At 41.4% G+C, this 72,089-nt stretch overlaps 2 protein-coding genes and 1 non-coding gene across 3 annotated transcripts; 1 reads left to right on the forward strand and 2 right to left on the reverse strand.

Moving 5' to 3' along the window:
• Nucleotides 1–1,465: 1,465 nt before the first annotated feature.
• On the reverse strand, nucleotides 1,466–4,367 carry LOC115371017 (osteocalcin 2a-like). The gene is made up of 3 exons (XM_030068132.1): nucleotides 4,322–4,367; nucleotides 2,716–3,015; nucleotides 1,466–1,509 (listed from the first exon to the last, which is right to left on the reverse strand). The coding sequence occupies exons 1-3, from the start codon at nucleotides 4,365–4,367 to the stop codon at nucleotides 1,466–1,468; spliced, it is 390 nt and encodes a 129-aa protein (XP_029923992.1).
• Nucleotides 4,368–14,986: 10,619 nt separating this feature from the next.
• tlcd3a (TLC domain containing 3A) lies at nucleotides 14,987–57,509 on the forward strand. The gene is made up of 5 exons (XM_030068027.1): nucleotides 14,987–15,322; nucleotides 29,017–29,103; nucleotides 39,669–39,888; nucleotides 47,842–47,937; nucleotides 50,499–57,509. Exons 1-5 carry the CDS (start codon nucleotides 15,201–15,203, stop codon nucleotides 50,805–50,807), a joined length of 834 nt encoding a protein of 277 aa, XP_029923887.1. The 5' UTR covers nucleotides 14,987–15,200; the 3' UTR covers nucleotides 50,808–57,509.
• trnav-uac (transfer RNA valine (anticodon UAC)) lies at nucleotides 47,408–47,480 on the reverse strand. The gene has a single exon. It is a non-coding gene; the product is annotated as a tRNA-Val (tRNA).
• Nucleotides 57,510–72,089: the final 14,580 nt, after the last annotated feature.

A 72,089-nucleotide genomic window follows, 5' to 3' on the forward strand; every position in this document is an offset into this window, starting at 1 on the left:
TCCAGTCATTTTTGGCCAATATCGGGGTTAACCTAGGACAAACTGCAAGAGAAGCAAACTCAACTGATTTTGTATATAGTAACCTTGAATTAAAAGGTTACTATATAACAGTGAATTAAAAGGTTACTTTATATATAGTAACCTTTTAATTCACTGTTTAAATATCTGTTCTGGCATTTATTCGAATTAGCGCATATCAAATCAGATAATGTGTGATATGCATGTGTAAACAGAATAATTCAAAGAACTTGTAATTGACTTTTTTTCTTGTCTTTGTGTGTGTAATCAACTTGTGAATTTTTATAGTGATATCTGAAAGCAAAATTTTGAACCCCTTTCCCCTGTGTGTTAAAAACAGTGTTTTTTGGTAATATGTGGTCATAAATAGGTGATTTTCAAAACTTTCCACCAATGGGATTCCTTGGGACTTTTTCCCCTCACTCAGGACAAACTGAGGATACAAAATCAGTTGAGTTTGCTTCTCTTGCAGTTTGTCCTAGGTTTTTTCATAAAATGACTGGACTATAAAGCCAAATGTTAAATGAGAACCCATGCAACACCACAAACTGCATTCCAGTCATAAAATACAGGAATCTCCTGTCCAAAGCTGCTGCTATTCAGAGCCTGCATCAGGTTGTGTGGTGACACACAGGTAATTAATAATCAGCTGACAGTTGGATTTATCACATATCACACCTTTGACTTCCATCTCTACTATTTTTGGTGTGGCTGGTGTGGCTACTACAGGTGTGTGTGTGTCAGGTGAGGGCTCTAAAGCAGAGGGAAGTCTTTTGAAGATTAGGATCTAAAACAGGTAAAACAAATGTGAGTTAAATGTTGGTATTTCTTACATGTTTTATAAAGGTAAAACAGCCTGGAGGTCAAACGGACCCCAAAGAAACATAAGAAGAAAGAAATGGTGCATAAAAAATGTGTCCAGGACTTTGAAAACACATCATCTGTCATATAAATTTCATGTTTTACACACTTTTCCCCATTCATGTCACTGAATTTAATGCATATACAGAATAAAGAATTCACATTTTTATTTGTGTTCTACTTCAAACAAAACAATACTTTGCATAGAGATCTTACTTAAAAAAAAAAAAAAAAAAAAAAAAGCTTATGAATATATTCCCAAATAAATCTAAAAGTGGAAATCTAAAGTGGAGTTTTTTTGAAAGACTGAAACCAATTTCCCATCACAACAACTATGGTGTCAATCATAGTGTCAATAATAATAATAATAATTATCATGATAATAATAATAATACATTTTATTTGTAATGCACTTTACATTTAAAACAAATCTCGAAGTGCTACAATTTAAAAGTGTCAAAGCATTAAATTCTCAGAGATGTATTGTAATGTCCCCCTTTTATAGCCATTCTCAGATTACAGGGTTGTTCAACGGTCTAGTTTCCAGCATTTAGCCACGACCATCCCTGTTTGGCAAACAGTGATCCTAAACCTTCCCGGTGAACTTCAGTGCAGCGAAGATCCCGCCACCTGAAACAGACACACGTTACGCTGCAGCTTAAAATTCCAGTAATATGCCTGTTAGCCCTTTTAGTTTTACACCAAATATCATCCACAAAACACAAGAATAATAAGCCACAGCAGTTCTTTAACACTCTGAAGGATATTTTTATGCCTGGTCCTTATTTGATGCCAAGTTTGTTTGGCGCTGCTGATACTGCATCTAATAAAACACCAAGTCTGTCACACATCGGCCTAATATTATATCACTTACATTTATTTCACTTGATACTGACAAAAACTATACTGATTTACATGCATCCTTTGTTGTATTTATATTAAATTGTTCTTTTCTTTTATAAATGAATGAAATAAAGAATAAATAAATAAATTATAGGAAAGTGTGAGTCCTACATAGATTAGATAGATAGATTCCTTTTATTGTCATTTCGACATTATATCAGAGATGCATTGTGAAACGAAAAAATGATGCATTGGTCACAGCAAAAGATGGATAAAACACCATAAAAAGTAAAGGAATTAAAAGAAGAACAAGGATAAAAGAATCAGAGAGAGGTATTATAAATATATAGATATATAAATATGCAATTCTTGAGTGCAATTTTACGAATTTACACAAGCCACAGTTTTCTGCCAACACTCTTCTCTGGCCTTATTTGTCTTCTTAGCTCTCTGTGATGACAGTTTGTTTCTCCTGAGTGAAGAAGGCAGCAGGCGATCCGTCCATTTTGTGCAGAAGAAGAGTCACATGACCAAACGGCCCTTTTAATGTGACCGTGCTCAGAGCTCAGAGAGAGTTGGGCTTCACAAAACCAGCTGAGGTCCCAGTTTTCTCCGACCGGGGCTTCAGGTTTTGTGGAGCCAGCTCACACAAACCCAGCCTGGCTCTGCTGAACTCGCCTCGTGGCACGGCCCTCTGGTCGCTGCAGCGTTACAACTTGAGCTCTGTTTTCTCTGTTTGCCTTTTGCCTTTGTGTGTTTGTGTTTGTGTGCCTGTGTACACAGCACTCGCAGGGCCTGTGAACGCCTGATATTTGCGTGACTGAACACGCTCGGGAACAGACGGGAACCAGGTGTGCCGAGGAGCCGCTTCATTGCTGTTGCCCTTCCCAATATTATATTGACATTGTTTTAAATAGATGAACAGATGCAGGAAGTTGAGGAAGAGGATATCAGGCATTATGTAACAGGTGTGTCTTCGTGTGTCGCACTCACCCACAGCAGCTGAACCGGCGATGCTGCCGATGGTGATGGCAGCTATCTCGCCGGGTGAAAGACCCTCTGAGGGCTCCTCCAGTGGCGGGCTGGAGCTGGGGGTCGAGGTGGCCGAGGTGGCTGAGGAGTCCGAGGAGTCCGAGGTGGCCGAGGAGTCCGAGGAGGCCTCTGTGCTGATGGGCGTGGCGCTGTCGGGGTCTGCAGTGGAGCCATCGGGCTGCGGAGGTGGAGGTTCGGAGGCGGCGGAAGCTCCTGGGGTTGATGCAGAAGTGTTTGCTGTTGCAGCTCTGATGAGGATTACTAGCAGTAAAAACAAAGAGGCAGCACAAGGTTGCAAGAGAATAAAGTTATAATATTTTTTAATAAAATCTCAAATATGATTTGAATTATTTATTTACAACATGTAACATACATAACAAAAACACACAAAACAACAAAAAAAAATGCAATATCACAATATAAATTAATGAAAAAAAATCATGAAGAGGAGCTTGTAATGCTAAAGAAATCACATTTTTGATTACATATTTAATCTTAAACCTTTTCCATACGACATAATTGCCTAAGCATCATAAAGTTATTCACTGCTATATGCTAACATGTCCAGTCAGCAGATACAGCGAAGCAGAAACAAAGAGTAGGTCATCATCATTAAACAAATCAATGGCTGACATAATCCTAAAGTAAACCCCACACATTTGCATTTTGCTTTTTATACTTGTATAAAATTATTTTGTCCTTACTCTTAAAGTGGTTTATATTTGCACTTTTTGTTTTATTCCAAATGTGGAATGTAGTTTAGATTTGATTTGCAAGTCCAGACTAAACTTTTTACAGATTCACCCCACAAACTCAAATGCATATAGTCTTCAATGCATTTTAAAACTACACTGTGCTTTTAATGTGTAGTTCCAGTCTTTTTTGAAAACCTTTTTTAAGTTACCAGGAAGTGCATTACATCTTGCTTCCAATAATATTTGAGCAGTTTTAAATTGTACTGAATCCGCGCAAGTCTCTAATTTATTCAACCTTTATTTACCTTAATCTCACAAAAACAAAACATTATTGACCTTCTCTTTGGTATTTATAATGTTCCACGGGAGTTTTGCTGGTGTTTACCCAAACCTCAACACAGTAACTCAGATTTGATTTATTGTAGGACAATAGAGCAGCATGAATTGTCTAGATATTACGGCAGGGTGTAAATTCACCTAGAAACAGCTGTCAAAATGGCTTAAAGCTGATATCAGCTGAATATTTAATATGTTTAAAGATTTCACAAAGGGATGCAGAAAGCAGTTATGGATTGCTATGGACGTCGTCTCAACTTTTATTTTGGTGCTATGTTGACACAGGTGGTTATTTTTAAGAATGTTAGCTGGGGGGAAGTCCACTTCAATGGCAAGAGGCTAACAGTTAGCATTTGGAGCATCCAGCCAGTATCCAGCACTCAGTAACAATGAGCGGAAGAGAGTTTCTAAAGAACAGCTGGGAGGGTGGGAGTGAAATATCACATTTTTCAGAACGGGTGAACTATCCCTTGGTGTTTCATAGCTTGTTTTTTGTTTGTTTTTTTTTCATATCTAACACTAAGATTCTTGCGTACCTGTGCCAAGCAGGCAAACTGTCAGCGTGGGAAGATTCACAGCCATCGTCTGAGCGCTGAGGGTTGATGCTGGAAACAAGGAAGAACAAGCTTTTGAGAGAAGTTTGTTCTAGGGAGAGACACACGGAGGAAAACATGAGCAGACCGGCATCAAAAATAAATAAATTAGTAATTTAAAACAAATTAAAAAAAATCTATTAGCCAACTTTTTTTCATGCCGAACAGTTTATAACCTTGTTAGACCTTACAACTGAAATTATAAGGAACAGATGGGTGACAAATTAAATGCATTTACTGCAAGTGTTACTTTAATTTTCACCCATCCATAGGCTGCATATCATAGGAAGTGACATTAAATTGATATAAGTTACATGGGAATGGTCTTTTAAGCATAGATAGATAGATAGATGCACAAATAAATACGTGATTATCATACATAAACATATAAGCATACAAGTTACCAACGTAAAAGCAACTTATTTCCCTTTTTGATCATTTTTATGTTAATTTTTGCCTTTATAGATCAAATTAAACTCATGTCACTTTACCTGAGAGCCGCCGGTGAGTCAGTGTCCACTTTCCCTGACACTTTACAATCAGGACAGGGATATTCCCAGATATCTGCTTTTATGGTGCACTTAATAACACCACCTCATCATATACACATCTTTAGCCCTCCCATTTGTGTGTGTGAGTGTGTGTGTGTGTGTGTGTGTGTGTGAGTGTGTGTGTGTGTGTGTGAGTGTGTGTGTGTGTGTGTGTGTGTGCACTGCACTACCTAGAGACGAGATGTGGCTGTAATAATGTACAAGCAGTGGGCGCATATTTGACACATTTGATTTAATTGCCAGTTCTACAGCTGATACTAGAAGATCAAATTGAAAAAAACAAACAAACAAAAAACAAACACACAACACTGCCCACGGATGTTTCCAGAGCGAGTACTGACTTTTTTTTTATATACAGTATATAAACTAGAAATGTGCTGCTGGTGAGTGACAGCTGGGTATGTAGGAGAACTTAAAACTACTTAAAAAAGATCTGAATAAAACCTATTGTTGAACAGGTTTGTCCTGATGGCGGTGCGATGGCGGAGGTCACGGCGTCAGGGTTCTTGTTCCAGGGAGCAGCCTGAGAAGCTGAGGCCCGAGCTGGGTGCCTTTGGTAAGAGGCTCCATCAGTTTTAAATAATGTATTTTTTAACAATGAATATCGATACAATAAAACAAATGGTCTCTCAGCCTTTGGCAAATGCTAAAAACAAACCTTTGGACCCTGCTGTATCGTGCATATTTTATGTTATGGAAAGACATCTTAACATATCTTCTCAAAATCTTTGTCAAAAGATATAATGAGAAATCCTTATTTGAAAGGAGTAAGTATCTGAACGGCCTCATCGAGCGTTGTTAGTGTAAATTGGGAATGATCGTCTTGCTCGACCTTCCGATAATTTTGATTCAGGCCCTGAATGGAAACCTTGTAACCTCGTTTCTATGATGTTTGACACTAATTCACGTATTGTATTCCCCTGTTGTGATTGTTCAGATGTCATTTATGATAACTGCAACATGACACAGTATGAATTATGAATGAGAGCGGTTTAGTTCCCTTACAAATGGACTAACCCAGTCACAAACACATGCCATGGCAAAACGGTAGCACCTCATGGTTCAGTGAATACCTGGTATGTGGCGGATTATTATGGAGTAAGAATGACTCATCTCTTACCATCTGTGGTTTTACCAGTGACTAACACAGACATGAACCTGGCAGTGCTGAATTAACAGGAGCACTGCACAATTAATAAAGTCAATACAGGTAATGTTCATATCAGAAACTACTTTTGTCACAGGCTATTTCCACACATGTGGCTGTTTTCCATATAATACACATGCTAAACTAATTTATTTTCTATACAACTGGACAATAGAATTAGCAGCACTCAATGAATGGATGAATGAATGAATGAGTGAGTGAATTGATGATGATGATGAATACTCGTTACCATGTTATTTTCCCACTATATTTTTACATGTTTTATATTCTAGTTTCTTCAAAATAGCCACCCTTTGCTCTGATTACTGCTTTGCACACTCTCGGCATTCTCTCGATGAGCTTCAAGAGGTAGTCACCTGACATGGTTTTCCAACAGTCTTGAAGGAGTTCCCAGAGGTGTTTAGCACTTGTTGGCCCCTTTGCCTTCACTCTGCGGTCCATCTCACCCCAAACCATCTGGATTGGGTTCAGGTCCGGTGACTGTGGAGGCCAGGTCATCTGCCGCAGCACTCCATCACTCTCCTTCTTGGTCAAATAGCCCTTACACAGCCTGGAGGTGTGTTTGGGTTCAATGTCCTGTTGAAAAATAAATGATGGTCCAACTAAACGCAAACCGGATGGGATGGCATGTCGCTGCAGGATGCTGTGGTAGCCATGCTGGTTCAGTGTGCCTTCAATTTTGAATAAATCCCCAACAGTGTCACCAGCAAAACACCCCCACACCATCACACCTCCTCCTCCATGCTTCACAGTGGGAACCAGGCATGTGAAATCCATCCGTTCACCTTTTCTGTGTCTCACAAAGACACGGCGGTTGGAACCAAAGATCTCAAATTTGGACTCATCAGACCAAAGCACAGATTTCCACTGGTCTAATGTCCATTCCTTGTGTTTCTTGGCCCAAACAAATCTCTTCTGCTTGTTGCCTCTCCTTAGCAGTGGTTTCCTAGCAGCTATTTGACCATGAAGGCCTGATTGGCGCAGTCTCCTCTTAACAGTTGTTCTAGAGATGGGTCTGCTGCTAGAACTCTGTGTGGCATTTATCTGCTCTCTGATCTGAGCTGCTGTTAACTTGCGATTTCTGAGGCTGGTGACTCGGATGAACTTGTCCTCAGAAGCAGAGGTGACTCTTGGTCTTCCTTTCCTGGGTCGGTCCTCATGTGTGCCAGTTTCGTTGTAGCGCTTGATGGTTTTTGCGACTCCACTTGGGGACACATTTAAAGTTTTTGCAATTTTCCGGACTGACTGACCTTCATTTCTTAAAGTAATGATGGCCACTCGTTTTTCTTTAGTTAGCTGATTGGTTCTTGCCATAATATGAATTTTAACAGTTGTCCAATAGGGCTGTCGGCTGTGTAGTAACCTGACTTCTGCACAACACAACTGATGGTCCCAACCCCATTGATAAAGCAAGAACTTCCACTAATTAACCCTGATAAGGCACACCTGTGAAGTGAAAACCATTTCAGGTGACTACCTCTTGAAGCTCATTGAGAGAATGCCAAGAGTGTGCAAAGCAGTAATCAGAGCAAAGGGTGGCTATTTTGAAGAAACTAGAATATAACAACAGTTATCAGGACCTTTTGAGCTTGGGATTGCGCTGCGGGATGCCAATTTCACCGGACTTTCGTCGCTGCCAGGACATTCCGGAGGACGCCGAGGCTGCAGGGCCGGCGCGTTGACACGGCTGAAAGGACAGCCCTTTGGGCCGCCGCCTCCCAGCATTTTCCAGCGCCAGGTCCATGGCGAATACGGGATGACGAACTGTGCTTGCACATCCAACAAGTGTTTCCGTGACTGTTGCATTTTTCTGATATCAGAGACATGGCTGCAGCCATCTATTACTGGACTTGGCTATTCAACTAGCAAGATGCACGATGCTTTCTATTCTCCCCTGCACCGAAAGGACTGAGCCCTAATTTCGTTGCATTATTATACGTATATGATTGTGCAATGACAATAAAAATCTATCTATCTATCTATCTATCTATCTATAAAACATGTTTTCAGTTATTTCACCTTTTTTTGTTAAGTACATAACTCTACATGTGTTCATTCATAGTTTTGATTCCTTCAGTTAGAATCTACAATGTAAATAGTCATGAAAATAAAGAAAACGCATTGAATGAGAAGGTGTGTCCAAACTTTTGGCCTGTACTGTATATATATATATATATATATATGTGTGTGTTTAAATATGTGTAACTAGTATTCATCACATATAAATCTAAATACATTATGGAGGATATTTATAAATATAAAATGACATATATCATGGGATATAAACACATATATTCATATGCAATATATTGCAATCTCTGAAATGCAATATATTGCAATCTCTGAAATGCACAATTATAATACATTGCACAATTAATGCACAATGTATTATTCCATATATTGAAATACATTACAATATATTGATGCAATATATAAATACATTGCATAATATATGTTTCACCAATATATTATTCCATGTATTGGTAAGGCATTTTCAAATATAAAATATATTTCAACATATTGTAATTCCATATATTAAATGTAATATATTCTAATATATTACCGTATATTTTATTTCATATATTGGTAAATATATTTTCTTTCCATAAGGGTGATGAAACTGTAAGAAAATGTATTTATGTTTTTAGAGCAGCTGAGCCTCCCTTTAATTACTCCCTTGCGCCCTTCCATGCCAGTAAACCACCGCTGCTGGCGCCCCTCTGGCCGCTAGCAGCGCCCCTCCAGCAGATGGTGCCTTTAGCATTTGCCTATACTGCCTATGCCACGGGCCAGCCCTGCACGTAACATGCCTAAAGTAAGTGAAATGAGCTATGAGACTGTAACCAGTTGTGGCATAGAAATGTATTGATTTTATTTTTTGAGTCGTAAGTTGGATTGAGGTCCCGTTGACCTGCATGGAGGTGGGCTGGAGTTCAGCTCTTTCTGCTAGACACCATGAGAAGAACCGTTCCTGCTGCCACCTCCGCACAATGCAGGATCCGCTGTCAGATGTAGTCCTGCAAACTTGACGGTGAGCGAACTCACTGCGTCATCGACGGCGTGGCAGCAGTTTGACAGCTCATACCAGTTTTTGGTCTTCTTGCTTTGAAAAGCCTTGGTTTTGTTCTCTGTCAGCCTCAGACCTGCAAACCGGACGGTGAGGTCTTCCACCGCGTCATCTCCATCACGGCATGACTTTGAGAGCACGTACCAGTGGGTGGTCCTCTTGGTGGGGTTCTCTGTCAGCGCCAGGCCCTCAAACCTGATCGTGAGGTCTTTGACCGAATCATCACCGCCACTGTTTGAGTTACTGGTGTTGGTTTTGTTCTCTGTCAGCTTCAGACCCGCAAACCGGACGGTGAGGTCTTCCGCCGAATCACCACAGCAGGGGTCAGGTTTCACCGTGTGGCTCCCCACCAGTTTGTCATCTGAGTTCAATTTGGTTCCTGCCATTGTGGCGAAACCTCATCTCTTCTTCGAAGCGGTGTCTTTCAGCAAGCTAAGAGAGATGAGTTTTTCCCCCTCTGATGCGTGCTGTGTATGACAGACCAGCTGTGACATCATAATGCTGTAGCTGCTCTTTGACTTGATTCCATTGATGTAGAATTTTGTGCAGGAAAGTTCTAGTGAAGGGATCAGAAAACTCTTTTTTTTTTTTTTTTTTTTTTTTTTGTAGATGTGAATGATCTAGATGTTGTTTGTGATGGAAGATGGTGATATTAGGCAACTAAATTCAATTTTCTTGGCGTGGTTACAAATCCAAATAAACTGAACATTGCTGGAAATTTTGCGCCCAGTGTATGTCATTTTGCCGTTTTTCAAACTAGTGGGGTAGGCAGACAGGAAGTGACACTGGAGGCCCATGTTCGGGCCCATCAGCCCTCAGTCTCGAGCGCTGAGCCTGTTTTCTGAAGAGTAATCACAACGTTGACTTGGGTTTTGAGGAGGATGCAGCTGACAGGGTAGTTGCAGTTTTACTTATTTACTTACTAGTTCATTGTGACAATAGTGGCATTTTAGTGAATAAGTGATTGGCCCATCATGTGGTTCACTACAAATAGAGATTCCTAAAAATGCATGTTAAGTCTGTAATAAAATTTACTTTACATGTTTCATTTAGTCTTTCAATGGCTCTCTAATGCTTTTTGTAAGCTGATTTTTCAGATAATTCCTGACGTTTCCCTGCCGTTAAAGAGATAGGATGCAGGAGTCAGTGTCACATGATGATCTAAGTGCTGTTTAGGGAAACACTGAATACATATATTTGTTTGGTGTGGCATTGTTCACATTGAATATTGACACAAAATGCTGCCTATTGGCAATAATATTCAGCAAGAATATTTGGAATCAAATGCAGAGATCGTTTTATAGCATTACGCTCCATTAACCGCCATATATTCCGCTCTGTTTAGCAAGTGATCAGCACTGCCTCTGCTGGCTAAAAGACAGTACTGCACTTATTTTTCTCACAGTGGTCAATGCCTGTGGTGCGACTTCCTCTAGATTTTGGTTTCAGGTGTGACAGACTGTTGGGATCTTGAATTCAATCCAGCCTGGTAAAACAGACTGGTTCATGATTTGTTTTTAAGGGTTAATAAATAATAAAAGTGTTAGATCAACTGGAGCTGTCAGAGGCTCATTCAGATTCTTTTCTGCTTGGAAACGAAGGCGAGTGCCAACATGGAAACCTGTTACTGTCAGGGCCACGAGGGAGCGGTCACAGGCACATATGGGCGCTCGGACCTCGGTGAATCTTGATGCCGCACACTCTTGAAAGGCTGCCATCGGATACAACCCTGTGAGACCAGGTCAATTGACTTTAAAGGGAACGTTTACTTGATAGCTGATAACAGTGTGTGATGGCCACGCATGGACGGCCACAGCGGCTGAGCAGGCACACCGTGAGTCTGCCAGCGGAAATGAACATGGCACCGAAAATTACTGGAAAAAGAAGTAGATTTCTATTGATCCCTAACGCGTTCGTTATTCATTCCGTGACTTCACTTTTGTACTTTTGCACTATTTATGTGTTCAGGCTTTTCAGCAACACCAAGTTTTTTTCTTTCTTTCCTTTCGTTTTATTGTTATTTACTGTCAGCTGTTGTTTTTTTTTTCCCACTGCAATTTCCCTTTCCTTGAAAATAAAATCCAAAAAACAAATAAAAGAATAAATAAATAGAATAAAAAAGGGTTGGCTTGTGCTTTAAGAGATTAAAAAAATATAGTAGATGATTATTACAGTTGTTGCGGTAAACTTACCCTCTGTTGAGGTCATGTGCTGTTATGCTTATGTTCTCAAACAGGACACATACAGAGACAGACACACAGAGAGATTTACATACAGTTATCTTTTTGCAAATAAAACTCAACATCCCATTAAATACATCCCTTAAAAAAAAAAAATCTGCCTCTGGTTTACTCGTGTAAAGACTGTACTTTAAAGGTTTCCATTAATGGTGGCACTCGGCAGTAATCCCACCATTCCCTGTTCAGCCAACAGATGGCTCAGTCATCCCTGATCCACTGAAAGATGCACATTGTAACTACTGATAAGACACTTTTTTCAGGGACATTCAATTCACGTATAAAAGTGGTTGCTTTAAACCTTTATTTCTGCAATATAAACCTAGATAGGCTCACAATAGATTCGCTTAAAGAAATTTATACAAGACAGAAATGATCTTGGGGCCTTTTATTGGCCTCTTCAGGGGCCAATAAAATGTGCAGGAATGCTCTGACATTCCTGCACATTTTACCCTCTGTCTCTGGAATCTTTATTTTCTCATATTCATACTAATCCCAGCTGCAAACTGGCGGCGGGACGCAATAAATTTAGCTTTGTCAGTGCGGTTCCTGATCAAAACTTATCAAGAAGGCCAAAAGATTGTCTGCTCAGAGGGCCTTGCAAATGATTTTGGAGGAGAGAGAAGCTTTTGACGATGAAGTAGTCAGAGAGTCTGACAGTGACTTTGAAGAAGAGGATGAGAGTGAGCATCAGCCAGTTCCAAAACCAGGATGAGCCCCAGGACCAGCTGGTCAACAGCCAGCCCCAGGACCAGGACCAGCCCATCATCAGCTAGCAAATGAAGAAAAAAATATTACATTTTATTTTATTATTACATTTTATTAAAAAAAAAAAAAAATACAAAAAACGAGGAACACTTTTATTCATAAATGTGATTTAACAAAGGTAAAGGGTAAATATTATATTGCTTGTAAGTGGGACGAAGTAAACATCTGTTGAGAATTTTAATATAAAACACGAGACCCTGGCTGAATAACAAACACTGGCTGATTAAGAAAAATATGACCACCCCACAAGGGTTAAGTACATTTTATTTTTTATTAGTCTTATAGGATTTGAAAAGGTTTTCCTCCCTCTTATATTCTTTGTATTGATCCACTTTAATTATTTTGTTACTTGTGTTTAATTTTAATTTTAATTTTAATTTTAATCTTCCTGCTTCCGATACAGCCAGTGACCGGGCCTGTTTTGAATGTGGTCATGCTGTTTGTGCTGTCTCATGTGCGCCGTGAAGGATTTGCAGCTGACAGACACGGTGACAGAGGAGCCCGGCTGTTTCTGCGCTTTGGCTTTTCTCTGGAAATCGTCTCATTATTTTGATTGCCAATTTAGCATTAATGAAGTCAGTTTTTCTGTCGAGTCTGAGGGGGAGTTGGCTCGGATCAGTGTCTCTCCTCTGACTCTACAAAAACCAATAATGGCATCCCTGCACATTTTACCCATAATATTCATACAGGCCTTGTTGTGCTGGGGTATTTTACAGCGTCCTCCCAAAACGTGACAGAAGACTGCTGTTTTTTTTTTTTTTTGTCGGGGTTGCAGGAAAGGGAAAACTTTGTCTTTTGGCACGGTCATAATCAGTGGCCGGTAAGCCGCCCCGCTGGCCTGCAAACTCCATCCGGCTTAGTTTGTGTCAGCACTGATCAGTCAGCCTCACAGCTAGCTTCTGTCTGCAGGCATGATGGGAAACCCGGCGCTTTCCACTGACTCGCGCCTTTCGTTCAGTCCAGTTCAGCTGTGAGCTGACTCCTGGTGCTGAGCTGCACAATGATAATAAACAATAAATAATAACTCCTTCACTTGTTTATGAGGTGATGAGAATGTAAACACCATCAGCATCCATGCACTCCCTGTAGACTGGTTCCTGTGCACCAAACCAGCACATTAGCATCCACTATACTGAGGGATAAGCTGCAGGCTAACACTTTAGCATCCACTATACTGAGGGATAGTAGCTCCAGGCTAACACAGTAGCATGTGCTATATTGAGCGTCCATGCCAACATTTTGCAACAGTGTAACAGCTTAGTGTATCAGTGTAACACAATAACAATATAATGTTAAATAACAATAGAACACTGAACCTTACATCTGACCACGTGTACCCAGAGTTCGGTTCTCCTCCAGGTTTTTCTCCCCGTTCAAAGTGTTTTTTTCTCGCCGCTGTCACCCTGCGCTGCCCTTGGTTTAGATTTTGGGTCATGGATTTGGTTGATATCTCTTGGGTTTCTGTAAAGCGCCTTGAGATAACCTTTGATGCCGTACGAATAAAACTGAATTGAAAAACTGAATTCATAAACAGGCAGTGCATCATTTGATAATGTGTTTGTGTTGCTGCAAACTGTGATGTGGTCAACAGAGCGACCGGCTAACAAACAGACTTCAATCTTCTCTGCAAAATCTCCCCAGATGTATTGAGATGAAACTGATCTGGTGTCAGCTGTGGCATCATGAGGCTGCTCACTGAGGATGACTTTATCCCGACCATGATGAAGGCCCACGATGCTGCTGCTGGCTTCACTTCACCTTTGCAGACATTTTGAATGGAATCCATCGTTTTGAAAAGCCGTTCAAGAAAAGCTGGTCGTCCTGCAGCCGCCCATCACCGGCAGCCTGTGCAGAGTCAAGCTGCTGCAGCAAGACCACAGCCAAGGCTATTGACCCTTCAAAATAAAGGCTTAGAAGATGCCTTATCGATGTTTATCTCTTCAACCCCAGGTATTTTAGAGGTTGACATATTTGAAATAATGTTCAACACAGATTATTTGATGTTTTGATTATTTGAGGCATTAGGTCTAATCGCGCTCCTTCTGAACTGTGACAAAGGCTTTTGATATGATTACATGTTAAATGAGGAGCTGCTTGGATATAATGTTTTGCCATATACAGTTATGGTCATTTGCTTTTCATATTTGTCATGTTTACAAATGAGTCATACAATTCTTTGTTCTTGAATTAATTTATTTTTTCTCTTAAACATTTGGGCTAACTTGTGGTTATTTTCTTTTAATTTATTTTTTCACCTACAGCACTGCATTTTTTTTAAATTTACAAATTTCCAATAATTTGCTTTGGAAATTTTACAGCAACTGTCTTGTAATATTATTCTTATTCTTATTCTTGGTGTTGTTTATATACAAATTTCTCTCGATTTTTGGGGGTCATTTTCTTGCTAATTTGTTTATTGCCTAATGCCTCATATTTTTGAACAAAATCAAGTGAATACACTCGAACCCTCACAAGCATTAAAATGAATAAATAAAAACACACATGCATAAATACATAAATACATAAAGATGCAGTAGGAATGAGGAGAGTGGGTTATCTATTTGACTTGCTCTCTGGTCTGGATGGAAGTTTAGGAGATTTTTATTTATTTATTTATTTATTTATTTAAAGAACAGTACTGAGGACAGTGCCCCACCGATGCGGTCATTTTTAAAATATATATATATATATATATATTTAGGTTTCATGTTATATTTTGAAAGTTTTGGCCGGAAGAGTTGTTTTTTCATGACGCTCGCCTGGGAACTATTTTTTTGTGTGAGTGTGTGAAGGTTAGTTCCGGAAGTGGTGCTGTGTTCCTGTCGCCGGCTTGACAGCGGCGGAGCAGCCGGGGCTCAGCGGTGCGCGGAGGGCCGGGTGGAGGTGGACTGTCACCGGCGACGCACGCTCTCAGCAGGCCGGCCGAACATGCCTGAGCGCCGCGTGTAGACGGCGCACGGAGCCGAGCGGAGCGGAGGGTTTCCCAGCGCACGGACCGCCAGCCAGAGCCGAGGAAGACACGGACGGCAGGATGTGGCAAGTTTTGGCTTGCGGCGCCGTACTTTTCCCCGGACTGTTCTTCGCCTTCAGGAGGATCCTGCCGGCCGTTTTCAAGCAGTGGAGCGATGCCGACGTGGTGCTGGTCAGCGAGAGGTAGGACCACAATATTCACATCACACACGGCACAACACCAGCCAGGGACTGATGTCACCCCACCGGCTCATACCTGCACGTCTCCATCATCATAACAACAATAATAATCATAATAACCATCACATTTTCATTATTGTATTTATTTCGAAAATGTAAAAGGAAGAGACCACAGAGAGAGAGAGAGAGAGAGAGAGAGAGAGAGAGAGAGAGAGAGAGAGAGAGATGAAATCGTTTCCACCAATGAACAGCTCAGTGCAAGAGGAATTATTAAAACACATCAAATAAATAAGTGCCAACTTACTGAATCCAAACCCTTCTCCATCAGTTAGTGACGGGTCATTATTCAGCTTCCTGGTACTTCTGTTGACTAGATTGTGCTGATTGCTGTGGTGATTTCTTACTGAAATGCAAACTGCTAATCCTATATTATAATTTACCAATATTACAGCAAAACCACACATCCCTGTAGAAATAGGCCTACTATCATGATATCACAGGATAATTTAGGAAAAAAGATACTATAAAGTACAGCAAAGTTATTATACACTCACAGCTGAGTAATGTTACAGTTATAGTGTTGTTACATTATTTAGCGTCATCAGAGATGATAGTGTGTGTTGTGTGTAAAGGCACAGGTGAAAATACAGATCAGTGAATGACATGAATAGAGTTTACACGCGTGCTACTTGCAGCGTGCACTGAGTGTATTATTTCTGCTGGATATCTGTCATGTTTAATGACAAAAAGTCTCGGTGGGATCAGAATCCACACACACACACACACACACACAGGGAGGGTGTTTTCATAATGTGGGGACTTGTGCAGAGCAGCCTGGGACTGGTACTGTGCTTTTTAGGAGCTGGTCAGATCAGTCAAAGCCTGCATCCACTGGGGGAGCCCAACCAGCCCAAACTGGAGCTTGTGACCACTTACTCTTCTGGATTAATAATTCATTTTTGGACAAGCAAGCACAATAACAACGACAAAAACAGGACACAGGCCTGCACGATACCACCAAGAACACTACCACCGTGGCATAACTGAGTGTGTGTTGTGTGTGTACCGGGCAGTGCGACATGCTCACATGTACAGGGCTCAGTTCAGTGCTCATTTGTACGCTGTCACTCTAGTTAATCCTCCTGTGAGCTCCGGTCAGGACTGACTGCTGAGTTAGCTATGCACTGGAAAGCACTGAACTCTCCTTCTGATCACTTGGCCTGAACCGCGCTCCTGCTAATTCACTAATGCTCATCTAATGGAAAATGTATTTCTCACGAACATCTACAGGGCCAGGCTATGCCTCAGGGTGTTTGCTGCCGTAATAAAAAAAAACAGCCTGCCACACAGATCCCATGCTGTTTGTTGCAGCTTTAACACTGCATCACATGATCAAGTGCTTTTGCTCGGAAAAAAAATACACGGTAATAATCCCGTCATTGCTACCATCAGTTATTGACATAACTTACTCGCTATCTGCCCGCTAAATGTCACATCTCCACAATGTGGAAAATTCTTATTTTGGGTCAGTCATGTGCGCTCAACTTGTATTTTCAACAGCACTTAAAGGCAGCATGAGATCAGGCTGTGGTTGCTGGCCATGACCCCTGACCCATTTACACCTGATGAAGGATTAAAGGGATAGTTTGCCCATTTTGAAAAATTATGATATTATTTCATCTCCCCCTCCTTGCTGTTCTGTAGGACAGTAGTGATGCTGTCTTCCTCTCAGTGTTACTAAGTGCTTGATAATGGCTGGATGCTACAAATGCTAACTGTTAGCCTCCTGTCATTGAGGTGGACTTCCCCCCAGCTAACACTCTTAGCTCTTGCTGTTGAATCATATTCATGATTCATGATAGGGCTAGGCAGTATGGAGAAAATACTTCAGTCCTGTAAGTATTAAAGTATCATGGGTACAGTTCTGCCTTTTCAGGTTCATTGTCTTAGCCGTGCTGTGAGGACTTCCAGCCCACTCTGTTTTTTGTTTTTTGCATGCGTTGCTTCATTTGTTGCTGATTCATGAACACGGTTTGAAATGAATACCTGCCTCGCACCAAATGTGGGTAAAATATAGGACCTTTTGTGGACAAATCGATCAGCCCACCGCTTTCTGAGATGATAACATTTGAATACAGCACTTTGGTTAGAGTGGGGTTTTCATTTTTTTCCTGTTCTCAGACATCGTTGAGGCACTTTGAATAGCCTTGTGTTTGAAAGGTGCTCTAAAAATAAGCTCGCCTCGCCTTGAACGTCACAGCGTAAGCCAGTGAGCAACTTATAAATTGACACTTCGTTCCTCATACTGTGCATGAACATGAAAACAGTCTGGGTGACATATTTCCGACGTGGCATCTGTTCCCGCGTAGGCAGTTAAGTTAATTTCGGAAGCCGCTTACTGTTGACTGAAATCACCAATAAGTAAACGTCTCATGCACAAGCTGATTCTGAGCAGCCGAGGATGAATTTGGCCGGTCCGTCTTCAGCCATCTGTCACGAAAAAGCGCCATACTGTGCTCGGCGAGCGACGTCCACATCGCCGACGTTTGTGCTGATGTTTGTCCTCCAAGAAGTGAATTCACCGAGTTGGAACGGAAAACACAAACGCAACAGTGTCTGAGCTCTAACACTGAACGTCCACTGTGAGCAGGGAGACGGCTGCCAAGACAAAAATCCAAGTAAATGCCAAGTCTTTCATATGATGGATGATGGATGCTTCATGACCCATCAACCGTTGGGATTATGGTTGACTGAGTGGAAAGAGATGATGATGAGTGGATGACCTCAACCCATCCACCCACATAATATATGTAAGGCGATATTCCTTTGAAAACACTACCGCCCTGGCCTATTTACAGCCAGTAGGCAAATTATTGAATGACCATCCCAGTGATTTTGAATGTTTGGGCCATTGACTACAACTTACCCACATTTCACATGGCAACAAACCATTTTTGCAAATGATGCAGGGTTATTAAAAAAAAAAAAAAAAATTCACAACATATAATCAAAATCCCATAATTTTCAAATAATCATTTTGGATTAAACACCCACCATGTAATGCTGTGTCTCTGCAGCTAACACCACTCAGAAACACAGGACTGATAATTGGCTGTGGAGAGCAAATGTTTCCCTGGGGAGGATTTTCCTGCAGAGTAGTTCATTTTCACATCGTAGTAGAATGAATGGAAAATAGCCGGATAAAAGGTAAAATAATAATAATAATAATAATAATAATAATATTGGAGTTCTAACACTAACACTGCTGGCTTCAGCTTTAGACCTACTACCAATTCTCATTTTTCCACAATCATTCATGCTTTCTCACTTTGGTAAAACGCTAGTATCACTCATCACCTCAGGTCGGGAGCCCATTCAGTGTAACGTGAGACTCCCGGCCCAGGTCAGCTGAAACCGCGCAAACGTTGTGTCAGAAGCGTTTTGTGCAGACTAGAAATTAAAATACAGGTGAACATTCAGTAAAATTCAACATTATGTTCACCCCATGTCTACATATCATCTCCACCCTGCGCTCTCAAAGTTTAAGACAGCGGGCCTCCCCTTAGAGAACTCCAACATACACACACACACACCCGAGACACACACATACACACACACGGACTGAATGGTGACATTCATATTCAAATACTCAGACAAGAAGCCAATTACATGTGGCACAACAGACCGCAAGACTGAATCCTTTCACAGTCATTTTATTTATTCCAAAGGTCACATCACACGTCAGCTAGTAATTGACAATTAAAGTCGGTTCAAATTCAGTTAACAGTAACATCAATATCAATTTTGATTTCAGTGAATGGTTTGTTTGTGGAAGCCTCAGCCCGGTGACATGTTGAATAAAAATGTAAAAAAGCTTTTAGGATCTTCACCAACGTCCCAGCCCACGCCCCGGACCCTGAGTCGATATTATTTCCCCCTCAGTGGGAGGCGTGAAAGCGTCCTCGTTGCTGCACACGCGTGTCGGATGCAGAGCAGCGCGGCCTGACAGGAACAAGCAAAGTTCATCCTCCACTTGAAGCCTCGAGCGGTACGTGTTCTTCCTCCGTGAGGCCTGGGAATTCGCTCTCCTCGGACAGCCGAAGGTCCCCCGATGGATACATGCATCGCTTTCTGCCGCGGCTCCCGGTCAGTTCACAGGTCAGCCAAAGCCGCCTCCTCACGAACCAGCAGTCCATCGCTCGGAGCCGGTTGGACCACGAGTGGAGTTCGAAACCACTCAGCGTTTACAGTCTCCTCTGGAAAATCATCCTATATTCCTGTTGTGGCGCTGTGTAATGTGACCTGATAAGACACCTCAGTGGCTTTGACATTAGCTTTGTGATTAGCTTTTAGGTTTTGCAGGTCTCAGGCTATCATTAGCCAGCAGCTCCTTGCAAGCGACACATTGTTGCCGTGGGTTATCTATAGATCTGACCCATGTCATCGTATTTCTGATGCCTTGGTTTGTTGCTGGCAGGGTTGGCCATTGCCCTGCACAATCCAGAGACCTCTCCATGTTGTAGCTGGCCGGCCAACTAGATGCAGCTGGCGTTTTTTCCATTTTCTTCTTACTCATTCAGGGGAGGCCCACCTTATTCTTGGAGAACTCCTGATCTACACCAATAATACCATAATGTTTTAGGTTGACAAAAAGGCACTCAGAAGGGCATATACTTTAGCCAATACTATGTCAAGATATGCCAGTTCCACATTTTGGATATTCACCAAAAACTTAATATGGTAGTATTTGCTGCATCATGCACATGGACCAAACTTATATATGCTAAGTTTGCTCCATTAAATCCTTCCCTGTTGCAAGAACAAGAGCTTCACCCGGAGTACTGCTCCAAAATAAATGAAGAAGACACAGAACGGAAAGTAACACGATTCTGAGTGGCGACACGAAGCTGAAAAAGTGTTTGAATGGATGCACCGCAACACAAGTTTCACTTTCAAAGCTCTCTCCAGTCGCTTGGCTTCTAAAACGGCAAACTGTTTTCTGCCATAGCGCCGCCACTGTATCACCACGTAGGCTGAATGTGGGACCAGAGCGCCACTGCAGGGTGACACCGCGACGGTGCTACGGCAGAAAATAGCATCGACCCTGTTGCACTCGGTTAAAAACACTTTTACAGCTTCGTGGTGCCACTCAGAATGCTGCTGTTTTCCAGTTTGTATCTGCTTCATTCATTGTGGAGCAGTGCACTCCCTGTGAAGCTCTCACTCTCGTGACGGGGAAGGAGTTAATGGACCACGCTCGGTGGATGCATTGCATTTGCATGGAGCAACAAATATTATGGGTAAGATATGGGTAAGAATCCAAACTATCTCTTTAAGAACTTCAAATATAAGTTTTTTTTTTGGGGTAAATATAACATTCTTCTAATGTTTGTTTGACTTATGATGATTTGGTGGTGGTCATCGTTACCCATCTTAATATTTCCACTACCCAGCACCTTAAATTGTTTGTTTATTTATTATTCACTACTCAGCACCTTACTTACTTGTTTAGTTTATCTTATTTTATTATCCATCACTCAGCACCTCAACTGTTATTTATTAGAAGTGGTGATTCCATGGGACCAAATCAAGTCGGACAGTCGCCAAATCCCATTACCGGGCGTCGGGTTCTGCCACTTGGTTTCTTGGTTCCATGGTGTCAAGCTTACCCTGTGCCATACCATCTATTATCTGTATTTTTCATTTTTCATATTTATTATTTTCATCAGTATATCCTACATTTCTTACATTTCAACACTTAAACATCTCATATTCTCAGGCCACTTTATTGTATATACTTAGCCCTTATTGTCTTTAGTGTATATATTTCGCATATTTATTCTGTATTGAATATACTTTTAATTTTAATTTTTAATTTTTAATTTTTTGTTTTTATTGATGATGCTGCTGTAACGTGTGAATTTCCCAGTCTGGGATCAATAAAGTATACCTATCTATCTATCTATCCTATCTATCTATTTACCACTACATCAGTTGTTACGGATGATGATGCAGTTTGTAGTTTAACTGCATTCACTTGAGTTTGAGAGAAAGAGAGAGGGAGAGAGAGAGAGAGAGAGAGAGAGAGCCTAGAATGTACTTCACCCTGTTCGCTTTTTGTCGGTGCTGTCACTTTTCCTTTTGCGCTGCTGCAGTGCCAGTGGACTGTGTGCAACTCTACATTACGTAGCCCATTAACTTAGAGGAGCAGAAAATACCCCCCACCCCCCCAAGAGTGTCAGGCTATGTGTGTGTGTGTGTGTGTGTGTGTGTGTCAGAACATGGTTGTAGAACTATAGAAAGACACAATCAGAAAGAAAGACGTCGTGATGAAAGACACGCCGAGGTTATTCACCAGTCGGACGCCGCGGGAGAGAAAAGACAACACTGCTGGACAAGGCAACAGGCCATTCTTCTCCTTCCCCTCCACTCACACCTCACCCCTTGAACCCTCAGCAGAGCGGGTGGGGTGGACACACAATGAATGGATTGTGCAAAGTCCGGGTCTTGTGACCGAGTATGCAACTATACAGCCCTAGGAGGCAGTGAGGCATGGGGGTGAAATGGGAGGAGGAGGGTAGAGTGGGATTGGTAGGCAAAGGAGAGAGAGCGAGTGAGAGAGAGAGAGAGAGAGAGAGGCCAGTTAGTCTTTTGCAGCTCAGGCCTGAGGTTTTGTTGCTGCAGGTCACGTGGCCTCCGTTGCCTTGCCGATGACGGTGTCATGGCTGCATTCCCGTGGAGATCGGTGCAGGGTGACAACAGGTTCAAGCAGGAAACCACACACACACACACACACACACACACACATGCACACACACAATTCTCCCTCTCTGTTTCTCAGTCTTCCTATTCGCCGTACAGTCTAATCCTTTTAAAAGGAAAAGACATGCTACAAGTACATCGAATGGCCTTGGCCTTTCAGAAGTGAATATCAGTTACTAAAATCTCCGAGGAGATGAATAAACGATTTGATTCCTGACACACTCTATTTTCGTGCCACGTAACCGGCCTCAGTTCAGACCTTCAAATCCCATGATTCAATTATCCCTTCTCTCTTTGGAGACGCGGGTTCAAGTGAGACGAAGTGAGACGACCTGATAGAGATAAAATGCCACATATTTATGCAATGCTGTTCTGGTGATAAAATAAAGAATTGTCCTGCTGCTAACGGTATTTTGTGCAGGTGTACTTTTGTTCTCTTTTAAATCCACATTAGCTTATTGAGCACGGTTGTGAGGTAACAGTGAATCACATTGGACGGGGGAATGGTTCAGAAAAAAAATTTTCTTAAAACAGAGGATGGAAGACAGAAATGCATGCAGCCTGATTTCATGAATGATGTGACTCATCATTTTGACGGCTGAATTAAAGCATAGAGAAAACTGGCAGAGACGGTTGGTCTTGAGTGTATTCTGTAATCTAACTAGCCTCAGATACTGTAGCTGCTAACATTTTTATGGCATTGTGGTTTTTAGGTTGTCCGTCCACACAAATTTCAGGAATGCTTTTGACGAGTTTCTTGAAATGTGGCCCAAATATCCGCTTGGAGTCAAGGATCAGCTGCTTAGATTTTGATGTTGGATTGGATTGGATTAGATATTGGATATCTGCACAAAATATCTCTGGAAGGCGACTTCAGTCCGTTCACACTGGCCTTGACAAACCCTTATCGGCTGTCGTAGTCTAAAGGTCCATACCAGTCATGTTCAGTCTTTGGCCCATTTACTACAATTTACCTGTTTTTACATTCAGAGGCACTAAGTCAGGGGTGTCCAACCATGAGCCACGGGGGCCAAGACCAAGACCTCCACCAGGTGCCTTCACTGATCAGTTCCTCCTTTCTGATACAAGGTGAGCTGGTCAGTGAAGTCACCTGGTGGAGGTGTTGGTTGGCATGAAAACCTGCAGCCTCTTGGCCTCCATGGCACATGATTGGACACCCCTGCACCACAGGCGGTTCTAGGGGGTGGCAGGGGGTGGCAACTGCCCCCCTAGAAAAATGCCTTGCCACCCTAGTTGCCACCCCAATTTCAGACTATTTATTTATTTATTTTTTAATTGTGGCTGTTCGGAAATTCGCTGTTACGAGACTCAAATGTCCGAGTGCAAGTAAATGCAGCAAAACACTCCCACTATTTAAGGGATTGATAAATAAATAAATAAATAAATATTTCTAATGCCACCTTTTGGTTTTCTATTCAATGCTTTACTCATGTACCACAATAATAGAATGTTTGTTTGAGTTAAAATATCCTCATTTGGGGGTTTTCCAAGCAAATACTGATACATGTGATCGTTTGGTATTAAATCAGCATATATATTTCTGCCACCCCTTAAAGTCTCCATGCCACCCTCTTGCCACCCCATGAATATTTGTCTAGATCCGCCCCTGCCCTGCACTAACATGATTTTTGTTTCTCCATGTTTTTTTTCTTTTTATCTTATCTTTTATCTTTTGTATCTTGATTTTATTTTGACTTTATTTTGAAATTATTCTGTTCTTAGTATATCTTATTTTAGCATATTATGCTAATTCTGTACTCTGTGAAGCACTTTGGTCAACCTTTTTTGTTTTTAAATGTGCTGTATAAATAAAGGTAGACTCGACTTGAAGCTTGACTAAAGATTTCACAAAAGAGAATCAAAATCCTTGATCTTGATTTTCAAATTTCAGTTTTGGTTTGAAACACCCACTTTATAATCTCTTCTGTGGCTCGTGTTTGTCGCCATTCATAAACCGCAGAACTGATAACTGGTTGTGTAAAGCTAAAGTTTCCCTGGGGACTCTTTTCAGGGTGGAGCGACCATTTCACTCCGCCCAATTTCAAGTCGTCAGGTCAAAGGTCAGGGTCAGAGGTCAAGGTCACTGTGGCGGTGGTGGTGTGCGGTCCAGGCTCAGCTGCAGGACAGAGTCAGGTGGGAGTGGCTCCGTGGAGGGTGAGCCTAATTGGCACAGGTGTGACCTGTCAGGTAATGATTAGCCCCAGGAGGACGGCGGCTCTCCTCACTGCTCGATGGTGTTTTTGAGTTCATGCCAGAGATGCAGAAGTGTACGCCCGCTGCAGAAACCGGGCATGTGAGCGGAGGAGAAAGTAAATTATGTATTAATGTTTGACGAGGATTTGTGTGGATAAATCAAAAGGACCATTCCAAGCAAAGCAGATGTGCTTGTGGCTGTGCAGAGCAGTCACCTCCCTCCCTTTGTTGTTCATGCGCTATCCCAGTAACACCTCGAGGGCATTTCTTCAAATTTGGCACAAACGTACACTCGGACTTAAGGATAGACTGATTACATTTTGATGGTCAGAGGTCAAATTTCAAGGTCACTGTGACCTCTCAAAACACATTTATTTTTGGCCGCAACTCAAGAATTCATATGCTTATTATGACAAAGTTTCACACAAACACAAAGGATAAAATAAAGAAGTCATGACATTTTATATCCAAAAAGTTAAAGGTCAACTTCACTGTGACAACATAATTGTCTGGAAAGGAAAAAAAAAAAAAAAAAAAAAAGACACTTTTCTGCATGTTATTCAACACCATAACTCAACATTTTCAGTTTCAGAGGAGGCCTCCTGTCCTTCTGGAGGTCCACCACAAGCTCGTGTGACGAAGTTCCCTGTCAGTCCTATGTAGTAGTTGTAGTAGTATTTTATTTCAGTCACACTATTCCATTTGCATAAACAATATACAGTATACATAGAAAATAATCTTTAAACAATATAAACCACATTATGAACAGACAACAATCACTGAAAAAGGTCTAGGCTGAAGCAAAAAGCTTATATATGCCTATCCTTTAATGTATCTGTTCAACTTCTACCCTCCAGAATTTACTAAGTAATAATAATAATAATGATTATACCAGTTCCAACAATAATCATCCTTCACTTTTATAACCCTCAAAAATAGAATTATTACACATTCTTATATTTTCATCGGCATCATTCCAGAGTTTTACCCCAACAGTAGAAATCCATCTCCTTTTAATCTCTTTTTTTTTTTTTTTTTATCTTTTTGTATAGTAAACCTAACAACACCTCTCAAATTATATTTACATTCCTTTATTGAAAAGAATTTTTGTATACTGTCTGGGAGCGACTTTGTTTTAGCTCTGAACATAATTTGCATTATTTTATAATCAACTAAATCCTTAAATTTCATCATGTGCGACTTAAAAAACAGCGGATTTGTGTGGTCGTAGTAACCAGCCTTATTTACGTGCTCTAAATGTTTCTCACTGGAAATTATTCACTGGAATCATACATCCCAATATAGTATGTAGTGCATAGTACAGTAATAACTTCCGTTTTGCCAAAAAATACACTTGATACCTTTTCCTAAATTCCTACAAAGTCTTCAGCGCAAACATGATGAGTCTGGACAGACATGGATGTGAAGGGCAACGTGCCAGGTTCATACAACCGTCACGCTCTCGCAGTTTCAGAGCTCCTGCAAAAAGACAGCTCAAAAGATGTGTGTCACCACTGCAGAGTCCGAGATATAAAATGAACGGAGGTGGACGGCCGCCCTGCTGATCAATTTCCATTCATTCGAGAGCGATAAAACGACGGTGATAAAACATAACTCAGCCGAGGAAAATGTTTTATTGTAGCGACTGTGATGATTTCCTGCCGTGAGTGTGTTAATCCCGCTCTTGAAACGGTGTTTTTATCGCAGAGTTTTTAACGCTGGAGTCTACTGCACTTCCGCATCGAATGACATCAGTTAGCCAAACATGGCGGCGAGCCGAATCAGGCAAACAGTCTGTTGTAGAGATCAAAACCCCAACATTTGCATCTCCCACATCCCTCTCGGGCCTTTAGATTGAACCAGTCGAGCAGGTTAATGATCCAGTAGATTTAAATCTGCAGAAAAGCAATGTTCTCAACCGCAGAATATTTACTGAATTCATTAGGTTTCCTTTACTTTTAATCTAATGTAAAGGCAGCGATGCATAAAAGGGGTGACTGACCGTTGTGGTTGCAGTGAGTGAAGGGGAATGAGTGACATGTTTTCTGATTTCAAAGCTGCTTACTGACAGCGTTGCCAAGTTGGATCCTAGCCAGCGAGGGAGAGAGCTCGCCCGGCCAAAAACAGCTCATTCATGGTTTGAACAAGATGGGAGATATAATCCAAGCCTCTGGTTAAAATGGGTGACCGTGCATTTTTGAAGCATGTAGGCTGGGTTAAGACGGGCGACCCAGGGTTTTTTGGCCTGAGTGTTTCAGCTCAGGTCGTGGAGAACCCTCAAACCCTGCAAAATCTGACGCTGATAATACGGCGTGGGCCACATAAGCTGTTGACTTTGTTGTCGACATACTCTTGAGGCTAGGCTCGTGAATAAGCTATGTATGCTATGTAGTGTCTTATGCCACCTCATATAGTGACGCTTCAAATAGAGATCTACCAGGTTCTCCTGTGTCACAGGTCTGTTTATAGCCGAGCGACGGCGAGGCCAGGCACGGCTAATCCCAGGATCCTGCACTGCACGTCTGTAGGCCTGTGATCACTCCTCTGAAGGAGTTCTCCTACCACTGAGCAGGAGGCGCTGCTGACTCTGATGAACTCAATTCATCTGCTTTTCAATACATACAGTCAAAGGAGGGATATTCCAATTTATTTATTTACTTTATTGTCAACAGAGTACAATAATAACGTTAAGAGTACAACAATTAACATTAGTTAATGAACTAATAAACATTAAGTAACAGTTAACTAACTGTTAACTAATGGTAATGTTTACTAATCCTGTTCATGCTAAGGTATTAATTTATATGTTATTTAAGGGTTATTGTAGATATTATTAACATTAGTAAATGCCATAATAATCATTAACTAACAGTTAATTAAACATCATGGCATTAACTAACGTTAACTAACGTTAATTGTTGTACTCTTATTGTAAAGTGTTACCACTTTATTTCATTCATTGAAAAACAAAAACAAAACAAAACAAACAAAAAAAAAAACAATACACTATAAACACAACATTTCCAAATCTTGAGTGAAAGGGAGCAGAAACAAGAATAATCTTATTTAATCTGCCCCTTTATCCAAAAAAAAAAAAAACAATTTGCAAAGCACTTAAATTAAAACAATAAAATAAACAAAATTAAAATATAATAGTATTCCAATTGAATTTATACCATTCAAACATTAACAAAAAAAAAAAAAAAAAAATTATATATATATATATATATATATATATATGTATATATATATATATATATATATATAGGCTACTATACCTTTCATGACAACGATTATGACAATCAAACATAACTAACATATTTCATTATATTTCCTTAACATACTGGCTTTAATTGTTCTTTTAAATGTAGTTTGAACTTGGATTCTTTGGTTTCTTTGCTCAGATCGTTCCATAAACTGATTCCTTTCACAGAAATGCAGCGTTCCATCAGTTTAGTTCTGAATCTTTTTTTTTTTTTTTTTTTTTTAAAGATCTCTGTTCTCAATTCCTTGCCTGGTGGGGCAAGAGACAGAAAAATTTCCTTTAAGCAGCTCTTGGTGGGGGTGGGGCGCCAAAAGCGATGTCTAAAGCGCCCCCTATTTGCCACATTTTCACATTTGAAACCTGAGAGTCCGTCTGGCTCATCACCAAAATCACCGAACTGACAGCCCGAGAAGAGAAACTTTCACCAGAAATGTCATACTTTTACATTTTTATGATCCAAAGCTGTGTGCATTTCTTTCTAATGCATACAGAGGAAATCGTCATTACCCCTATACACAAGATGAATGATGAGGGTCCCCACCAGGATTTCCACCTGTGCGTACAATACTTGTTATTTAATCTGCTTTTTAATAAATACAATAATGATCCCTTACATTTGGTTAAAAGTTACCTTCAAAACATATTAAAAAGCATTAAAGTTAACTCTGATACCTGTAGATACCAGTAAAATTCAAAATTACTACTGAAGGTCTATCTCTCTCACTCTCTCTCCCTCACACACACACACACACACTAACAACCCATAGATTAGACAAATTAGTGTGCTGACATATGGAACAGCGACGGTTGTTTTACTCGTCCTTTTTTACAGCCGTGAAGCATCAGGCTGCGTGACCAATTTCAACCCCCGCTCTCACAGTTTTTAGTGTTTTTTTTTTTTCTTCCTTTTTTTGTAAAGTCATCCAAAAAATGCAACACACATCCTGAATTTTTTTCACCTTCGATCACAGCGAACACAGTCGCAATAGGATAAAAAAAAAAAAAAAAAAAAAAAAAAAAAAAAAAACAAGGGAAGTGCTCAGTGAATGAAGTGAGGGAGCGGCCTAGTGACCCAGAAGTATGCAAATACAGAGAGAGAGAGAGAGAGAGCAGTGTGGTCGAGTGAGCTAGGCAGCGAATGAAGTGAGGGAGCACAGAGGACAAGCAACAGTGGTAGAGCGAGCTAGACAGTGACTGGAGAGAGAGAGAGAGAGAGAGAGAGAGAGCAGCACAAACAGACATTTTGCAAAGGTTTTGAATCACCGCAGTTCTTCACAAGCAATGTAGTAGTAGGGCTGCAGAGACACACACACACACACTCACACACACACTCACACACACACACACACACACAGAATGGAAGCCATAATCTCATGCCTGGCAGAGATAATTCAGTACTAACAACTGTAGAAAAATGTATTTACTCTCTGTGTCTGTGTGTTTGTCTCCCTCCCAGGCTGGTGTCCTCCATCCACGCCATCATGGCCACCGCGGCAGGAGTCGTCGTCGTGTCCTCGTGCCGGGGAAACGTCATTAACGACAGGTGAGGCTGCCGCTCTTACGTCATTAACCCCCCTCGTGAGCTATGGAGGACTAAAAGGGACAGAATGAAATAAATAAATACATCTTTAAATAAATACTTAAAAGTGTCATTAATTAATTAAAATGGGAATTAAATAAATAAATGTGTCATTAAATAAATAAATATGTCATTAAATAAATAAATGTGTCATTAAATAAATAAATGTGTCATTAAATAAATAAATATGTCATTAAATAAATAAATATGTCATTAAATAAATAAATGTGTCATTAAATAAATAAATGTGTCATTAAATGTGTCATTAATTCATTAAAATACCAGTTCATTTAATGTAAAAACATATATATAATTATTTCATTATTTATTTAATTATTTCATGGACCGGTGTTGCAGTGCTTCATGAATTAATTTTATCTGTCAAACTCACCCATCAAAGTTAGTGGGCGGGACTAACGTGAATCTAGCCCAATCGATTGCTTAGGTCTGAAGCCTGGAAGTCTGCCGGAGCCGGAGGAGTTTTGCTGAGAGCCTCTCCAGTTAAAGTTACTGCTTCTCTGAGTAGTTCTGGGCAACTTCTCGACATTTTGTGGCTGCACCTATCTAGCACGCATCGCGCACCGCAGTAACATTTGCTCCTGCAAATCCCCCATTTGCTTGAACCGAGTAAAGGTTGCGCCACCAAGTGTGTCAGAATATCAAATCAAATCAAATCAAATCAAGCTTTATTGTCATTAAGCTACACATACAGCAGTAGTGCACACAAAATGAGATAGAGTTTTTCACTTAGGATCCCCGACTGATGGTAAAGTCAGCAGTTTAAAAGTCTAACAGCTTTCTGGAGGAAGCTGTTGCTCATTCTAGCGGTTTTGCTTTTCACCGTTTGCCTGATGGAAGCAGTTCAAAGTATTTGTGGAGCGGGTGAGAGGGGTCTCTGACAATGTTCAGTGCTCTACTCCTGCAGGGATGGGATGTTTCCATGGAGCCATGTCTCCGCAAAAGCAAGCACACAGCAGTCTCTCTCTCCTGCGGGTGTCTTAGCAAGCGTAGCTCGTCCAGCTTGTTGTCGAGGGAGTGAACATTAGAGAGCAAGAGCCACGGTCCTGCTGGTCTGGAGGGGTTAGCCTATAGCCTTTAGCCTGTAGCCTGTAGCCTTTAGCCGTTAGCCTGTAGCCTAGCGTGGATCCCGGCTCTCTTCTCCCTCATTTGTTTACGTTTGCACCGCTTGCGCTCCCTCCTCTCCCTGGTGACAGCCGGTGTAGACGCAGGTAAAATCCCGTGCTGGCGTAGTGTGTCCACATCAAAGCAGAGTGCCTCAGTTCTTGCAGCATGCTTTACCTGATGTTTAGTAAAGTCTCTCGGCTGTAGGTTATGCAACCTGAGCGTCTGGGTTAAGCAAAACAGTTAAAAACTTTCACTCTAGAATATGTTTACTTGCTCTGCATCAATCGATTATCTGAAGTCGATCTGTCTTGGCTTGCTGTGCCGGGTAACCAATCAGGTGTTAGGATCCGCCCACTGACTTTGATGGGTGAGTTTGACAGATAAAATTAATTCATGAAGCACTGCAACACCGGTCCATGAAATAATTAAATAAATAATGAAATAATTATATATATGTTTTTACATTAAATGAACTGGTATTTTAATGAATTAATGACACATTTAATGACACATTTATTTATTTAATGACACATTTATTTATTTAATGACATATTTATTTATTTAATGACACATTTATTTATTTAATTCCCATTTTAATTAATTAATGACACTTTTAAGTATTTATTTAAAGATGTATTTATTTATTTCATTCTGTCCCTTTTAGTCCTCCATAGTGAGCCGGCAGGTGCCCTTCCTGTCGCTCGGGAGCGGGAATATACGGGAATTAATGGGACTAAACCTGGAAACGTGGAGTAAATTGTACAAACTTTGTCATAAGCAAACACAAATATAAACATTTTGTTTTGTCATAAGCAGACATGAGTGCAAAATAATAACATTTCTGACTTTGATTTATTTTTGAGTAGAACTTTAATCAGTTTTTTAATTGAGCAACAAAAATATGAATGTTGAATAAAATATGAATAAAATAAACATATTCCCAATATCCACCGCCCAAAAAAAAAAAAAAAAGCCCCATTCAAAATTATTTATATGATATAAATGTGTGAGCTAAATAAAATGAAAACTCACTGCAGTAAGTAGAAGTGTAAGTAACTGAATTTTCATTAAATCTGGTTGTTTTAACCAAGATTATGCGAACCTGCAATTTAGCAAATTTCCAGTTTAGTCCCGTTCATTTCCATTAATTCCTACATAGTCCCGTAATTCCCATGGAAAGTTTCCAACTTTGAAAATTCTGCAGCCCCTTGTCCCGATCATGCCTTAACGTTATGTCCTGTCTTATTCCTGCTGAGGTGGCGCTGCATGTGCACACAGACTTTGTGCCTTTTTTTTTTTTTTTTTTTTTTTTTGAGTGCGCAAGACATGAATCGTCCCCTCGTCTTAGTTCATTCATACCTTCATTTTTTCTTTCTGTTGACAGTTAATAGGTAATTAATGCATGCACACAGTTTCAGCAGAGGAATAATTTACCCCATCTTCAACGCCTCAATGATATTAATACAACCGCTACTAGTACTACTAATGATAATGATGGTACTAAGCACCTTTCATGCATACATAGTGTTTTACAGCAAAGGAAGTAATGAAGCCACGTCATGAGATGCTGGTTATGTGTAATCATTTTGCCCCTGGTAGAGACAGCATGCGGGCTTACCAGGCTTAACTAAAGGTTAAGGTTAGCTCATCCTATAAGCTGTTATGCCATCACCACCGTTCAGGCCTCTGCACAACAACAAGCGCCGAGGCCTCGCTGAAACGGCCACATCTGATCTTGACTCTCGACTCAGATCGGATCTACAGACGTCCTGGACGCTCAAAACACTTTTCAAACTGTACTTAACATCACACTGCAGTGACGTCACAGTCGAGGTTCCAGAAATTAAAATTTAATTAAATTAATTAAATTAAGAGACGGGCGTAACTGCAGTGCAAAACGCTGCATGCATCAGTCTCCTCCCCATTTTGCCTCTGCGTTTATAATACCTGTCATCATTTACCCTACATGCCGTTACCACAGCAATGCAGATTGCTTAACAGCGCCTGCACACACACACACACACACACACACACACACACACACACCCCTGACCTTATCACTTGCAAATAACAGTATGGAGAGTCAGTCCTATAGGCTGGATTTGAGAAACAGATCTGATTTGCCTGCAGCCAAACTTACATTCACAGCAGGAAATAGAGCAGGCATGGGATCTGCAGCAAACGGCGCCTGGCTAAAACTGCTCATCTGACTTATGAGGAAGACTTGAACTTACATCCTTGGCCTGGCAAAACTAGCCTTCGCTTTACCAAAGTGATGTGGAGGGCTCGCTCATATCGTATATTGCAGGTTTGTGCTGCAGTAGCATGTGAGGCTTATTGAAATTTCTTGGCTGGCCTGGCTTATACTAGCTGCTAGGGACAAGTGTACTCTGTGACCACCGGAATGAAGATTACCTCCAATCACTTGAAAATGTGATTGATTTTCAAATAAAATGGGATATTAACTGTATAGAAAAAAAAGATTCTGCCCTGCTGTGTTTTATGGAAAAGGGCACAGCCTTCCCCGAGGCAGGGAAAAAGAAACACACGGTCCTCTTCTTCTTCTTCTTTGAACCACGACCCTGTCTGGACTGTCTCGTATTCTGTTATTTCCTCATGTTTTCATGTATGTGAACAGCAAAGAGTGCAGAAAAGTCCATTATGATAAGATGAACCTGACAGGATGACACAGCACCAGTACAATAAACAGCATATTGTTGAGTCCTTGGGATTTTGTTTGCATCCCTGGTTATTTGTAATGGGACGATGTTCTTCAACACACAAAATCAAATTGTTTTTTTTATAACAATTAGAAATTGATTAAAAATTCAATGATGCGAAGCCACCAGGGCCACATTAGGGTTTTATAATATCAGCAAAATTTATATACCTCTCTAATCCTTTCCCAATCCAGGCAGTCGTATTTTCCTACCTGTTATCCAGCCACTGGTTTCCATTCATTCCACTAAAATATGAAAATGAACTTAATACTTTCTTCACACAAGTATTCCACATTAGTTTTCCCTAAAACCAGCAGCACTGTTGTGTTTTGATGACTTCAGATTGGACGGATTGAGACGGTCTCTCCACTGGTTTATGACGGCTCTGTTAGCTGCAGAAGCAGAACAGTACGACGTGCACGGTTCAACAAGCCAGTCACATTTGAAAATGGAGGGATTTAGATTAGGCTATATGTTGTGAAATCTTTAGCACACCCACATGATTTACAAAACGGTGTGTTGCAATGCAAAATGTGGGTCAGTTGTGGTAAATGGGATGGTCTTATGACGCAAAATTGAACTTTGGTGGAGTGCTGGGTTGTGTTTTTGTTAGCTGGACGAGATTTGAGTAGATTTGGACAAGATTTGGTAGAGAAGTGTCCTCATTCGTTGGTCTATGCTGATTAAAAAAAAGTCTCATTATGTAATTACAGTTATTTTGGTAAGTACTCTCAAGTTCTTTATGTGTAAGTTTCCTGTAGAGACTACCTGCCGGCTCTTCTTACCAATTCAAATTGTGAATTAAAAAGAAAAAGAGCCACTTAATTTCTTGAAAAAATGGGTACCAGGAATTGTTGCTTTTTCATTATTGCCATAATCAGCTTGGTTCACATTCGTTTATGTGGAAAAACTGTTGTTTCGGGAGCTGGTTTTCTATGGCAAGATAGAAATCCAGTATTATGGATTAGCAGGGGAGTGCAGAGCAGCTAATGAGGAGATTTCACCACCATGTGGACTCACATCACATCCAGGGATCTACACAACCCAACACTCTACCAAAGTTGGGTTTTTCCTTATTACATCCCCACCCTTTGCATATCCTTTTGCATGCTTTGCAAGATCATTGGTTTCTACGCAGGGCAGCCATTTGTGGACTAGTTACTTAGTATTTCCATGTCACACCTGTTCCCGCCCACGTCCCTCCCCTGAAGGACGGTCCACCCATCTGTCCACCAGCTCCGGCTTTAGCTCACCAGCTGCTTACATCCGAGCCCTGCCCCCCACACCGGCCACCTGTGAGCAAGTTAGCCTCTTAGCATTAGCATAGCATCAGCATGCAATTCGGTGCGAGTGTGACGCTAAGCTAATGCTACCGTATTAATCCCAGTAAGCCAATGGCCAAACGCGGGCAAGCCCAGTTTCTGCCTGGCTTGTTGCCGGTCGTCGTCAGGCTGCTAATCTCCGGCAGCCCACCGCTCCACCCCCGGGGCTTAATACCCCCACAGCGCTGCTCAGTTCTGCTCTCCTTTGACCTGCATCGGGCCAGGAGCTTATGACACACATGCCTGGGAGTCAAACACATGAATGTTAATACTCCCTCCACAATCCGTCACTTTATTTAGCACTCATAGCCACAGCTTAGCCGATTTTTGCAACGTTTTTCTGTGTAGAAACAGGAAAACACAGAGTTCCCGGTGCTGGATCCTCTGCTGGGCAAAACATGGCACTGCATCGTGGTCAGGTTCAGGCTCTCGCACATTTCGCTCCCGTGCTGCTGTAAGAATCCTCCAGTCACATCAAGGCATCGAAATCCTTTTCTTGCCCTTTAAAAGAGTACAGCAAGCCAAACTGTCGGATCGGTCAGCTGACGTAGATACCAAAATCACCCACGGTTCTCCAGTCAGCAGAACTGGCACCCCATGCTAAAACTGTAGCATCGTGATATTAGATTCAGAGCATACACGATGTTGAGTCATAACAGGCTGCCGGCGTGGTCCAAAATAAGACCACTGGCCAAAGACTGTGCAAGCGAGCTCGTGCATCTGTTTGTTTGTCTCCTCAAAAAAAAAAAACGTTATTCAGTGATTTTCCCATCTGTACTAATCCCGTTGAGTGTTATTTTCCAAGCCGCCAGCACAACAACAATATACTGTACCAGAGGTGACTGGCTCTCATTTTGCCCCGGTGTGCCTCGTTGCTTTAATCTCCATCTACTGACCTTAAGAGCTGAAGAACCCCAGAGAGAGGTCAGAGGTCAGCGGTTCAGCTCTGCCCTGCAGCTTTTCTCCATTCTGTCCACATAATTAACCGTCACTGTAGTTGACACTCATTAGAGAGCTGCAGCAGTCCAAACTCTTTATAATACTTACGAAAGCCAGCTTTTGCTTTAAGAGGGGCGGTAAGGCAGTTATTTCACTTGTAATCTCATTACCTAGTGATTAACGTCAGCATTGGCTAAAGAGCAAATTAGCCTCTTGTCATCGTAATGATTTTGATCAACAAGGTTGTTTGATCATCAAATGGTTAAGTGGAATTGTGCAGGTGCTCATTTTTGGTATTTCATTTCATTTCAGAATAGGTTATATTTTGCATGAATTACCACAGAGCTTTCCCACTGTGAGTGAACAAGAAGCCAAGCAGGGAGTTAAAACAGTTCTTGCTTGTTGACCACCTTCACCTATACTGTTCCCATTCTAGTAGTAAGAAGTAATCTTTTTTTGCCCAACGTAGATAGTAGATAGGGTAATTGTAACGGATCAAACTTCTGTAGTGCAATTCTAAGTAGCCAAAGATGCTTTAAACAAAAAAAGTAAAAAGGGGAAGATTTATAAAGGATCAACAAACAGGTGAGGAACATGAGGCCGATGAGAAGAATCTCTGATTTATCGCAGTTTAGCTCTATAGAGTTCTTTTGCATCTAGGATCCTGAACAGAAGAGGACATTTGATCACATTGCACCTGTCCTGGCTCACCTCCAGTCACTGGCTTTCCAAATGCAGGCGTGCTACTGCTTACCAAGGCCAGTTGCATCTCCGTTGTCACCGGTGACAGCGGAAAGCCACCAGGTGCGAATGGACCAGCGAATACCAATGAGCCAGACAGGGCTTTCCGAGGTCTGAGGCGGAGGTACAGGGTCGTAGACGGGGCTTACCTGGCTTTGGGTGAGGAGGCGCTGCAGCTGATCAGTACAGATGTCATCGCAGCAGCTCGCTTTTGTAGCAGAAGTATAACGGAGAAAAGAAAAATGGAGAGCAAGCGGCAGTCCTGGTCAAACGAGGACATTATGGCTCTGCTCACTATCTGGGCAGAGGACAATGTCCAACGTCAAATCGACGATGTTTGCCAAAATGAGGATGTTATGTGATACATAGTGAGAGAGCTGGCAGCGGTGGGGATCCAAAGGGACAGGTCAGTGGAAAACTGAGAAAACTGAGATCTCAGTACAAGGCAGTTAAAGAATACAACACACAAAGTGGCGTCCAAAGGGGAAAAAATCCTGTTGTACGTAGTTCTGCAGGAGATAGTTGGTGCCGGGTCTGCAGACTTTAACCACTCACTTCACTTCCTACTTCCCTCTTGCGTGCATGGACGGGACGAGGCTTTCGGGGCGACAGTGGAAACACAAATGGTTTTTGTTCCTGTGGTTGGAGGCTGACAGTCTGGCTCGCAGCGGTACGTCATCAAGACACAACAGTGCTGCTTCTTTTAGAAAAACTAATGTGGAGGACTTCATTACGGTGATGGAACAGACGTGTGAAGAAAGTCTGAAGTCTCTGAAAGTTCATTTTCATATTGAAGTGGAATGAATGGAAACCAATAATCTGTACCTCCTGTCTTGTCAGTGTTTTCTGTGTGTGTTAACCCAGATGCCTCTGTTTGTGTGAGGGGCTGGTGTCTGGTGCATTTTGCTGTGTGGATGTGTCTCCCCTCTCTTAGGTTGGTGGCCTGCCATCCCGGTCCAGCTCCCTCTGCACCGCCGTGCACCTTCCCCAGCCATTAACTATTAATCTGACTCTCTTAGCTTTAGTCTTTTCTCGGTCGCCTCTCTAATCTTTTTCCTTTTCCCTCCCCTGTGTCTTGCATGCATCTTGTTTGAGTGGGTTTGTCTTCTCCCTCTGGTCTCACTGACAAACTAAATTTATTTGACGGTACATTTTGAAACCTTTGCAATGTATAATTGGCTAATTTGAATTGAATAATGCAGGTTTGCCTACCTGCTCAGCACCAACTGGTAAGAGTGGAAATCACTGGGTAACTGGTGATGCAATATTTTATGCAAGATAAGATACGGTAATCAGCTATGATGCATCACAATATCTGTAACTGAATAAAAAAATAAGCGGGAGTCAGTCGTGTTTTTCGGAGATTTAATCTGCACAGCAACTTGAACATGACAGAACGGTTCCAGTTCAAATCCCTAAAGGCAGGGAACAGATACACCGCGTAGGAACTCAGATGTGCATCTGTCCAAATTTAGTTGAAAAATCAAATATCCATATTTGGCACAAGTGGATCGATAACATCTCACAAGCAATATATATAATCACGATATATTGCACCAAGATTTATTGTTCCAGCCCTACCCTCACTTTGTAGTTCTCAGGATTTCTTCCCTTTTTCCCTTTTTATCTGTGGGGGGTTTTGGAAGTTTTTTTCAGTATTTATGTTGTTGTAGACCTGTGGGCCGGTAAAGCCCTTTGAGACTCTCAGCCGGGAGTTGGGGCTCTTGAACTTAAGGGTGAAGAACTGGAGATGGTGTTCATGGGTTTCAGGAGTTTATTGATGGTGGAGAGTAGAGTTTTGGGATGGCTGCCACTAAACTGGATAATGGAGGAGGAGTATTAGAGCCCCACCAATACTGGACTTTTGAGGCCAATGGCGGCACCGATATAAGGTGGTAAAAAATTCCAACAAAGATATAAAATAGCCAATATATATTCAAACACACATATTTTTTGCAAAGACACTCTCAGAAAATAAAGCCCATAATTGTATTTTTAGGGGCACCAAGGCTTGTCACTGGGGCCATACCTTCCCAGGTTCAGCTTCTATACCCTTACCAGTGGGTATTTATTTTTCCCTTTGTGGTTTATCCCTTAGAGAGAGCAGTTTTCTTCTTATAACTTGAGTATTAATTGGAGTATTAACTGGAGAGTTGTATTGCGTATTTTTGATATTCACAAATCTCTCATATTTCATTTCTAATGGTAAACGGACTGAATTTCTTTACATGCACTTTATTTGGCACAATCTAATCTAGTCTAATCCAGCTGTTGTGCCATAAAGTTTCCTCTCCTGCTGCCTATAATGCTCAGCTTGTCTTGTTGTCACGGTAACAGAGGTGTTCATTCACTTCTGTGTTTGGCATTGAGCTCATAGTTAGTGCTGCTGTTGGACTGGACTGCACTTTACTGACAGCTGTTTCCACTATTCTGTCCCCCCTCATGAATATAAATAGGGCGGACAAAAAATTAGAAACACCTCTCCATATAACATAGTTCAGACCTCTGCAAACTACAACCTCAGTAATAAACATAGAATAAAATTTACACATTCTCCACAATGTCAAGTTCAAGTTCAATATACTTTATTAGTCCCTTAAGGGGCAATTTAAAGTTACATCATGACAGATATAAAACATAAACGTGCAGGGTAAGACAAGATATAAGAGACATAAGATTTAAAGACATAAAAGTGCAAAGACAGAAGTGCAAGTGTGAGATTTAAAAATTGTCAATTTTTGTACTGATAAACTGACCATTTCTAACACTGTGGTTGTTCACCAGTCTGATAGCTTCTGGGATGAAACCAAACCTCCTTCTGTTGGTTACAGGGAGTATAAAACGCATTTCTGATGGCATCAGATTAAACTGATCGTGTAAAACATGTGAAGGATCATTTATGATCTTCTATGCCTTCTTGAGAATTTGCTTAGAATTAAACTGTGCTAGGGATCATTGTGTTTTACCAATGTTCTTCCTTTACTTTCAGTAAAGGAAGAATAAAAGGTTGTCAGTATTTTCTGATCTACCCCAAAGAAATTTAGCTTACGAAGACAGCACAGACACTGCTGGCCCTTTTTTACAATGACATCTGTATTGTCACTATATCTCAATCTGTCATCAAACTGAACACAAACTGAACATTATAAAGTTTGTTAAAAGGTAGAATTTATAGCAGAGCTGCTGAGCTGAACTGCATCAGACTGGACAGGTGGAGCTGTGAAAGTGACACTGAGTGCATATATATGTACATATTTTTACAGATGTAAAATATAAATAAAATACAAACATAAATACAATATATTATATGAAGTGCGTTATTGGGTTAGGGTTAGGGTTAGGGTTAGAGCCCTAAGGGGAGAAAATCATTTAAGATATGCTCAAAGTAAAATTTTGCAAATCGGTATGTAAAGAGATATGTAAAAGTTAAGAAAATTCAACCTCTGTCACCAGCGTCAGTCTGGAAGGCAGAGGGGGAAGAGCTTGCCATCGTTCTGCAATTCAAAACAATAAGCATCCGGTTTGCTTTGTCTTCCGACATTTCTTCAAACGAAGCCGGTGCTTGTGCATGTTCCTGGCTGAGCTGAACGGTCTGGCCTCCGTGGCTCGCCTTAACCGGAGCAAATAAACTGAGAAACGATGTAAAACATTGAGCCATGTATCTTCTCTTCTCTGTTTTCAGGCACTGGCTGGCTACCTACTTTGTCATCTGGTACGGCGTGCCCTACATGACATACGACATTTACGCCATGTACCTCAGCCACTTCTACCGCTTCCGAGTCAAAGGGCACGAGGAGTACAAGCAGCACTCCCTGAAGACCGTGAACTCCTTCGTCCGCAGGGAGTTCCTGCTGGTGCTGCATCACATCGCCCTGCTCACCATCCTGCTTCCCGTCACGCTGGTGAGAGCCCCATGGATTGATGGATAGATAACGGAGAGAGAGAGGGGGGATCAGGTGATGAGGAATGTGAGGTAGAGATCAGGGACGGACCAATCTGCCGTCCCAGACGATTACCAGGGCCGATATTCAGAACCTCTCAATAATCTGGATTGTAATTTCGATGTGCGTGACGGCCGATGAAAACCACTCAGAGTCCGCCTCTCCGTCTGAAAGACGGGGGAGCAAAAGGGAGTGGGCGGGGCTACAGTTCCCATAATACGGCGTTACCTTTGCTTGCTTGCTGTAAGGACACAAGGGCTAAAGTTTTCCTTTCAATTTTACTCGAACTGTGATGCTCAGTGTCAGTCCAGCATTGCATCTGATGTTTAAATACATCATTTTAATAATTCTAAATATAGTTTTCTTACATTTCTTCTCCAAATTGTTTTTTTTTTTTTTTTTTTTGTTACTAATATAATAATGTTAATTAAGCATTTTTTATTGCAAAGCAAGGTGTGTGTTGGTGTTTCTGAGACTGGCAATTTTGACACTGCAGCTTTCAGATTTACTACAAATGAATATCGGCCCTAAATATCGGTACTGCGTCGACCCTGAAAATCAGAATCAGGATCAGATTCAGAAATACTTTATTGATCCCTGAGGGGATATTGGGCAAAAAAAAAAAAGATCAATATCGGTCCTTAGTTGAGACACAGAATACTTCAAATCATGTTGTCACTAGTTCAGACCCGTACCAATAAAAACCTAAAATTGCATGAGATGATGGAAGGAACCAGTGTGACTGGAGGCTGACTGATCTGGGTGTTAAAGGAGAACATGTGAGCCAATATTTTACGACTGGGGCTGCTGAAAGTTGTTCATCTCCAATTTTAAATATCCTTCAATTTCTGGCATTTCTAAATTTAAAAGAAAAAAAAAAAATAGAATTCCTCAGTGTTACCACCGTAATTTTACTCTTGTCACCATCATGTGACACTAAAACCCACTGAAAGCCATTCTAATGAAAATCTTTTTTGCGGGTTATTGGCCCCTCGAGGGTTAGAGCTGCACGTTTTACAGGCTGTTGAGTGAAATCCTCCCACACCGCACTGGAATTATTTATCCGCTTCAGCATCCGCCAGTATTAAGAATTAAAATGTATTGACTCGCTGTGGTCAGGAAGGAACCTCCATCCTATCAGAGGCATAGGCAGGGCCCCGCCGTCCACACAGGCAAAATAAACAGTTAATAAAGACCGAGATACACAGCTGATTGTGTTTAATTTGTCTACCATTTTGAGTGATAAGTACAGAATACTTAATGAGTAAAAATGCAGGCTACAATAAACATTATGTTAACCAGCATGCTAATATAATTTTTTCTTGAAGTGTCAGGCAGGAAGATTTCAAAGGTAAACGTGAGGTGGAGGAGGTAGAAACAGGCTCACCTGACTGTGAAAATCAGGGATCGACAGGAAGAACACTGAAAACAGCCTGTGTAGTGTTTTTAATGAAACTACAGTATCGGCAGCCCACAGTAATATCGGTCTAGCATAGAGTATGATATCCTTTGGTTCATAAAGTGAACCACTTTACTGATTTATTGATTGGTTCCTGAACGGGAAATGTTAGAGTACAGCTGAATCAATTCACAGGAATAAACCATACACAGGCATCTGAGGAGTAAATTGTATACACAGAATGACCAGAAACCAAGCCCAGAGAGCCAGTGAGCAATTTATCACTCACATCTATTATGAAAATGTCATCCCTCTGATTCATTTCCTTGAGAAATTAATCGCAAATTACCCTGCATTGTTTTCTGTTTCTGTGTCCGTGAATTGGAAGCATCAGTGTGGGAGAGCTGCAGTGCGAGCGGATAGGAAGGGAGAATGCTTTGCAGGGCTGCTTTCTGGTGAGATACAGGTGGAAGTGGAAGGTCAAGAGGCAAAATACCTGCGTCTGCAAGCCAGGCGCAGAGCTGAACCTGCTGCAGAGCAACAAGACGAGGAAAAGAGTGAAACGAATGAGTATAAATCTGACTCGGGAAGGAAGTGCGAGCGAGAGCGCGCACAATAAAAGAATAAAAGTGGTCTGTTTGCAAGTGGTTGTGGCTATTGTTCAACTTGAAAGTGTGCAATAACATGAGCGATCCATGGAATGCAGGTTTTTCCACCCTTGGATACTCGTAGATTGTTAAATATCACCAATTTGTGATATTAAATGTATTCCAGAAGGTATTTTTTTAATTAAATGCTTTATTTTACTGTCCAGCATTTCACAGAATCCCTGTGTTGCCTTTGCTGTAGTGTATGGCTGCATCATCATACTCTGGTCTATTGATCAGCTGTCGGTGGAGAAATTGGCATCTGTGCCTCTTCTGCAAGGAATTTCTCCATGTGTAATTGTTGAATTTCAGAGCAGCTCTTGTTTAAATGGCAGCTCTAGAAAGCAGCTGAAGGTCTTTTCATTATCAGGAGCTGACCCTGAAAGTGACTGTTGTTTTAGACAGCTTAACATATTCCTGCACGTAAAGTAAAAAAAAAAAAAAAAAAAATGCAGTTAAATACACCACCAGAAAGCAAAATGAATCCAGGAATGCAAATTGGCAATAGCTGTTTTTCAACATTGCTGTCACAGAGCGGATCTTTCCTTTAAGTGGTCTTCCCAAAAATGAATATTTGATGCCTTCTCATTGAATAAAATCACTCCAAAAAGACTTTCAGTCACTAACTTGGGCTATAATGCTGATGTGTTTGCACCTCTGTTTATGTCCTGTATATCAATGTTGGGCTGGTGGGCCGCGGGCCACATCCAGCCCACTGAATATTAATGAATTCAGAGGTGAAAACATTTTTTGTGGTATTTAGAACCTCAAGCTTTTTTTCCCTCTTATATTGAAGCAACACCAAAAAATCACTGGGATGGAAATCAGTTTATTAGGAATGAGCTAACAACCCCAAATATGTGTTTTTTCAACCTGCTGGTGATAAGGCCAGACAAAAAAAATTTCTGTCCCATTTAACCCCCGAGTCAGGTTATTTTATTGGCCTCTGTGTAAAAATAAAATAAAAAAATAAAATAAAGGCACTATGCGACCGAGTGGGACCTTGTTGGCATTGGTCAAAAGTTAAGCAGGGCTTTTATTTTGATGTATGCTGCACTCGCCTTATTTGTGATGTTCTCACATAACTTCGGAAAATAACTTCATGGAATCACGCACCACCGACAGCACCGGCTGGAAAGAATGGACTTCCGCACGGTGTGTGTGTATGTGTGTGTGATTTGTCCTCGCAAACCACCAGCGAAAATAATCCGACTACAAGAGAAAACCTTTGCAGGTGTAGTGAAAGAGGTGAAACAGGGCCATTGTAGATTTGCAAGCTCCACCGCAGAGCTTGGCTCTATGGCGGTGGGCGTGATGGGTGTATTCGACTTCAGGTACCTAGCGTTGTGATGCGAGCCAGACTCACCTCCCCCTGCTAGTAATAACGCTGCTCCGTCCATTAAAAAGGTGGTAACTTATGCAAATATTGAATTCATTATATTTAAAAAGCAACCCATGCATCGCTTCCGAAAAAAAAAGAATAAAATAAAATAAAATCCCTACCTACCCATCCTTCCCATGAATAAATAAAATAAAAATAAATCCCCCCTAACCCATCCTTAAATTGCTAAATAAAATAAAAAAATAAGAGCTGGACGAGTTCCTGTCGTCCTGTCGATACTGATATGATATGTGATGTGACTGTGGGTTCTTGGGGAAAGTTTAAGCATTGCATCAGTTAAAACTGAGCATTCTTGAAAAATCAGCATACTACCATGTGGACGTAAAAAATGCAGTTATTTATCAAAATATTTTATTGATCAGAGCAGACCAGTCGCTGTCTGAGGCTAACCCTAAACCTAAATTTGATATCGTCCATAACACTGCCTTTTAAGATATTAATGTCTCACATGTTCATATCTAGATAACAACAATATATCGCTCGGACCTCTCTCTGCATGGAAGCGTCAAAACCAGTTAAAATTGGTTAATATTCTGCATTCTGTAATTACATTCCATAATCCCAGATTAGAAGCATCACCCCTCAGTGAGCTGGCTCGTTGGTGGAGGTCTGCACTCTGCTGAGAGCATTTTAAATATCTAGTTATTATTACGGAGTCTGTTCACACTGATGTAGGCTCATAAAAACAGCATCACGTTTGTAAGTCAGTGAAAATATTAAACAATAATAGGCAAATTCGGCCTAAATGAATTGAGATGTCGTTAATTGAAAGTGTGGCCCCTGCACCGTGTGTTTGCTGAGTGCCGCTGTAGATCATAAACGTCGGCGTGTGTTCCCACCTGTTGTCCGCCCAGCCGTGCGCTCGCAAGGGAGCATGCAGCCTTTTCATAGCGTGACCCTGATCAGCAGGCCAGGTGCACTGGAAACCCGGCCCTTTGTTTGTCGCAGCAGTCAATGGCGATATGAGGTCGCCTTACCCTGCATTATTCAGCTCCAGCTGCTTTCATCCTCCTCTCCTAAACTTCTCTCCACCCCTCCATCGCTTCCTCCTCTCATTCCCTCGCTCATCAGCTTTATGTCACTCAGGCTTGCCGAGGAAACACATGATCCTGTATAGTAATACAGTGAAGTCTAACCCTATCTGACCCGTATCTGGCCAGCTGATCAGCGCTGTCACATATATCTGATTTGCTCGCTAATGCCGCTACTGGAAGCTAGTGTTAGTGGCAGCTAGTAGTCCATGTTAACATAAAGGGATAGTTCACCCATTGTGAAAAAATATGGTATGATTTCACCTCCCCCTCTAGCTGTTGTGTAGGACAGTGGTGGTGCTGATCTTCCTCTCACTGTTACTGAGCGCTGGATACTGACTGGATGCTCCAAATGCTAACTGTTAGCCTGCTGCCATTAAGATGAACTTCCCCCCAGCTAACATTCTTAAAAATACCCGCTTTAATTCTCTCAAAGACACTTTAGCACCGCTGTACAAGCATAGGTATCTAAAAGTAAAATGCACATATGATTACCGACTGCACATGAATGCTCAAATTGCTGTTTATAGCTATATTTTTCTGGTTAAAAACATCCAGAAGCATCCGGCAACTTTTGCACTTCCTGTATTACTCCACCCCAGAGGAGCAGTAGCCACCACAGAGACGGAAATAAATTGCTTGACTTTGCTGTCGTTTATTTTCTTCATTGAGGTGTAGCTTCTTTTTTCCTCTTCTGCCCTCTATCACCTGTTTCATGAGCCTTTCAGGCCCCTGCCAGGCACCGTAGGACCTGAGGGCCGGACCAGAGAGCTTAGACCGCACCAGAAAATAGTTCTGTTGTTGATTTAAAATATTTAAAGTATATTTATTTATTCATTTTCTTTTTTATGGTTGACTTATTTTAATGTAATTTTGGGCTGTGAAAATTCTGCTACACACCATTTTTTAATACAAATTTTTTGGGGTAATTTTGTGGTAATTTAATGGTTATTTTCTTGTAACTCAAATTTAAATATATAATTACAACAATTGTAAATTGTTTTCTTGTACTTTTTAAGGATTTTGTCACTAATTTTCTGGTATTATTTTACTTTACTTTTTTCTAACTTTTTTTACTACTTTTTTCCTGGTCATTATCTAGTATTTCTCTTGTTGCTAATTTTTGTTGTTTTGTTGTTTTTTCTTCTTCATACTTATACTCAACTTTTTTTCCCATATTTTTGAAACAAAATCAAGTGAATTTGCTCCGGTTTAGAAGGGGTAAAAGACACAGGTGGTCAAGAGTTTGGCGACACAACCTCAAAGCTGCGGCAGCGTACGCGAGGCCTCATTTATGTATTGGAGAGATCCCTCACCTTCATACCAGGTCGTGATGAGTCGTGGGCAACATGTGGAGTAACACACACAGGGCAGGGCAGCTGGGGGCGGGATGAGGTAAACAGGCAGTTAGTTAGGCGTGGTGTAAAGTTCCCCTCTGTGGTCTCAGTCATTCTTCCGTGGGCAGATGGCAGGGCCTTGTCTGGAGCCGGTCATGGTTTATTCATCATCAGCACACAACAAAGCGGCTTGCCAGACACTGCTTGTCTTTTGTCTGGAGTACTCTTTATCCATCTAGACTGACTCATCTCATCTAGGATGGCCTCTTTCAGCGCACAGCATTGTGCCACTGGTCAATATTTGAAGGGCTTGTTCATTACTTAGATGCAGGACATGGCTGCCACCCTTCCCTCCCTTTGTGCCGCCTCGCTCGGTGTTGTACCGCTGTAAGCCACTTGACTCCATTGTTGTGTCACTGTATGAAAACAGAGGGACGATGTCGCCTGTAGCCACAGCCATTAATCAGCTGGATGATGGGCCACCCATATGCAATTGTCATATATGGACATATATGGCAATATATCAAGAGTGATTTGCCATATATGATACATATAAACCTAGGCCTACATCTTCATATATCCACAGGATGTATGTATGTGACAGTAATGTATCACCGTATGACACATATGAAATACCCTGAGTAAAATAAATATATGTACATGTATGAAAAATATCCATAAGAAGATTTGTTACATGGTGTTGTATGTTGCAGGCGTATATATTAACAACATATTATTTTATATATGCTTTTATAAGTTTTATAACATATATGAAATACCCATTGTAGAATTTATATATGCATATATAGCAAAAATACTTCTCTGCTGAATTCTTATATGGTACTATATGTTGACAGCATATATGTTAACAACATATTTTTAATTTATATACACATATATAAGTTTACAATATATATGAATGACCCATAGTAAAACATTAATATGTACATTTATTAAAAATATCTAAATAATGAATTGTTATATGGCATTATATGTTGACACAATTGTTCCAATTTATTACAGGTTTCATATATAGTTTGTGCATATATGAAGGGGAATTCCATACATGCATATACTACATATATCCATACATATATTATATTTCTATATGGACGCTATTTGCCTTTTACCCTGCAGCTTCAGGGATCCACTCTGTAAAATCTGCACTGAAACCTGGCTCAGGAAACTTTTACTGTCCTATGGTAAAAATAATAATAATGATAATAATAACACATTTATTATTTATATAGCACCTTTCAAACAGAGGATGTAGCTCAAAGTGTTTTACAATAGGATGAAAAAAAGAGTATTAACAGGCAGGCAACAAGTGCAAATACTGCATGATAAAACCAAGCAATCAACTGAAAAACAGCAGCTCTTATCGCCTTGGGCAGGGAGTCCCCATTTGGAGTTTAAAAAAAAAGGCTTCGCCGACGATTCTCTTATTTATGTGACAGTTTGCATCTAAAAAAAATCAGCAGCAGAGGATCTCAGAGGCCATGAAGGATTGTAAAAAGACAAAGAATGAGTAATGTAGGCCGATCCAACCCACTGAGAGCCTGTAAACAAGTAAAAGAATTTTAAAATCAGTCGTAAAAGACACAGCTAATATAAGATAAGATATGCCTTTATTTATCCCACAAAGGGGAAATTCACAAAACACCTGGTTCCACTGGGGCTTGAACCCAGGACCTTCTGCGTGTAAAGCAGACATGATAACCACTACACTATGGAACCTGCTGAAGGAAAAAAAAACAGAGAGCCAATGCACATTAGGTAAACCTGCAGTGATGTGATGTGGTAATGTAAATAGTGTTTCCAAAATATTTCCACCCCAACCCTAATAAAACAGTCCAGGAATACTTGTACTTTTTGGCATTTTTTTTTTAATCGTCTTTCAGGGTAGGTCTTTACACAAAATATTGGCTCCTCAGCAGATTCAGTTGTGTCTAAAATCTTTTGAAGCCTCTCTTTAAATGTGCGTCTCGTTTCAGAACTGCTGATGTTTGTTTTTTTCTCCCTTGAATGTCAGCTGTACTTTTTCCATGCTCATGTTTGTTTGCTCACTCTGCATGTGTCCTCTCCATTTGTGTTTCAGTTTTTCAGAAAGGACCAGGGGGATTTCTTCATCGGCTGCTTGTTTCTGACAGAGCTCAGCACGCCTTTTGTCTCCTTAGGGAAAATACTTATTCAGGTGAGAGAACACACAGACGCGTGAGTGCACCTGTACAAAAAGGCATCAAAATACCTCATACCACTGTAAGAAATGCGTTCACTTAATTATCATTCACTGCCAGAGAGAAAATGTGCATGAACCATAAAATCCTGCTTATTACTGCTGCCAAATTAAGTGAAAAGTTATTAAAGCAATGAAACAGGAAGCCAAAACCCCTTAACACTTTGAAACCTGAACAAGTTCCACAAAGTCACCCCCAAAACCTGAAAAAATACAAGAAAAATACAATCATGTTACCATAAAATGCTGCAAAATGACTGAAACATGTTTTTAGAAATTACCAGAAAATTAAGGAAAAAATTACAAGAAGATAAACACAAATGTACAGAATATTATAAAAATTAAATTAGAAAAAAAAAAAAAAATTACAAAATTTACTGGAAAATTAGCAAACAAAAATGTAATTGTAAGAAAACTATATTCTTTACAATCTATTAACTGTTAACCAATTTAATATTTAGAATTATCATGAAATTGTCCCAAAAATGTTTTGAATTGTTAAAATGTGGCAAAAACATAAAAATAAATAAATAAATAACTTGAAATTGCAACCTGAATTTTTTATCTTTGCTTCCTTACAAGTACAAGTTAAAGATTTTCACGAAGTTAAGTAAGAGGATTTTAACAGGAACAAAATGCAAATTTGTATTCTAACCCGGTGAAACAGTCATTTTCCTGCTCACGGTGGCTGTAAACAGCTTCTGGTGCTCTTTAAGTCAAACAGCCCCTAACACAGCTGTCAGGACGGTGTACCCTGCTTTAATCACAGCCTCCAAAGTGCCGGCGTTTTCCACTGCTTTTCCTAAAACAAACCGCGGAGCACTTCCTTGATTCTAATTGGCTAAACAAATCCATTCATCCAAAAGGAGTTTAAACTCAGCTGGACTCTTTGTCCTTCAAATGGAATGGAAATCTGACAGAAGGGGATGCATCATCATAGATTTCCAGAACGTTTTCCTGAGCAAAAAAAAAACCTTATCTTGGTTGGTTATATTTTTAAGATTCAAAAAAATAATTCCTTTTACTATTCCTGCTCAGATGGTATGCACTGCTTTTTAGTGTCTCCCTTTTCGTTTGGGATGCAGGTTCTCTCTGTGGCATCAATAATTAAGATACAAGACTGAAAGAGACATCAGCAGAATGTGGTTTAGGAGCGATGGCCCTGTTGCCTCTGACATTTCTGAACTCCCCCACTGCAGTTAATTCCTTCATGACCTCCACCGATAGGCGCCACACACTGCGCCTTCAGAAACTCTGACGTGCTGCATAGATAGAAGCAGCATGCCTTTATTAATGTTAAAATCTAAGTGCAGGGAAAACCAGACTGAATGTCCACCAGAGACGCTGGGCTGCGTGCTGGCCTCTGTGGCTCTTTGCTGACATCTGGTTTTAGCTCAGGAAAAAAGAGCAAAGCCAAGCTCTTGTGCTTCCCCCCCCTGTCTTCAGTCACACTGCCATCCTTTGGACCAGATCAGCACTAACACGCTCCAGCACTGTGGCGTGGATGAGAAATACCTGCTGGACGTTTTACTGCCCTGAACAGCAGTATTGATCAGGAGTGACTGCTTGCTGTGTCGCCCAGATGCTTGAGCACTTTTTCACATCAAGGCTTGCAAAAAAAAAAAAAATGAAAAAAAAAAACCACCCCATTGTGGTAACATATATTGGCAGAAAGGACCATCCCAGTGATTTTAGATGTCCAATATCTACAAAAAGTGTATACTTAATGTTTCTGCTAATCTTTCCCCAAAGCCATTAGTCGTATTGTAGAACTCCGATATCGTTTTTCCTACATTTTTTCCAGCCACCAGTTTCCTTTCAGTCCACATTAGTCGTCCACATTAGTTTTCCTATAAAAGCAGCAGCATAGTTTTGTTCTGATCACTTGAAATTCAGTGGAGCCAATTTTCAAGAGATTTTGATCAGTTCTGTGGCTTATGGCAACAATAAGGCAGGAGTTTCAAGCAAAAATTCAATTTTGAAAATCAACAGATTTTGATCATATGAAATCTGTAGTTCCCATCGTTTGATCTGCAAAATGTTTTTTTTTTTTTCAGTGTAAACCCAGAACCTTAACCTTAACAGTGAGTGTATTTTGCCCAGAACTCTGGTGGGTTTCATAATAGCATAGCAGGGGTCCAGCAATAATATCAACTAGGCCACATACAACAGAATGTCAATAGACACGTCACCATGTTAAAATATAATTTGTATTATTGATATTCTACTGAACTCTGATATTTAACTCCTAATAATTCACTTGAACATCTGTTGGAGACTGTCCAAAGACAGTTTGACTGCTGCCTTTTTATTTTACCCACAATGCTTATTAGTGGAACAAAAAATGTTCTTAAATTTTGGTGAGATTTATCTTTAAAAGGTCTTTAAAAGCATTAAATGTGACCCTCTGATGCCTGTAGACACCCTGGTAAAGTGTGTTTTTAAAATGTCCCTATGTGTCTCTGTCCTCCTGTCCTCCCTCCACCCGTCCCTGTGTTTCTGCCCTGCTCCTCCACCAGCTCAGCCTCCAGGACTCGTGGCTGCACAAGGTCAACGGCGGCATGGTGCTGCTCACCTTTTTCATGTGCCGCATCGCCCTCTTCCCCTACATGTACTGGGTGTACGGTCGCCACTACGGCATCCCGCTGTACAGCGTGCCCTTCCACCTGCCGCTGTCCGCCAACCTGGGCAACTCCTGCATCCTGGCCCCACAGGTCTACTGGTTCGTCCTGCTTTGCCGCAAGGGCTACCGCCTCTATCAGCGCAGCCGATGCAGGAGCGACACGTCTCCCACTTCTGCCGTCACAGACAATGCCAAGGCCGAGTGATTTCCAGTCAGTGGATTACTGGCTTAGTCACACTCTTGGCTGCTAATGCTACTACTTCTGCAGAGGCACTACTTTTACTTACCATGTTCCCAACCCTGTATCGCGACTGTTACTGTTGTTATTACTGTAGTACACCAGGACTGCCTGCTTCTGTCCCACAGCTCCTCAGCATTTACAGCGCATTATCATTTCCCTTTGCTGCAAATCTGCTGCCCTAATAGACCCTCTATATCCAATCCAGTGCTAGTGATGTTGGGGTTTTTTTGGATTTAGTGGATCTGAACTGGGTCTTGTTGGACACTGAATCCATCCACCGCACTGACCAGGAGTCACCGTCGCTCCGCTGAGAATAAAACATGGAGTTAAAAATTCAAGCAACTGAAGAGGAGCTCCCATGGAGGAGCGGTTCACTCCCTCCTCCTCCTACCCTGTGTTTACAGCCTCCGCCGGTTTGGAAGATTCAGAAAAAAAAAAAAAAAATGTGAAAGAGTGGCTGTTTTTATTTGCAGGTTTTTTATTTATTTTTCTTTTTGTGCTTTAGTTTTACAAGTGTGAAGTGTGGAATAGATCTGTTTTGAAGTGATGCACCCCCTATCCATTCGCTTATCGTGGAGACAAGCAGGGGTGAGCAAAGTTAGTGGGCGGGATGCAAAAATCCGGAGTGGCTAGAGGTGGCAGTATTAGTACTGAGAGGGGTGTTAGGCAATTAAAAAGCATCAGCACTGCATGACACCTCATTTTAGAGCTAAAAAACAATATTTTTGCACCAGTTAGATACATATAATGCAGTTAATGTGATAGACTGTGACTGTCCATCCCTGTTCACTTTTTTTGTAGTTTCCTGTATGCCGTGTCACCATGGCATCAGTTTGCAAATGTGCAGCTGCAATCCCAGGCCGAGTTTTTAATGTTCCTGCCACATTGTCTCCCAGTCGCCACTTACAATAAAAGTCCCACTGCTCAGCACTGATGAGAGATCACAAAAGGGAGTTGATCTCTTTCACCAAGTGCTGCATTCATGTTCCATGGGAAAACTGCTAGACCTAAGTTCTACTTTTTGGGACGCAGGGTTTAACAGTTCTGGCATCACCAACAAGCAAATACCTGTAGTCGAGTGAAGGAGGTGATGCATTCATTTCAAATAAATACAGCGAAATGAAGGTTTTCATCACATAAGTTACAACTCTTTAAAATAAGAGTTACTCGCTGGATTTTTGGCTTGTGATCGACATTGTTCGCTGCAAAACATCAACTCTGATGCTACGTGAGAGAATAGTCGAGTCAGGAACAGCCAAAGTCAACGGAAAGCTTCAATTATTCAAGTTGTTCCCACAGTTATTCCCATTAGACTTGAATGCAGCATGAGGCTGGAACACAGGCTCCTTTACTGTAGGCCAGAGAGGAGGAAAAAACAAGAGGTGTCACTCTGACTCTTATTTCCAGACATGATAAAGTGAATAACAATGCCGAGTGGAGAGAAACATCAAAGAGCAGAATCTAAAAAAACATGTTAACATGTTTCAAGATGCCCTTTATAGAATTCAACTTAATATGGACCAAATTATATCCGATCTAAAAGTTATATTGACATCCAGAGCTAAACTTTATGTTTTCATGATGAGTTTTTGAAAATAACAGCTTTGTTTTTGTTTATGTCATATCAGTGGGGGAGGGTTTATATCCGCTTTTACAGACCAGAATGTAGGCCAGTTTGTCTTTTTTTTTTTTTTTTTTTTTTCTTTTGAGTGAGTCATCTTCTCATAGACAATCTTTGTTTGGACTAAACTGAAGCTCTGCAGCATTGCCATGGTGACAGACTGAGCTATTGTAGTGCAGCAGGGAGCAGCACAAAGTCTTTTAGGGTCATTTGTGGTCAAATTTAATGGATGTTAAATGTTTTTTTTTTTTTTTTTTTTTTTCTTACCTGCTCAGAGGTCAAGTCTGCCCATTAAACCAGACAGGGGTGATGGGAGATTCCCTTTAAGATCACATGGTGCCTGGTTCAACTCAGGGCAAAGGTCAGAGCAATAAGGTGAGCATTGGCCCACCGGTGCAAACTCGTGCACAGAGGATTAAAATTTCCAAGCAAGAGGTGGCAGGAGGAGTCATTCCTAATAAAATTCCTAATAAAATTTAATGTGATCCAGTTCCCTTTTGGTTTCCCCCCCGAGGCCCGTAGTATTTGTTAGTCACCAAAAGGACTGTTGTATCTTTGTCTAGCTGTTCTGCAGGACAGTGCTTGGTGCTGTCTTCCTCTCAGTGTTACTGAGTGCTGGATACTGGCTGGATGCTCCACATGCTAACTGTTAGCCTCCTGCCATTGAGCTGGACTTCCCCCCGGCTAACATTCCCTAAAAATAACCGTCTTAATCCGCTCAAATTATGAGGTAAACAAAGTTTGAGCTTGATGATGCGCAGCAGAAATTTTATTGCCTGGAATATCATATTATCATTTGTCAATGGTAGAGGTATTTTCTTGTGCTGGTCCTCAGTCGCTACGGTGGCTTGCAGGTGCCTGAAAGGTGTGTGTAATGTGTGATAGAGGAGAGCGGAGGAAACGAAGAAGCTAGCCACAGCATTACTTTGCCAGCCATGTTTTAGTAAACCGGACGAGGTTGTTATTGATGTCCTCCACTAAAAAACTAATCATAGAAAACTCAAACAGTCCATTTCTGTCTCTGTGGTGGAATTGCTTCTTTGGGTCGGGGTGATCAGGATTGATACTGGATCTTTCTGGACACTGATAGCAGGAAAAATACAGTTCATTAACAGTAATTTGAGCAAATCTATCGTCTGTGTTTGCTCACTAGTCGCATGTACATTTTAGTATTGGAAAGCGGCACTTGTAACGTGATGTTAAATCTCGTTTGAATGGATTAAAACGGTTATTCTTAAGGCTGTTAGCCGGGGGGAAGTCCACCTCAATGGCAGGAGGCTAACAGTTAGCATTTGGAGCACCCAGCCAGTATCCAGCACTCAGTGACACTGAGAGGAAGACAGCACCACTACTGTCCTACAGAACAGCTAGAGGGAACGTGAAAAAATGTGATATTTTTGAAAATGGTTGAACTGCCCCTTTAACATGAAGAATGAGCTTATGAGATTCTCAGAAATGCAAGCTTTATAGTAAAAAAAAAAAAAAAAAAATCAGTACGCATTACAGGCCACACCCTGTGCCCTGGAGATGTAAACTATGCAAAGACATCTTGTTGTACCTTTAAATCACTTCTGTCACATGATGTCAGGGCCCCTTTAAATTGTATGGGGCCCTTCATACACTTTCTGCGATATTTACGTGCTCTACACTGTTACACCGGGATGATGTTATTCCATGCAGCGTGTTGCACTTGAAGATCTCGTGCTGCGCTCCAATTCAAGTTGAAAATCACAAATTTCAAGCAGGCAGGCAGGATCGTACCTGAGATCTGTGTTCTGCTCCAGCTCACAAACTACAGCGGGAGAATCAACACCTTTTTCCGTGTCCAAAGTTAAATCCTGTCATTGTTATTAGCTGGCTAGTTTCAGTGTTTAACCACGTACCACACAGGCGATCTTATGGAAAATCAAACCCAGGTGTATTTTGAGCATTATACGCTTTTTAAAAGTAATTCTCTGTAGTTTTTACGGTGCATGCCATCAACTGTATCTCATGGAGAGTTCAAATTTCTGACTTTCCTTCATTTCTAGAACGCAGCATGGGCACTCCTTTGTTTTAGTCATCAGTGCGCTGCTGTTGTGTTATAGCTCCTGTAGTGTTTGTGTGGACTGTGTGGGCATCTTGCTGTTCGTTCCTGCACGGCACCAGCTGCAAACAGCAGCCTCCTGTGGGTTTTTGGTCTTTGAAAACAGCAATGGGTGTTTTGTTGCGGGGCAGTGACAAACGGCCCTGTTTGCTAAGCGATAGAGTGAGGATGAGGAGGAGAGTGAGGAGAGCGAGCCGCTGAATGATGGGCTTGTTTATCTGCTTTGGCTTAGGCCCAGGACAGAGCTGGACAGAGCAGGACAGGGCAGGCCGTCGGCTTTCTGGAAATCATTTCAGCCTCTTTTGTCCCTGGCTGACCACGCCACTGTTACTGGAAACATCCCAGGTCTTTTGTTGTGCTTTCCACTCTCTCTCTCTCTCTCTCTGTGTTTCAGCCCAATGCCGCTCTTTTCTGTGTTCTTTTTCACCCCGTCCTCTAATGCTGTCTCCAGGAATGTAGTGGTAAATAAAACGGTGGGTGAACTATGACCCTCTGATTAGCTCGACATCGTCGGCATAACGGGCCATCTGATTATTACGGCGGGACATTCGGCAGCTCAAGTGCGCCTTGTGCTTTGAGACTGGCCTCATTTTGATCCTTGAAAGACTTTCTAGTGATGCACGCTGTGAGTTTACCTCATAACACGGCAGAGTTCACCCACCACTACACCCCTGCCTGTCCCGACCTGCTGTATCCCGCTGTTTTTTTTTTTTATGTCTGAATGAATTTCCATCCATCTCCATCTTGCTTCAGTCATAATTTATGATTTTCTCTCTGTAAATTAGACTAGACCATCGAGTGTCAGGCCATTTTCCACTCACATGGACGTAGCATGTCGCAGATTACACTTTTGATTTGCGGGTGACCCACTTCTCATCTCGCATATTTCGTCCCCTCAAGCTCCTTTGCATCCCTCCTTCTCTGTCCTCTCATCACCTTCAGTCAGTCTTTCATACTCCTCCCACCCGCCAATACATCGTGGAAAGATTTCCCTGCCAGTTGTGCTGCTCGGCAGATGTGGCGTGGCTGCAGAGATCCTTTGCTGGCCAGAGGGATTCCTCTCTCTTCTCTGCTGCCATCTGTTGTCAGGTTAATCCGGTTGTCCACTCAGCAGTTTAAAGGCCGGGATTAATTTGGCTGGATGGCCGTTTCCTAAAGAGCGTGTGTGCATGCTGCTTAAGAGTCTGTTGCCTTGAGGCTCCACATATTATTGAAGTCCTCAACCAACATGACCTCACCCTCCACTAAATACACCGCCTCTGTCTGTATTATACCGTTAAGACTGGACATATGGCTGTGTTTTCATGTGTTGGGTTAGTGTTAGACAGAGGCTGATACACTTTATGGAAGGTGATTGGTTTGCACTCAATATTATGTGTTGATATTTAGTAATTGAAGCCATTTTCACACCCCGAATTTACATTATTTCTCCCGAGGACATCGTTCTTATTCTGTCTTGTTGAGACCATCATTAGACGCTAAAACTCTCCAATGAAACTCAGCAATAAAATCCTTTCAGAGGGGTTGGCAGCTTCCTAATATGACTGTCAATCAGCCACAAGGTGATGTTTTAAAAATTTTTTTGAATCAGAATAACCAAACGCTCCACAAACTGTGCAGAAATGTACCCTCTTGACTTTTCAGAGAGTCACTGTATTTAGTGCAGGTTGTGTAAAATCCTACAAGGACAGTGGTGTGTGATCAGTGTGCACCCCTTTAGACGAGCATCCTCGATTTGATGGGCTGTGTTGACGGGCAGTTACCATGGAGACGGGCTGACAGTCCATGTTACAGATTTATTATCATTATTATTATTATTATTATTGTTATTACTACTTTACAGCAGCATATAGGCATAGCTCCTGGTTTCTGAATTCATGAAAATGGTGTTATAAAATACTAAAAACAGATTTCACACTTTATTTTCTACACCTTATTTTGTGTTGTTGTTTTTTTTTTTTTTTTTTTTTCTTCCTGTAAATTGTGAAAAGAAAATGATACTTTTTTTTAGGGATGTGTGAAGGTTTGGCTCATGCCGTATAATGGAGCTTTCCATTGACTGTCGGATGTTCAGACGTCCAAGTCGGAGCTTTCCGCCTCTGAGCCGAACGCGTTCCATTACAGCCAACGCGGAAGAAAACATCCATCTGTCCACACCCGCCATTAGCTGCTACTATTAAAAGAACACACCGCTGTAAGCCCACACCTTCTTAAAGTAACGTAAAGAACACTAGATCGAAGTCGAGCGTGCTTTCAAATGAATATCCAGTTGACAATGTTCCGACTTAACTTTGCACTTTTCCATGTAGGACGCCGAATTTATCCCGTTTTTTTGAGTTCAATGGAAAGCCCCATAATTATGTTGCTTCTTGGGCAAAGTGATGACATTGTAGGAGCAGCCTCGGTCTGATTTCTGTGCTGCAGACATTCCCTCTTCCAGCCATCCAAACTGCTGGCCTTCAGGAAGGAGCCGTGTTCACGTTGGCAGCGTCGGTCGGCTCCAAATCTTTTATTTTTGATGACGGCGCTGCACTGGCAAAGCTGTACGTCGGTCTAACCCCCGCGTGAAGTGCAGTCGCCTCTGCCTCCGCCGCCAGCAGTCTGGATCGCTGTCAAGCACAATTATCCTGCACATAAACACAATCATGAGTGTGAGAGTCCCACAGTGAGCATCATGAACGCATGCACATGGCACACATATCCAAGCTATTCTTTCGCACTGAATAGATATTTTTCTAAAGAATCGTCAAAATAGAAAGTCTTAACACTCGGCCTCGCAGAAGGCGTCCTCTCTTTGCTCAGGGTTCGATGAAGAGGTTCACATTATGTCTGTATATCTTAACGGCTTGTTCCAAGATGATGAAAGTGAGATATGAGGAAAACCTGGTCTGTTCTGAACACTGTCCCACCTGGAGTGACACTGTTTTCTCCTGTGCATGTTTTCTTTTCTTTTTCTTTTTTAAAGCATTGAATTTTCCTAGAGTTATGCTTTCTGACATGGCTTGCAGCACTGCAGCTTCTAAAGGTTGGTAGACCAAAGATTGTCAGGCACTTTAGATAGTCATGATAACTGTAGAAACATGAAAAGAAATGCAGTTGATTTTCAGTGTTGAGGACTCACACTGGTGCAACATGCTGTAGATCACTGATCTTAGTGGCGAAGGGACCCACTGCTCACCACAAACACCTCCTTCCTCCAGCCTCGTCCTCCTTCCACGGATCCCAGGGAGCCATCAGCTCATCGGCTTTATGGTAGATGTTTCCTCTGAGGCTGTGGACGATGCGATGCATGCTTTCCCAACCCGCCTGCATGGCGTCACCAAGTTGGTTCACCCGATCAACACGAGCTCTGTCTCCTGAAGTCTTCTCAAGTGCACCGGATCACTGGCTTTTCAAAACGGAGCAATGCCGAACCGTGACCCGTCGTCACAGACTGCACATCGTCTCTGTCCGCTGAGAACCACGTGTCTCCGATCTCAGTGATTTTCAGGTTTTTAATTAATTTGAGGATTTACCCTCTCTCCATGGGCTCGGATGCATGCTGTGTCGGAGCCAATGATCTACCAGGGACACACGAAATCTTTTGGTGTCTGTGTTCTTTAATTAAGTCTAATTTAATAACAGCCGATTTGGCCAGTCTCCCAAAAACTCCTGTATCCCTGTAATAGACCGTATTCACATGGTGGACATTTTCCTTCGTCGGCGTGCTCAGGGTGACTGACCGCCGCGTGAATGCGGTCTATAACCAGACCTCAGTGCAGTGGTCTCAAGAGGACTGCAGCCCCACTTTAACCTGAGGGTCGGTGCTTCGTTTCACCTCCTGAAGGAGTGACAAACCAAAGCATCAGACGACATGGCGGCTCCAGATGGTTTTGGGTCCACTGTGCTCAGAGCTGTCGAGACGTGAAGGCAAACAGGCGACGAGGTTTAGAGCCAGACGCCTCCAGATCCCCTTTGGTTTGTCACTCAGCCGCTCAGGGCTGCTCCCTCCTGGGTGGGACGGCAGGATTTGGCTTGGGGGAGGCGGCCGGGGGGGAACTGGCGGCCTCTGATGGCTCGCTGGACAGTTGGGTGTTTTTTTTTTTTTTTTTCAGTAAAGGCCCATTCTGGGGGTTTTGAGTCACAGGACGGTTTCGAAGTTTGCACTGATGCTGCGTTCATGTCATGTCGGATTTACTGTGAATATGAAAAAAAAAATCACATTTGTGGGCCGTGGTGTCCCCCACCTGGTATCAGGTGTGGAGCAAACCCACCAATGTCAGAGGCTCATTGGACTAAAAATGAAAATGATCAGTTGTAACAACATTAACACAATAAACTCTGGATTCAACAATTAATTTGTTGATGATTGATTTCACATTCATATCAATAAGCCTCTTCCAACATGATGTGAACACAGCGCAGGCCAGTGGAGGAAAGCAAAGTATCTGACATGGAAAAGCCCAAATTTAGGATCATTTTATTTTTCTGTTTTCTCACACTACAAACTGGTGTTCCCCGGACTGATTTTGAACTCTGGACAGTGAACCAAATTTGGTCTCCAGTGCCTTGTAAAAGACATAGAGAAATAAATAAAAAAAAAATAACAGTAAAAAAAAATCTTTGTGATACCCATAACACTCAGTATGAAAAAACAGTTGGCAGGCAGTGTTCACAGGTTGTGGCTGTATTTATTTTGAGTGAAATTTCCCTTTTTTTCCCCCAAATTCTAGGACATATATCCTTATAGAGGCGGCAGAGTCAGCCGTTTTGGTTTTGTCAACATTTGTGAACATCACATCTCTTGGTGAAAAGCCCTTCACAGTTCTTTACTGATCTCATTTTTTTTTTTATTTTGTTTGTTTTTTGATGTGTTTTTTTTTTTTTTATTAGTTGCAATTCAGTATGAGATAGGCTATTTGGAAATTTCCTATAACTTCACTGCTGGCACGGAAAAAAAAAACTCATCTTGTAATGTTGTTGATTTTATTAGCAAAATTAAGGCCTTGCTTTGCAAGAAGTAGCATTTTGTAGCATGTGATCATTCATCTTTTCATAATGCTGAGCAATTCATTGTGTTTTTTTTTTTCTTTTCTAAATGGATAAACAGATTTTTTTTTTTTTTAGGTTGGAATTCTGCAATGCATAGAAATGCTGTAGTTGGGAGTTTGTTTGCTGTGATTTTGTTGTTGTGGATCAGTCGTCTCTGGCTGTCTGCTGGATGTGAAATTTTTCTGTGCTGATTTGGATTTAATCTTCACCCGCTCCTCCCTCTTAGGTGTGACCTAAATACAGCACCTGCACAACCTTTAACACTTCCTGCCCCCCATTATTTTTGATAGCTTTCTAATTTTTCATACATATATATTTATATATCAAATTCGATATATACATATATACATTTTTCTTTTTTATGTAGCTTGACTTATTTTTTTTTTTTTTTAGGAAATTCCTATGAAAGAGACTGGGCTGTTTTATGAAATAACATATAAGCATTAATTTAAGAAGAATTATGTACTGTAGTTGCAACTTGTGAATTCAGAGCACCCCTTTAAGAGAAATAAATTTGATTTGATAGTCTGTTTTGAATGTGCCGCATTTTTTATTTACCTTGTCTTGTCATTGTATCACTGTCAGTGTGTGTTTTTTCCCCACCATCCACATCCATCAGGTTGTTGTTGTTGTTGTTGTTGTTTTTCAAATCTGGGCAAATGAGGGAAACACACACACACACACACACACACACACACACACACACACACTCACACCAATTCTCTCAGAACAGTAGAGGGCAGTAACATGACACACACTGATCTTAGCTGAGTCCACATGAACTGTGAACTCAGACATCACAAACATACACACTCAGTGTCCACTTTATCAGCTCCACCTGTATAATCTAATCTAATCCAATCCAGCTGTTGTGGCATAAAGTTTCCTCTCCTGCTGCCTATAATGTTCAGCTTGTCTTGTTGTCACAGTAACAGAGGTGTTCATTCACTTCTATGTTTGGCATTGAGCTCATAGTTAGTGCTGCTGTTGGACTGGACTGCATTTTATTGAGAGCTGTTTCCAATATTCTGTCATTCCTCATTGTATTTAAGTAGGGAGGACAAAAAATCAGAAACACCTCTCAATATAATGCAGTCCAGTACAAGACCTCTGCAAACTACAACCTCAGTAATAAACACAGAATTAAAGTGACACATTCTCCACAATGTCAACACAAACTGAACATTATAAACTTTGTTAAAAGGTAGAATTGATGGCAGAGCTGCTGACCTGAACTGCATCAGACTGGACAGGTGGAGCTGATGAAGTGGACACTGAGTGTATATGACATATTTACATGTTTATAAATGACTGAGCTTCAATCTTCAGTAGTTCAACAAAGCACTGTGAAAATATGGCAAATTCAAATTAATCTCGCGGACTGGTGGAGAAACAACGGCAGCGCTGCCCTCCAGGCTGTGGCTGTGGTTGGGGTTAGGCTGTGCTGACTTGCAGACAACTTTCAAGGCAAAAAACCACCACAGTGTGGTGACAAAATCTCTGGGCGCTTGCTAAACCCAAAACCTGGCTGGAGAGAAGAAAAGCTGGACAATTATCTGCTAGAAGGGAATCAATTACCTTTTGTATACTAAATTTTGCTATGGCTGTAGAAAATGGGTTTGCCAAGTAAACTGGGAGCTCGGGCAGGTACACAGGACCCCAGCACCACTGGATCTGTCCTTGCTTTTTTCCGGGCGTGCAGCTGTTTAGCATGGGCAAGATTTCATTTGTATCTAAAATGCGACAGGAGTCTGTTTTCCTGTGGGAACGCCGGCAGATCTCACGACAGTTTCAGTAATAAAAATGAACTTCATTTGTATAGCACTTTACCAAAAACAAGGTTTACAAGTGTCTGATCTTTCTCACCACTGCAACAATACACATACACACCATGTACATATTCTTTCAATGCTTCAACATTTCCCCTTCGTCACCCCAAGGCCCTGCAGGAGCCTGCTCAGACGTCTGTCGTGGCAAACCTCACCACATGGTGGGAACACTGGAGGGCCCTCAAGACCCTCCTTGACTTCTGGCTCTACTTTTCCCAGCGCAAACAATACAAAAACATGTCCATGTACAGTTTTACAGTGTCACTGATTCAGTATTTCCCCCATAAGTGCCCTTTTCCTTGATTTGGCCGCCTCTGATGAACCTGTGCTTCAGTTCAAAAAATTTCAAAGTTCAATAGCGGTTATCAAAGACTATAAAAGTGGTGGTGAAATACCCTCATTAGTTACTCACCTGGGCTGCTAATCTACAGTTCAATGCTGTATTTCTGTCTCTCCATTCACTCCCATAGTGCAGAAATACAATATATATCAACATATATATCATACATAACACCACCCCTTATTTTGTGTGAAATTTCAATTTTTCTATTTGTGAAAGTATTAACAGGATGTTTCCTCCACCTACTGGATCTACTTTCCAATTCAAATAGGAAAACAAGAAAAAGCCATTTAGTTTCTTTTTTTCCCCCTTTTTTCTTTTCTTTTCTTTTTTTTTTTTTTTTCAAAAATCAGTGCTGGAACCGGTTGTTTCTTTATATTGGCATAATCTATTTCGTTCACATTCAGGAATGTGCTAAAATTGTTGTTTTGTGAGCTGCTTTGCTATGGAAGTGATAATAATACAGTATTGTGGATATACTTGGAAACCCCTCATTCCCAGAGACCTGAGATAAATATGTTTCAAAATGACTGAAAAAGAACAAACAAAAGCTCAAGTCTTTAACATGTAGGTAATGTAAACCTAGGTTCTTGATTTTTTTTTTTTTTTTTTTTTTTTTTTTTGGAGAAATATGGCTTTTTCCAGGTGGTCACCACTTCTCTCACGATAATCTCCTTGGTTGCCTAGACACTTAAACTCTGGTACTACTGTCGGTTTGGGCTAAGAATTGGTCTTAAAAGGCTTTAAGTTTTAAAAAGCTGCCTCACAGAAACCCGCAGTCACCCTTTCCCTCAGCCACCAGTTGACAGGGCTAGGAATACTTCATGAAAAGTGGCCCCTCCTCCCTAGTTGACTCCCTCCTCCCCTTTTACTCCCCAAAAATACAGAGGTGACCCTGCTGCTCCCAAGTTTGGGTGACACAGATACAGCACACGGCGCTCCACTAAGCAAAAGGGAAGGAATCTACGTTGTACATGCACTTAAAAAGAACCAACACAAACTTACTGGAGAACCAAAATACTCAACTGGAACCTCTTCGAAAGGTTGGTTTACTCTTTCCTCAACTCTTGCAGGTACTGAAATTTCAGTCTGCCCATGCCGAGCTAATACGTAATCTCATTTCCCAAGATGTCATTGTGCATGTGTTTTCCATGGCTTATAAATAACAACAGCTCTTGCTCTGACCAGATGAGAGGAGAGAGTCAGTGTGCTGGGAGAGATCCTCCATGGAGCCTAATGGGATTTTAATGCGTTGACTGCACAGGAATCTGTCCGCAACCCAAGCCCCCCTTTCAAGCCATTTACATCATGGAGCACCATAGATATACTCTTGAAATGTTTCCACTGGTATGTTAGAGAGAGGAACTTGAACGGCCGGCCAAGAATTTGAACTTTTCATTGCTTTTGAAGGTGGCCGTGGACTGAAGGACGAAGAAAGTGGAAGAGCAGAGAAACTGAAGGTTTGGTAACTGAGCTGCAGAAACATCACATTACTTACTTCGATAATAGAGGAGGTTAAAACAGAGACGAAGACCTCTCACTACGGATAGAGCACGTGAACTGGAGAACGAACAAAAGAGGTGGAAGAAGAGGGGGATACAAGGCTTGCTCAGACCAGTTACCCCACGACTGATTTTTTTTTTTTTAAACAAGGGGTGGTGAGGTTTGCTCAGAGAAGCCATGGATCAAGCCAAAGAGAACTTTCCAGGTCTCTCGGTGGCAGGAGAGCATGAAGCGATAGTGAGCGAGGCCCTGGTTCGCTTTAAGGCCACCCTGCAGGCAGCCATGAGCGAGGTGCGCACGGATGTAAGCGCTCTCAAGCAGCGCATGGAAGAGCGGATGGAGGAGGTGTGCAAATGCGGCGGACCCCTGGCCGAGGCCGTGGCCAGGCTGCAAGAGGAGAACCGGCAGCTCAGGGGGCAACTGGAGGCCCTCGGCCGCGTGGTGGAGGGTCTAGCCGGGGTAAGGGGCGAGAAGAGTCCCGCTGAGGTGGAGGGGAAGAAGGAGAGGAGCATGGAGAACGGATATGGACAGATACAGTCCAAGAGCAGCCAGTCAAGTCAGTCCACCACCATGCACAGAGAAGCTCCTCTTGCTATGGACAGCCCAGCTCCGCCTCCCTGGAGATCAAAGAGACACGCTGAAGTCAACGTGAGTATTCCCGGCGTTCCCCATCGCTGTTTGTACACAATACAGAATGCAGGGGATATAGCAGTGTTGCTAAAAAAGCACCACTTGTAGCAGAGCTGTGGAGTGGGACGCACCGGGGTCAGGTCTTATTGCTTCTCTCTGACACTCTCTTTCTGTACAAACCATTGTTAAGATTTCCAAATCACATAAAAAAAAAAGTAGAAAGCACTCAGAGCAGCACATAATGTCTGGAAATTCTTTGCATTCATTTATTTTGAGGCATTTGTGCTTTATTGATAGTGACAGTAGAGAGAGACAGGAAATGCAGCAAAAGGACCCAGGCCATTTTTCAAACCCAGGCTGCGGCAGTAAGGACTTAGGAGACTGTCCTCCAGCAAAATTGGACCCCATAGCTCGTTCGCACAGCTTATTTCAACCTATAAATATGTTTTAACGTTAAGCGACGTCTTGTTGTCCTGTAAATAACAGCACTGTGACGTAGCATGAAGGGAGTAACAAAGTCCACATAAGAAGGCTGGCGGGGCGGCGGATGGATCAATCAGCATGACCTTCACTCAGCCGACCTGAGATCAAATCCTGTGTAAAGCGAGAGCGGCTATTTTTAGGTAGCCCACGTTTGCCACATAACGAACGTTTGCTAACTTTTTGTAACCTTAACTCTCAGGAAACATTTTATTTGGGTCCGATTTGCACTACTAATTTAGGAAACCGCTCCCATGGGTCATATTAGAGGGTTGGAACACACAGCCTATATGTGGTTGTATGGGTTGGAGGACTTGCTGGGACTGGGACTATGAGTCCTGCCAGGTGAGCCACCGGGGCTTCCCAACCTCCACCAACTCAATGCACCTGTCAAGATATGCCTGTCCCACATGTTGGACATTCACTAAAGGTTCATCACACCCAGTGCCAGATCTTTGGACAATCAGCGTGAAAAGTGAATCAGTTCTTCTTTGCCCCACGTCTGACCTTTCCACCAAGTTTCCTGCAAATCTGTTCCTAGCTTTCTGAGTTATCCTGCTCACAAACAAACTAACGGTGTGGTGGCGGAAACATAACCCCTGTCCACTTCTGTTGGCGGAGGTAATCACAGCTGAAATTACATTGATCCTTTTCAAATGGCAGCTTGTTGGCCTTCTCTTAGACCCTTGATTTTACCATCTGTGTCCAGAGGTCAGATCGTAAGTGGACAGTGCTCAGTACAGGAGTGGGGAACTGGGGTCCACAATGTCCTGGAGATGCATTGCAATCCAATCACAAATCACCCAAAGGACTGTCTCGTTTCCTGCATCATGGGCCTAAATGGAGAATCTATACTCTACTATTGTGGGACATGGTGAGGGAAGAAACTAAACAAATGCTTCCATCTTTACCCCTCCCCTGTTTGTCCCGAGGTTACTTAAGCAAGCTTTGCCCATTAAATCTAAAAATTTAGAAAAAAAAGAGACTGGGGTTGTATTTGTGTACAGCACCCTTCGATCCTGTGGGGGAAGTGGTGTATATCATCATGAAACTGGATCTCTGGAGATCCAGTGGACACTCATGGAAAATTGCAGGTGCGAACAGGGCCTTAGACGCCTAAAATCCACTTGCTGCTCTAAGTCCACCCTAAAACACTAACACAGCACCGCTATTGGTGAGGCAGCTTGCATTCCTATGTCTAAAACTCCTACGTAAACGTCAGGCTTTGGTGTCAGCCAAAAGACGTCTTTTGCAGAGCTGTCATTTTGCACCAGTTTGCCAAGTACCAGTATAGCCTCAATAAACCAGAATGCAGTGCAACCACAAGAAATGTTTTATTTTGAGTGAGGGGTGCAGCCACATCGTTCTGGGAAATGTGAACTGAGGCAAAGGCAGTCGAGGCAGGTCGAGGGAAAGTATCTCGCTCCATTTACCCATAAAATTGACAGATAATTTAAAACCAGCCTTAAATAAAGTCCTTCATTGATGGGAAAGAAAAGTGCACGCCCCAACATTTTGAAAGATTAATGATACTGTATTGATGGATTATCCGGCCCACTTAACTCTGAATCACCTCAATCTTTGAAGCATCTGTCTACTAGGGCAGCATTTGAAATCTGCTTTAATGAAAGCTTCAAAATTAGCTCAGGCCATTCCTTCTCAAGGTGAAAAAAAAAAACTTCCTATTTTTCTAATTCAGACAACTCCTTCTACACCTGTCTAGCTAAAAACTCTGATTGTTGCAGGATCCTGCAGCAAGAATTTTTACTTTCTGTTGGAAGATGAGAACACATCACCTTGATCTGCCTGCACCGACTTTCTCTGCTCTGCATTTTTAAAGCGAGTTTAAAGTGACTCCTATTTTTAGTCTGTGGTGAAGAATAGAGTGCTTCATGCTGCTCTTGAACAAATATTTAATAAATTTGCTGTACAGTAAGTCTCAAGGAAAAACAAATGGAGTTTGGGCTTTTTCAGTCAAGGTCTGCAGACTAAATAAACTGTCCAAAGAGGTCATTTTACGAGTCACTTTCATTTCATTGTATCTTATAATTTGACAAGATAATACTACTAAGACTACTAGTTTTACTTCAACTTGTGCTACTAGTGCTGCTACTACCATTACTACAATCGCTGCCACTAATACCATAACAAATAACTGTACTACTTTCCAGCAGTATTATATCGTTATATACGATTATATATGTCTATACTACTACTGCTACTGCTACTACTACTACGACAAATAATAATAATATTAATGATAATTTCCAAATTATAATTATAATCTTAGGGTAATAACCCTTGCCCTTGGCCTGGCTGACCCTTTGTACCCCCATTTCTCAGCCTCCCTGTGCTCCTGACCCTTTTTTATAACAGCAAGTCTTCCAAAGGTCACATGTATTTTTGGGAAGCGGGTTTGGGACTGAGCTGCTGCTCTTTGCAGCCTCTCTGATAGCATCTGCACGCCATATCAACTTAAGCAGCATTGCAAATTCCTTCGTTACCTCGGACACATTTTAAAAACACAAACATGGAGACAGGGCCGAGGTGTGAGGGCCGGCCAACCAACTTCACCCAAACCTTCCACGGCTTTCCATAAAGTCTGCACTGCAGGTAGTTTTAATGGAATAAAGTCTTAAAAGTGTACAAGTTGTAAGAAGAGGGCCTTTATAAACAATACCTTTGGGAAAATATATGCAATTTTGTTCATATCAGTGGCTGGAGGATCACAGTTTGATAAGACATTCTGTGCATTTCCACACAGTGCTGTTCCTTTCTGTTACAGCAGTCTATATTCACTGCTTGTAGAGAACAGGATCCAGAGACGAACATGTCCCAAAGTGTGCATACTTATTATGTAATGCACGCATGCACACACACACACACACACACACACACACACACACACAGACACACACACACTGTCTAAGAACCACTTGCTACTCTGCAGGCCCAACACACTCTGCCCCTGTAGCACTGAGGTCATCGCTTTGAAGGAATCCTTCCCAGCCAGTGCCAGTCTCAGATCTCTTGATGAAGTCAAACTGAAGTCTGTCAGTGCTGTCAGTAACCCCAGCCCCCCTCCCGCCCCCAAACCTTCCATGCCACCCCCCCACCCCCCCACCACCACCACCACCCCCAAGTGGGACAACCAGCTGTCCTGTCGAAACTCACACCCTGCCAACATTCCTCTCCACTGAGGTCACCTGGGCATTTCCCTTCATCAACCCTCCCTCTCACATGCATGTGTGTGTGTGTGTGTGCGCGCGCACCTGCGTGCATGCAGGGCCATAGCAGACATAGGGGCCAATGAGGGATGTGTACAGAGGGGTTATGTGTGTGTATATATAATGTGATATTCTCTTTCAGTGGTTTTAAAATCTGTCGAGTTGATCTCTTTAAATGCAACTAACGCTTTTAAATTAGAGAGTCTAAAAATAACCAGAGCAACAAATCCCTTTCTCCGCATTCATTCAGATTATTTATTATTATTTTTTTTTATAACCGAGCTTTTAACATGATCAAAATGTCCCACAAAAGCTTATTGACAGATGTAGCCACATTCATTTTTTGGACAGTTCATGCCACTTTTCATGTAGTGTGTTAACCACTCACACATCCACTGAGGACTCTGCAGGGCTCTGTGACTCCCTGTGTTTTATCACAACTTAGCAGCTCAATGGCTGCACATGTTGACGACGCCTTGTTGGCATAATTAGACATACTTCCATTTGAAACAGGATGTTAGGGTGGGATATAATGCAGCGAGGGACTGTTCAGCAGTTAGACCAGAGTTGGTCACAGCATCTTGGAGACACATTGCAATCCAACCACAAACCCCCCTGACTAAAGCCAAGGACTGACAAGTTGCCTGCACTTAATGGAGAATCTGAACTGTACAAATGCCATCTTTATCTCCTCCTCTGTCTGTGTCCCACGCTAGCTTTCTCCTTTAAGTTTAAAAATTTAGAAAAGATCCTCATGTAGAATGAAGAGACTGGGGTTGTAAATGTGCACGGCGCACATCGATCCTCAAGGGGAAGTGATGGATTTTGTCATGAAATTTTATCTCTGGAGATCCATCTCCATCATCCCATCTCTGGACAGTCAGTCATTTTTCTCGAGCTAAATAGGGTCAACATCCATGAAGCAGGTGAGGTGACAAAATGTTGAGATACAGCCCTAAAACACTAACACAGCACGTCTTTCATTCCTGCATCTAAAACATCTACATAAACGTCAGGTTTTGGTGTCAGCCCGTCAGAATCAAGCAGCAAAGATGTCTTTTATAGTGGTATCATTTTGCGCCACAGTCAGAGGTACCAGTTTGTCTGGTACCAGTATAGCCTCAGTAAACCAGAACGCAATGCAACCACAAGAGATGTTGTATTTTGAGTGCGGGGTGCAGCCACGTCGTTCTGGGAAATGTGAACTGAGGCGAAGGCAGACGAGGCAGGTCGAGGGAAAGTATCTCGCTCCATTTACCCATAAAATTGACAGATTATTTTAAATCAGCCTTAAAGAAAGTCCTTCATTAATGGGGTAGAAAAGTGGCGCCCCAACATTTTCAAAGATGAATGATAGTGTATTCATGGATTATCTGGCCCACCTAACCTTGCATCACCTCAATCTTTGAAGGAGACAAAATGTTGAGATACAGCTCTAAGTTTGCCCTAAAACACTAACACAGCACCTTACATCCCTACATCTAAAATAACTACGTAAAAACGTCAGGGCTTTGGAGTCAGCCCTTCAAACAGCAAAGACGTTTTTTTTCACAGAGCTGTCACTTTGCACCAACGTTCAACAGTCATACAGGATCACACAAGACGCAGAAGTACCAGTTTCTCTCGTACCAGTCATGCTCAAGTGTTTTGCAGACAATCTTGAATTTTACAAATTCCTTGTTCTTCAACGTTTATTAATTCTAGCAATCGTGGTGGCTCCTTTTCCTTATGATCTTAGGAAAAGGAAGAAGTGTTTGCAGGTGTTATTTGATTGAAGGGGTGGAGGTGGGAGGTCAGGGGTGGCAAAATCTGCACCTGCATTGGTAAGCCATGAAGCGACAACTACAAAAAAAATACTAAAAAAAACTATTTACTTATCATTATCTGCAAAATTTATAAACTTCCCCGTTGAGCTCATCTTTTAGGCAAAGTCCTCCACATTAGTTTTCCTTAAAGCAGCAGCACTGTTGTGTTTTCATGACTTGAAATTGGGCAGATGCAATTGTTGCAATGTAAAATATTTGGCAATTGTATTAAATGGACCAAAAATTACTGGTATGGTCCTTTAAATAGATGTAAATAATATTAAATAACATGGATAATTAGCAAACAGGGTGAAAAAGTCTTTTTTTTTTTAACTCATTGTGACTAGAAACTAATGGGACAATAGGCCTTAACAAATCTGCAATGACACTTGTGCCTCTGTGTATATGTGTGTGTGGGCATATATGTGTGTGTGTGTGTGTGTGTGTGTTTGAGTTTCTAAGCAATGGCATGTTTCTGAGAAAGAGCAAAAGTGATACCAAGATAAACCCGGTGCGAGGATGACTCTCGGGATGAAGGGATAACTGGGGTCAGACAGAGTCACACTGGGATGCACTGCAGCCGCTACCGTGGAGCCGCAGGCCGCCGCGGCGCTAATCCCCTCCTGACCATCCGCTGACTGACGGGCCATAATGGCTCAATCGTGTGGCTGCCAGACCTCTTTGTGTCTCTGGAAAGCAGCGGGCCGGCCTGAGGGGAGGGGGCAAACAGAGGCCACGCTTTGGGCCGATATACTTAGGCACTGTTTTGACCGCTGCGGCTAACTCCCCGATTTCTAAAGCGGCCATTTGGGGCTATATTGGGAGGCAAGAGGAGCGGAGTGGGAGCATTTGTGAAGGGCCGATTACTAATCCAAAATAGCCTCTCACTGGGAGCATGGGTTTGTGGCCACAGCTGTCATTAAAGGAGAGGTTTTCAGCTTGAAACAGCTGAAGCTGACACGCTTGTAGAAAAGCACACACACACACACACACACACACACACACACAGATGGATTTGCCCTGGATAATGAAGGTCTAAAATTAAACCATGAAGCAGTCTGAAAGACAAACGATCCTCCGTGCTTTGTGTTCAGCAGCTCTCAGAAATATTGTCTTGAAACTGGAAGAAGCCACGGGATTTTCAGGAGCAACAAACAGCCGTTAGGCAGTGTACAAATAAACAGAGATATATATGGAGTCAAATGTACGGAAGAGCCTTAGGGCCACACACACACACACACACACACACACACACAGAGCTCTGAAATAATCTCATCATTCTGATTTTATTCTCAGATTTTTGACTTTTTCTCAGAATTTTGCTTTTAATCCCAGAATTAAGATTCCTCTCAGAATACACATTTTTATTTTTCGGTGGCCCTAAACCTCTTCAGTACAAATGTTGGTTGTATTGAAAATATTTAGCATTACTAGGGCAAAATACACTCTGTGTAAAGAGGCGGTGTTTTGTAGAATTACTCTGAATTACTCATTTAGCTAGTCAGACCTTCCTCGGTAATATCCCTTACAAAAATATATTGCAGTATATTGGGAAAATATCATGTTATCAATTAGATAATACATTTCCATATATGGGAACTAGAACTTTATATTTTCCAGTATATTAAAATATATGCATAGACCATACATGCCTATATATTGATACATATAAAAAATATATTGCAATCAAGACCAAATATGGCTCTATACATTTACATGTAATAGTTTGTCTTTATATGTTCAAATATACTGCAATATATGCATATATATATATATATATATATATATATATATATATATATATATATATATATATATATATATATATTGGGATTTTTTTTAACATTGTATATTTTCCAATAAACAGCCATAACATATGCATGGACCATGCATGGCACATATCTGTACATATATTTCCAATACATGTTCCCATATAATTGGAAGGTCATAGATCATGTATGTTTAAATATATGTACCCAGTATTCATCACATATAAATCTAAATGGAGGATATTTATAAATATGAAATTATATATATTACGGGGTATAAACACACATATATATTCATATGCAATATATTGCAATATCTGAAATGTGCAATTACTTATGTATTGTTCCATATATTGAAATACATCACAATTATTGATACAATATATAAATATATTGCATAATATATGTTTTACCCATATATTATTCCATGTATTGCTAAGAAATTTTCAAATAAAAAATATATTTCAATATATTGTAATTCCATATATTATATGTAGTATATTCTAACATATTACCATAAATTTCATTTAATATATTGGTAAAAACATTTTTTTTTTTTTTTCCGTAAGGGATACCACTGAGTGATTAAAGGAATACACTGAATTTTGGCAGACTGTCCCACTGGTTAACCTTGACGTTAAGTGATGAGAATATAGACACCAAGATCATCCACGTGCTAAAACCTTATCATACATCACTGAGAAAAAGTTTTGTGTAGGTGACTGGTGAAATTAAAATTGGCTAATGATAATAATAACAATAATAATGAAAATAAAAGTCAACAAAAAAGCAAATTATGTGCATGAATTGGAATTTCCTGACCTTGGTTTAGCATTTGATGGACACAATTTAGAGTTTTGCACACACTTTTTTTTTTCTCTTAAGTTTGCGTGGCCTCTCCGGAGCTTCGCACAGCTTTATAAAA

This window comes from Myripristis murdjan, chromosome 14 (assembly GCF_902150065.1).
Source record: "Myripristis murdjan chromosome 14, fMyrMur1.1, whole genome shotgun sequence".
Classification (NCBI taxonomy): Eukaryota; Metazoa; Chordata; class Actinopteri; order Holocentriformes; family Holocentridae; genus Myripristis; species Myripristis murdjan.

Coding starts and splice junctions, on each gene's coding strand:
- LOC115371017 (XM_030068132.1), bottom strand. CDS start 4,367: ATGGCTGTGAATCTTCCCACGCTGACAGTTTGCCTGCTTGGCACAG. Junction 3,016..4,321: donor AGTTTGCCTGCTTGGCACAG/GTACGCAAGAAT, acceptor TTTTACTGCTAG/TAATCCTCATCAGAGCTGCA. Junction 1,510..2,715: donor CGCCGGTTCAGCTGCTGTGG/GTGAGTGCGACA, acceptor TGTCTGTTTCAG/GTGGCGGGATCTTCGCTGCA.
- tlcd3a (XM_030068027.1), top strand. CDS start 15,201: ATGTGGCAAGTTTTGGCTTGCGGCGCCGTACTTTTCCCCGGACTGTTC. Junction 15,323..29,016: donor GTGGTGCTGGTCAGCGAGAG/GTAGGACCACAA, acceptor TCTCCCTCCCAG/GCTGGTGTCCTCCATCCACG. Junction 29,104..39,668: donor GGAAACGTCATTAACGACAG/GTGAGGCTGCCG, acceptor CTCTGTTTTCAG/GCACTGGCTGGCTACCTACT.